Below are 70259 nucleotides of genomic sequence, written 5' to 3' on the forward strand. Positions count from 1 at the left end.
CTGGGGCAGCCCCCGTCCTCGGGGACACTGCCTCCCACCCTGGCCAGGCCTCCTCCCCTTATCACGCAGGGGCAGCCACACGCGTGTGAGTCAGCATCCCAACTGTGTGTGTTCACAGGATGTCTGAGCAGATGATGGAGCAAAACTATTTTCTGTGCTTCTGGGGCTGATAGCTGAAAACAGCTTATGCAGAGTAACACTGGGAGCTAGAGGCTTTTGAACTGGGTTTTTCTCTCTAGTTAGGAACACATACTCTGTTCCCAAATTTCCTGTTGTTGTGGATTTGTTTATTAACTTTCAGATGTGTTTGTATAATTTGCCTTAAAGGTCTGTGATTATTACTTTAACAAATATAGAAATAAATCAGATTAAACCTACTCAATATGATGAAATTATACCCAGGTCCCAAGATACAGAACCTAAGAAGTAAGAGGACTCAGTAGGTCTCGGTTAGAGGCCTGTGCATGTGTGTGTGTGCCAGGCCCTGGGACAGGCCTGAGGCTCCAGACGTGGTCCCGCTTCACAGAGCTGGACCCCCACGAGCACCATGGTGTGTAACACTTAGCTGTATTTAGCTCATACTGCAGGTTTAGGGTGGATTCTCCCCTGAAATAAAAGAAGAGGGCTAGGAGCTCACATCGCCCTTTCCTGCACGAACGCTTGAAGATCCACAGCCCGTCTCCTCTCAGGCTTCCAGGTCCACGTGGAATCACCCAGGTTCTTCCCTGCTCCCAGAACGCAGGCCCTTCAATGACGGTGTTTAAAATCATAGGCCTGGAGTCAGACAGACCTGGATGTGAGTTTTGACCCTTCAGAGGATTCTTTGAGTGACTATGAGAAGATTACTTCGCCTCTCTGAACCCCTGTCAGCAGAGAGAGCTGGTGCCAGAACCTGGCCCAAGACTAATTTGGCCTTCATTATGTTAGGGGGAATCCTCAGAACCCCTGCAAGCTGTCCACACCCCTTCCCTGTCCAGAAGCCTCAAACCGGGCATAGTACTGTGTCAAGAATCTTGAGCTCAGTGCCAGATTGCCAGGAAAAGCCCTCCAGTAGCAATCGAATGCTTGGTTTAGGAGCCATCACACCTGCGCCTCCTTCATAACTGTGGCTACTTAGGGTCGACATCTGCCCTTCCCAACTACAGCCAGTGTTCGTCTTGCCTTTGTCCCCACCCTAGTGACCACTTTACTCCCAGAGGTGAGTTTTAGTAGCTGGTCTCTGCAACTTCACCCTGAAAAGTCCCAGTGCAGTGAATTTACTCAATGTGTTTCTGATGTTTGAGGCTCCTTGGTGCTCAACTCCAAAATGCAAAAGAAGCTTGGTTGCACACAGAGGGAAAAAAAAGATTTGTTATACATGATAAAGTTGTCCAAAAATGTCTTATTTTTAGCAAAAAAACAAACAAGCAAACTTGTTATCTGTTGAGCTTTTGAAACAATTACTCAACTACCTGTATTCACTAATGTACTGTGTGCTCAGCTGTGTCTGACTCTTTGAGACCCCATGGACGGTAGCCCACCAGGCTCCTCTGTCCATGGAATTCCCCAGGCAAGAATACTGAGTGGGTTGCCATGCCCTCCTCCAGGGGGTCTTCCCTAGCCAGAGATCCACCCAGTGTCTCCTGCATTTACCCAGAAGCAGGTTGGGGAAACCACAAAACAAACTGACCCTGGAAACACTGGCCGAAACGGACAAGGCCTCCGTGATCCTCAGGGTCCGGGCCTCTCCAGGCCCTTCTCCTGACCTGGCCCAGGTCCGGTTCAAGGCATCGGCAGAACTGACTGACCGGCAGCCTCTGCAGGGCCTGGAGGAGCCGGCGGGGGCGCGCCCTCTGGTGTTGGCCCCTGGGGCTGCAGCCCAGCTCAGAGGCTGCCGTGTGGGTGGGACCGCAGAGCCCCCAGCTGCCCGACTCGAGGCTTCTGTCCCTTCCTGCCTTTTGAAGAGAAAGGCCAGGAGCCCACAACTCCAGCTCGCCTAGTTACGCTCTTTCTCTCAGGCTGTTTCCAACATCTTCATCAAATTGTAAATTGTAGCAAAGTAACCAATTGTTCTCAACAAATATGTACCAGTTCAGTCCAGTTCAGTCCAGTCCAGTTCAGTTCAGTTCAGTTGCTCGGTCGTGTCCGACTCTTTGCAACCCCATGAATCGCAGCACGCCAGGCCTCCCTGTCCATCACCATCTCCCGGAGTTCACTCAGACTCACGTCCATCGAGTCCGTGATGCCATCCAGCCATCTCATCCTCTGTTGTCCCCTTCTCCTCCTGCCCCCAACCCCTCCCAGCATCAGAGTCTTTTCCAATGAGTCAACTCTTTGCATGAGGTGGCCAAAGTACTGGAGCTTCAGCTTTAGCATCATTCCTTCCAAAGAAATCCCAGGGCTGATCTCCTTCAGAATGGACTGGTTGGATCTCCTTGCAGTCCAAGGGACTCTCAAGAGTCTTCTCCAACACCACAGTTCAAAAGCATCAATTCTTCAGCACTCAGCCTTCTTCACAGCCGAACTCTCACATCCATACATGACCACTGGAAAAACCATAGCCTTGACTAGATGGACCTTTGTTGGTAAAGTAATGTCTCTGCTTTTCAATATGCTGTCTAGGTTGGTCATAACTTTTCTTCCAAGGAGTAATCGTCTTTTAATTTCATGGCTGCAGTCACCATCTGCAGTGATTTTGGAGCCCCCCAAAAATAAAGTCTGACACTGTTTCCACTGTTTCCCCATCTATTTCCCATGAAGTGATGGGACCAGATTCCAAGATCTTCGTTTTCTGAATGTTGAGTTTTAAGCCAACTTTTTCACTCTCCTCTTTAACTTTCATCAAGAGGCTTTTTAGCTCCTCTTCACTTTCTGCCATAAGGGTGGTGTCATCTGCATATCTGAGGTTATTGATATTTTTCCCGGCAATCTTGATTCCAGCTTGTGCTTCTTCCAGCCCAGCGTTTCTCATGATGTACTCTGCATAGAAGTTAAATAAGCAGGGTGACAATATACAGCCTTGACGTACTCCTTTTCCTATTTGGAACCAGTCTGTTGTTCCATGTCCAGTTCTAACTGTTGCTTCCTGACCTGCATATAGGTTTCTCAAGAGGCAGGTCAGGTGGTCTGGTATGCCCATCTCTTTCAGAATTTTCCAGAGTTTATTGTGATCCACACAGTCAAAGGCTTTGGCATAGTCAATAAAGCAGAAATAGATGTTTTTCTGGAACTCTCTTGCTTTTTCGATGATCCAGCGGATGCTGGCAATTTGATCTCTGGTTCCTCTGCCTTTTCTAAAACCAGCTTGAACATCTAGAAGTTCACATCACCCAAAATACTCAGGCCTGATCAAGAAGAATGAGTGAATCCATTCACCCCAGGTGCTTCCCTGGTGGCTCAGGGAAGAATCTGCCTGCAGTTCAAGAGACCTGGATTTGATCCCTGGGTCAGGAAGATTCCCCTGGAGATGGAAATGGCTACTCACTCTAGTATTCTTGCCAGGAAATCACATGTACACAGGAGCCTGGCTGGCTACAGTCCATGGGGTTGCAAGAGTCAGACACGACTGAGCAGCTAAACCACCACCACCACAATCACCACCTGCTCCCTGTGCCCAGATCTTCAGCATGATTTTATGGGCTGTTTTATAACAAGTCTCCAAGTCATGAAATCCAATTTGGGAAGAGAATAGATTCCCCAAGAATTTTAACAGAGTCGTGCGTAGAAGCAGCAGGGGTAAGACCTGCCTTCAAGGATCTGTGTCCATCAGGGCAGTACCCGTGGGGCCTTGGCTGGGGGTGAACCAGGGACACAAGCACCGGTTTCCAAGTGGGTATTAGCTGCAACCCTCGGAGCCTGTCTGTAGTGAACACAGTGGGACATGGGGAAGGCTCTGTGAGACAGATCTGATGTTTGGACAGAGGTTAGTCCCAAATTTGTAGAACTGTCATTGTAAAATGACAACAGAATGTCTGAGAATCACTATCTTCTTAAGAATTATGCTTCCCTGGTGGTGCAGAGGTTAAAGCGTCTGCCTGCAATGTGGGAGACCTGGGTTCGATCCGTGGGTCGGGAAGATCCCCTGGAGAAGGAAATGGCGACCCACTCCAGTATTCTTGCCTGGAGAATCCCACGGATGGAGGAGCTTGGTGGGCTACAGTCCACGGGTCGCACAGAGTTGGACACAACTGAGCGACTTAACTTTCACTTTCTTTTCAACTTTGGCCAATTAGAGTCCTTTGTTTTCGTTGCTCAGTCATGTCTGACTCTCTGCGACACAGTGGACGGCAGCATCCCAGCATCCCTGTCTGCGTAGAGGGGGAGGGGGCTCGCCAGGGTGCCCGGCCGCCAGCACGGGAGACCCCGCTTGTCATGGGTGGGATCTCCTGTGCTGGCTCCCGGCACCTGTCCTTCAGCAGCTCCCGGAGCTTGCACAAACTCACGTCCATCGAGTCGGTGGTGCCCTCCAACCATCTCATTCTCTGTCGTCCCCTTGTCCTCCTGCCTTCAATCTTTCCCAGCATCAGGGTCTTTTCCAATGACTCAGTTCTTCACATCAGGAGGCCAAGGTATCGCATCAGTCCTTTCAATGAATATTCAGGATTGATTTCCTTTCGGATGGACTGGTTTGATCTCCTTGCAGTCCAAGGGACTCTCAAGAATCTTCTCCAACACCACACTTCAAAAGCATCAATTCTTCGGCACTCAGCTTTCTTTATAGTCCAACTTTCACATCCATACATGATTACTGGAAAAGCCATAGCTTTGACTAGATGGACCTTTGTTGGCAAAGTAACATCTCTCCTTTTTAATATGCTGTCTAGGTTGGTCATAGCTTTTCTCCCAAGGAGCAAGCGTCTTTTAATTTAATGGCTGCAGACACCATCTGCAGTGATTTTGGAGCCCAAGAAAATAAAATCGGTCACTGTTTCCATTGTTTCTCCATCTGTTTGCCATGAAGTGATGGGACCCGATGCCATGATCTTCATTTTCTGAATGTTGGGCTTTAAGCCAGCTTTTTCACTCTCCTCTTTCACTTTCATCAAGAGGCTCTTTAGTTCCTCTTTGCCTTCTGCCATAAGGGCGGAGTCATCTGCATGCCTGAGGTTATTGATGTTTCTCCCAGCAATCTTGATTCCAGCTTGTGCTTCATCCAGCCTGGTATTTCGCATGATGTACTCTGGACAGAAGTTAAATAAACAGGGTGACAATATACAGCCTTGATGTACCCCTCTCCTGATTTGGAGCCAGTCCAGCGTTTCTTAAATGGCCCTCCTGCCATGGCCTGATCACAGCCGCCCTCTCTCGAGTGAGCAGGATGGCTCTCTTTTTGTTTCTGAGTAATTTAATTTCTTAAGAAGCCCCTTGGGATGCTCAGTGTTCCGGTTGGACTGAAAATCTGCGCCTTGTTTTCCTGACTGTGTTTCACGGACTATTTTAGGAGGGACCCATCGGAGAAACAGCAAAACAGAGACTCGCGTGTGTGTGATTTCACAGAGCTTAGCACTGCATGAGAGCATCAGTGAGCAGCTGCTGTGCAGTTTCTTGCTGGCTTCAGGCAAGTTCACACGCCAGGAATCCCTCAGCTAGGGGTTTGGAGCCCCTTGGAGGAAGCTGTGTTGCTGTCTAATGTAATTCATGACGTGACTGATGGTATCAGGGTCCTGTTCTCTTTCCACGTGTGATTCTTCATTGTCCCACTTCGAAGGCAGTGGAAGTGAGTCCTGCAGAAACAGCAGGCAGTTTGAGGGACCACCCCTCAGATCCCTGAGCTATTGCCTCTGATTGGAGCTTTTATGTCGCAGGCGTGAGGGGGCGAGTTGGGGGACAGTCGTGCGCACCTCATTGTAGTGAGGTTGCTGCTGCTGGAGATGGCATGACCGCTGGCTGTGCTTTCCCTTCACACCCCTGGTTAGAACCTGAGGACCAGGGCAGCAGTCCCAGGGTCTGCGAGGACATGACAGGCAGGGAAAGCAAATCCAAGTCCAGACCAAGCTGCTACTCCAGAAAGAAAAGAGTGCTGCTCTTTCCAAGGGAGAAGCCCAGGGCAGTCAACCTGGCCTGCTGTAGCTGGCCGGGCCTTGGTATCAAGGCCCCTTAAAGGCACAGGGCTGGCCACCTGCCTACGGAACAATGGCTACCTCATCTGAGGCGAGAGAGGCCATGCCACCTTCTCAAGGCCACCACGGCCACGGAAGGAAGGGAGGGAGAGGCAGGAGGAGGAGACGCGGAAGGGCAGAGGAGCGGGATGGCGCCGCTTGACTGAGGAGGTTGCCCTTTGGCCAGGCTGAGACTGGCCTGGAGCTGCTGGGTAGACATAGTCCTGAGGGAGGCGTGTTAAGTGTCAGTCGCTCCGTCGGGACTCAGACCCCTGGTCTGAAAGGAGGTGACCCTGCCACAGCCCCGGAGGAGGTGAGGGCATGTGCACGTGTGCTCAGGCGTGACCGCTGCACGGGCGTGCACGTGTGCTCAGGCGTGTTGACTCTTCTTGTGACTGCAGGGACTGCAGCCCGCCGGGCTCCTCTGTCCACGGAGGTGACCCTGCCACAGCCCTGGAGGAGGTGAGGCGCATGGCTGCTGCACGGGCGTGCACGTGTGCTCAGGCGTGTTGACTCTTCTTGTGACTGCAGGGACTGCAGCCTGCTGGGCTCCTCTGTCCATGGAATTTTCTAGGCAAGAGGACTGGAGTGGGGTGCCATTTCCTCCTCCAGGGGAGCTTCCTGACCCAGGGATTGAACCCGTGTCTCCTGCATTGGCAGGCGAATTCTTTAGCACTGAGCCACCAGGGGAGGGTGCTTTGAAAGTTGGGAAATCTCATCTGGATATTGGTTGTTGCTTCAGGATTCTTGTGACTTTGACATTAAACTTTCTCAACGTTTAGATTCATAATGTAGTCGAATGCCACCTGATCATCTTGATCGTGTGAAACGGAGACGGTTCTGGAGCTGCCATCAAGAGCAAGAAAGAATGTACTAGGAAAAAGTGTTAGATGTGTATGAGATTGCATATTTCAAGAGTATGTGTTTACTTTGTTAAATCCTTTTGCAGTGAAGCTTTTAATGCCTGCAGACATTTGGAGAATCTGGCCTCACGGAATGAATTAAAAGATGTGTAATCTTCAAACTACTACTCTATTGCCCCCATCTCACACACTAGCAAAGCAACGCTCAAAATTCTCAAAGCCAGGCTTCAACAGGGCATGAACCGAGAACTTCCAGATGTTCAAGCTGGATTTGGAAAATGCAGAGGAACCAGAGATCACATTGCAAACATGTGTTGGATCATAGAAAAAGCAAGAAAATCCCAGGAAAACATCTACTTCTGCTTCATTGACTATGCCAAAGCCTTTGACCGCAAATCACACCAAGCTGTGGAAAATTCTTCAAGAGATGGGAATACCAGACCACCTGACCTGCCTCCTGAGAAATCTGTATGCAGGTCAAGAAGCAACAGTTAGAACTGGACATGGAACAATGAACTGGTTCCACATTGGAAAAGGAGTACGTCAAGCTGTATAGTCACCCTGCTTATTTAACTTATATGCAGAGTATATCACGTGTAATGACAGGCTGGATGAAGCACAAGCTGGAATCAAGAATGCTGGGAGAAACATCAATAACCTCAGGTATGCATATGACGCCACCCTTATGGCAGAAAGCAAAGAGGAACTAAAGAGCCTCTTGATGAAAGTGAAAGAGGAGAGTGAAAAAGCTGGCTTAAAGCTGAACATTCAGAAAACAAAGATCATGGCATCGGGTCCCATCACTTCATGGCAAACAGATGGAGAAACAATGGAAACAGTGACAGATTTTATTTTCTTGGGCTCCAAAATCACTGCAGGTGGTGACTGCAGCCATTAAATTAAAACATGCTTGCTCCTTGGAAGAAAAGCTATGACCAACCTAGACAGCATATTAAAAAGTAGAGACGTTACTTTGCCAACAAAGGTCCATCCAGCCAAGCTATGGTTTATCCAGTAGTCCTGTACAGATGTGAGAGTTGGACTATAAAGAAAGCTGAGTGCCGAAGAATTGATGCTTTTGAAGTGTGGTGTTGGAGAAGATTCTTGAGAGTCCCTTGGACTGCAAGGAGATCAAACCAGTCCATCGGAAAGGAAATCAATCCTGAATATTCATTGGAAGGACTGATGCTGAAGTTGAAGCTCCAAGATGTTGCCCCCTGATGTGAAGAACTGAGTCATTGGAAAAGACCCTGATGCTGGGAAAGATTGAAGGCGGGAGGAGAAGGGGACAACAGAGGATGAGATGGTTGGAGGGCATCACCGACTTGATGGACATGAGTTTGTGCAAGCTCCGGGAGTTGGTGAAGGACAGGGAAGCCTGGGATGCTGCAGTCCATGGGGCCTCAAAGAGTCAGACATGACTGATCTGAACTGAATCTTCAAACACATCTAGGATATGTCAGAATAATTCAGTTACTGAGGTCTTTAATCCGAACTGAATTCACTCTTTTATTTTGTCATTTTAAAAGCGTGTTTGAAGGAAGGAAAATTTTAGATTATATTTAGATTTTACTAAGTATTCATCTCAAATATATGACTTTAGCACTAATATATGTTAACTTAAAAATGTTCAATCAAGACTCTAAACATGAAATTGGGTATGACAAGTCACCTGGCCAGTCTTACCACAACAGAGAAGTTCCAGGCTTACCTGAGATTCCAGAAACTGTCTGGCATCCTGGTTAGCCATTCCATGGAGCTGAGTGGGTCAGAAGGTAAACAAGAGCTGTCTTGGTGCAGAGACCTCAAGTGGAGTAGAACAAACCATCTGGCCTTGAGATGGGCTCAGAAATGGCTGATTTTCACCCTTGCTGGTTTGTGCCTCTCAGGCTTCTTAGCAACATTTCACTACAACTATTGCCATTAGTAATAAATGGCATTAGTAACATAATCTACTGTGAGACAATGTATCTTGATATTCATGTTAATATAATTATGCTCCTTTCAGAAGACATTGCACATTGCCAATGTCCTAAGTTGTCTTCCCATGGATAGTTTAAGGATCTTTCCACCCATTGTTCAGTTAGTTTTCTATTTTACCCAGATGGTCACACATGATCAGCACTCGTCTATCCCTTGCTTCTTTCCCCTTAATGTATCTTGGAGGTTGTCCCATATCCACACATAGAACTGCTTGTTCCTGTAAATAGCTGCATGGCATTTCACTATGTGAGAATGGTGTGACTTTTTTTATCCGTTTCCAGCCTGATGGAGTATTAAACTGCCCCTAACTTCTTGCTTTACAGACAATGTCGTAACGGCTACCCCCATGCAACAGGCCACTCTGCACACATGCGAAGTGCGTCTCTAGAAGACATCTTCCAGAATTGGAAGTGTTAGGGCTGAGTATGTACATTCTTAGTTTGGGAAGACATGCCAACTTGTTCACCACAGAGCATGTATCAACATCACTCACAAGACAGTGTATGAAGAGGTCTGTTCCCCTACTTTTGCCAACGAAGTGTCACCAAACTTTTTGATCTTTGCTAATGTATGAAAAGTGATATCCCACTATTTTAGTTTTCTTATTATGAGTGAAGTTGAGCTTTCTTTCATATGTTTAGAATCCACTTGCATTTCTTACCCTATGAACTGCATTTTTCATATCATTTACCCATTTTTTCCCCCTCTTGAGCCATTGGTCCCTTTATATTGGCTTATTACATCTAAAGGAAATTAGCATCTAATGGCAGATTTAAAATTTCTCCCTAGCTTGTCTTTTGACTTCATGTGCTGTTTGTCTACAGTTTTTTTTTTGGGGGGGGGGTTATGGTAATGAGAACGCATTGCCTTTATTTTAAAAGTTGAACTTCACTATGGGGAAGAAAGGTTCAGCTTACATCACCTCCATTTGAATTGCTCACATGTCACTTGATTTCTGACTTTGTTAGTACTGACCATTCCCTATCAGTCCCTCTACGCCTTTCTGAGTGCGTCTTTGCACTTTGCACTTGTATATGTGCTCATCTGCTTCCCTCTACTGGACTGAACATTCTACATGCACAGACATTGCCTCAAGTAAGCTCAGGGCTTTCCCGTCTTTGCACAGCCAACTGCTGGCACCACGTTATGTGCAGTATGGAAAACGTATTTGCCAAACAGTTTCTTTTTGCATTTAAATTGCCAAAGATGAGCTTTTAAAGGCGACTTTATTGAAATATCTTTCACATACCATCAAGTTGAAAGTGTAGAGGTGGTGGCTTTCAGTTTATTCACGGAGCTATGTAGCAACCACTACAATCCATTTCAGATCATTATCATCACTGTAAAAGAAATCCCATACCTTTTAGAGGTCACTTGTCATCTGCCCAACCCCATCCCTCACTCCAGCCCGACAGCTGCTCTCAATTCTCTCTCTCTATTGATTGGCCTCTTTCAGATATTTCATTTGAATGATGTTAAAGAAAAAAAAAATATTCAAATAACATTCCTTAAGGCACTGTAAGGTTTTATTCAAAGGTGGGAAACTGTCAACACGGGTACAAGGTCCTCTGCGATGGAAATTTGCAGCGAGGGAGAAGCGGGTTAACTCAGGAGGCAGCACACGCGAGTGGGAAGGCGCAGCCAAGGAGCTCGTGTGGGTCAACCGAAGGAAAAGGACTGGGAGGAGACCTCAGACCTCACGGGGCTCTCCCTGAAGGCAGGCCAGGGCGATCAGACATCACCTGGGAGATTGCAGTGGATAAGGAGGGCAAAGAGTGGGGGATTCCGACTAAACGGACATCAGAATTCCTGCAGCAACTGGACGATACAGAAAACAACGTAGCAGTCCGAGAGACAGGCCTGGCCACCGAAAGGGCCAGAGAACGCCTCGGAACGCACGGCGCGACGCCCGTTTCCGGCGCCAGGAGGGATGCCTTTGCGCAGGGCTTCCGGGGCGGGGCCGGGCGGGAGCGGAAGTTCCCGGGCTCCGCGCGCGGTCCAGTGGCGTTGGCGCGGGCGCCGGGCGCGGGCCCAGGTCCGCCGGGTGGGCAGCGGGACGCGGCGAGCGCGCCGGGCCCGGCCCCGCAGCCATGAACCTGGAGCGGCTGCGGAAGCGTGTCCGGCAGTACCTGGACCAGGTGGGGCCGGCCGGGGACGCGGGCCGGGGTCTGGAGACGCGGGTCCTGGCGGCGCGCGGCCCTGCCGCCCCGGGTTTGGTTCGGGCCGGAGCCCTGGAGGGCCGTCGAGCGCCGGCCTTCTGCGGCCGGCCGGCCGGGGAGCGCGGGGCGCCGGGCGTCTCCGCGAGCCCGGCACGTGTCGGCGCCCCCGAGCCCGGCCCGGCCCGGCCAGTTCAGCACACGCTTCGTACTGAGCGCCAAGTCGAGGGGTGGCCTGTGAACTTCGCTAGTAAATAGAAAACGTTTAAAGCTTGGTTGTCCTTCTTATTTGGGCAAGTTTAAGTGAATAATGATAAAGTTCTAGTGTCAAAATCAGTACTTTAAAAAGTTCGTGTTGACTACACCTCCTCTCCCTGCCCTTCGCTTGAATGAGCATCAGTGTTTAAGCAAAGACGTATTTCCGGAATCAGCAGCATCCCTTTACGATGTCGCCTAGTCTTTGTAAAATGTATGTGGTCCCAATAAATTGGAAACCAAGATGGGGAGAGAAAAGCGTGTTCAGTGTGAACTGTTAGGAGCGGAATGTGAAATATTGTTGCTGGTTGTTTGCAACATTCAGAACGCTGTATTGGTTTGCCGTCAGTCAGATGAGTTAAACAAATTCTTCCGGAGCACTTTTCTCCTGGCTCTGGGTGAGGAAGGGGACATCCTGCTTTCAGCCTTCCAGGCACTAAGGTTGGGCAGATCTGTGACCCTCCCAGAGCATCCCTCCTCGCACACTGATTGGCAGCAGAGTTCCTGGTTTGCATCTAGGAGGCCTGAGGCAAAGACTGAGAACCTTGCTAGTGATCACTTTAATTAGCTACTTCCTTAAATACCTGCTGATGTACTTTTGCAGAGTATTAATTTTTTTTAAAAATCCGCCTTCTTAAACTGTATGTCAACAGTCTTACAATAATATATATATATATATTTTTGTACCACTGAGCTAAGACTCACCTGGGATAGAAGATAGAGATATGATTGATACTACACGTTAAAAAAATACTGTATTGAGATACTGGTTTGTTATATAGTGTTAAAGCCTTCTGGTAATACTAGCTATCTGTGTAAAACTGTTGAAAGAACAGGGCAGTTACTGCTTTTTCTTTTTATGATGCAGCAACAGTATCAGAGTGCTCTATTTTGGGCAGATAAAGTAGCTTCACTCTCTCATGGTAAGTGACAAATTCTATTTTTTCTGATTTCTCTATCCTGAACTTTCTACTTTACCTGCACCTCTGACCGTTTATGTGATCTTCCCTCCAGAGGACCCCCAGGACATTTACTGGTTGGCTCAGTGTCTTTACCTGACAGCCCAGTATCACCGGGCAGCTCATGCACTTCGGTCTCGGAAACTGGACAAAGTGAGTGAGTGCAAAGGTGTTAAAAGCTTTCCAAAGGTGTTAAAAGTGTTGTTAGGCTAGTATTTTAGGTATATGTACTTTGTATGTGAAAATACTTTGAAGAATATTTTAAAGGATTCAATTTCTCTTATGAAATGCAAAGAGAAATTTCTTGTGTATGTTTCTTTTTGGTCTCTGCATGAGGCATGCAGAAGCTTAGTTCCCTGAACAGGGATGGAACCCATGTCCCTTGCATTGGAATCGCCAGGAAAGTCAAAGAGAAATGTTCTTATTCCTAACCTCAGGTCACTTTGTTTTTCCCTCCTGCCTCCCCCTACCCCCCATCTAATCACTTAAGTTTTGACAACACTGCTTTCTAAATGGCTCTGAAAGTATGGGCTGTTCCTTTCTGTCTGATTATCACTGCACGTCAGGCCTGTAATTTGTCCGTCTGTTGTTTTAGCCTCTCTTTTTCGTTTAGTAACATCTTTCCCACACCCCTTTCCTTGTCTCCAGTTCATCCTTTAAACTCTCAGGGTGGTCTTCCTAAGACACGTCTGATTACATCGCTCACAGTACCACTCAGCGCTTTCTCAGTGCTTTCCCAGTACCTACAGGATTCCCTTGTGGCTCAGCGGGTAAAGAATCCACCTGCAATGCAGGAGACCTGAGTTCAGTCCCTGGGTTGGGAAGATTCCCCTGGAGAAGGGAAAGGCTACCCACTCCAGTATTCTTGCCTAGAGGATTCCATGGACTGCAGTCCATGGGGTCACAAAGAGTCGGACATGACTGAGCGACTTTAACTCACGAAGGCAGATGCATTCATGGACCGCCCCCGCGCCCCTCCCTGCCCCAACCAGGTGTTTTGTGATCTCTCTCCAGTTGTCCTAGAGCCACCAGCACTGTCAGTGCGTGGAGTGTGTGTCCAGTCACGCTCACTGCTTGCAGCTCCTGAGATGTGTGACAGCTACTCAGACTCAGTGCTGGGATGCTGACCAACTCCCAAGTTACCTTCTCCCCCTGGAGGTGTTTCTATATTCAACTGGCTAGTATTTTTTTATGCGATTCTTCCATAGCTTAAGAAGGAAACTATGTGCTGTATTATGTCTGCCCTGTTACAACCTCCTTGAGGCAGGTCCTTATTCTGTTTTGAATCCTTCGTGCTTGGCAAACAGTGGGTTCATGATGAATATGAGTTAAAAAGACCTTTCTCTGTGGGAGTAAAAGAGGAATCATGAAAATAACTTTGATCTCTTTTTTGTTATAGTTTTCTTTTTGATGGAAGATGCATGTTATCTTGATCACTTTTTTGATAGATTAATTTCTTTTTTAGTTGTATGAAGCATGTCGCTACCTTGCAGCTAGATGCCATGTAAGTATGCTCTCGTTATTTGGTAAAGGTTTAATGCTGTGAATCTTTGTATCCCTCACATGAGTGTGAGAATTCAGTAAACCGATTCTCCATTTACTAAAAGCTGATGTGCATGAAGAAAATTCTACTTTAAATTTAAGTAATGAGTGGGTACAATATTCATTACCTTCTAAAACCTACAGTGACTCTGTGTGTCTAGTATCAGAAGTCGTAAGTGACGAAGGCTGTTTCTGTTTTCTACACAGTTTGCTGCGAAAGAATATCAGCAGGCTCTTGATATTCTTGACATGGAGGAGCCGATCAACAAACGACTGTTTGAGAAATGTTTGAAGGATGAAAGTGGCTTGAAAGACCCCTCCAGTGACTGGGAAATGTCACAGTCCTCAGTAAGTAGTACAGTAAGAAGCTTCAGTGATATCAGTAAGAATTGCCCACAGGAGAGGGCAAATATAAATCAAACCTTCTTTTACTTCAGTATAATCGTCTTAAAGTAATTGGGTTGCCAACTTACTTGATTTTCCCAGCCCCAAAAGATTTTAAGACATTTCTAAGCCATCAGTTAGAAGTTGTGATTGTGTCCTCAGATGCTTGAATCTGAAATAGGCAGGCTTAAGCTCTTGCTCCTCACCTTTGATGTTTTAAATTCCTTCCCACTTTTCCCTTCTTAACTGTGTTTTGACAGTGTTTTGTAGGTCCCCCAAGAAACCTTGCTTATCTTAGATGTTTCTTTCCAGGAAGTGGTTTGATGTTACTGTTTGTGTTATTTTCTGTATTTCAGTTTGTGTACTTCATACCTGCCTGAAATTGCAAATTCCTGCTGGCAGAGATTATATAATGTAATGTAATAGCCAGATTGCTAATCTGGACTGTTACTCTTTTCTTAAACAACTTTCTTGAAATGTAATTCACATAACATGCAGTTCATTCTTCAGAAGTGCATAGTACATTGGTTTTTAGTATATTTACTGAGCTGTACAATCCTTACCATAATAAATTTGAGAACTTGTTTTTTTAAATTTCAGCAAGAGACCCTATATCACTTAGCTGTTAGCCACCAATTCCTTCATATCCCAGTTACTCTCTGTAACATATCTATGCAGGAACTTGGTTACTCCGCTCTTCACCATATAACGGTAGGAATACTAATCATTCTTTGTTTTTTTATTTTTGAAGAAACACATTATTTTTTGTGTGAGGAAATGCATTTATGAGCGAGTTGAGGATCATTACTTTTGGACCTCTTACACATTAACTGCTAAGAGATGCATGATTTATTTTTAATGCAGTGTTTATTTTACTGAGTTTATATTCTTAGTGACTCACAGATCCCGCATAGGTCTGAGATTCCCCCATAAGACCCTCTGCTGCTTTCGGACTGTGGTTTTGTGACGACCCTCCTGCATCCCGTGACCAGTTAGTGGCCTCTCTGCATGCATGCGTGCTCAGGCGCTTGGTCGTGTCCTGCTCTTTTGCGACCCCGTGGACTACAGCCCGTCAGGCTTCTCTGTCCAGGGAATTTTCCAGGCACGATTCCTGGAGTGGGTTGCTGTTTCCTTCTCCGGGGGATCTTCCCCACCCCGTCTCCTGCACTGGCAGACAGCTTCTTTAAGCCACCTGAGAAGCCTAAGGGCATCTCTGGACAACCTTTAAGCTCATTTATTTGTTTTTTGAGGTTCAGAGTCTGGAACATAAATCTGGTTTCTCCATCCTTTTTTTATTGGTAGTAGTGAGGTGGCTGCTGTGTGAGCTGCTTACCGTGTGCTGGCTCCGGATGGTACCACCTCCGACCCTTACGGCGCCTGTGAGTTAGATGAGGAGGGGGACTGAGGCGTGAGCAGCTGGAGCATGGTCCAGGCCCCCCTGGGAGCCTCACAGCTGGGACTGGAGCTCGCCTCTCTCCGGTTCCCGAAGCCAGGCCCCGACCCCGTGCTGCATCGCTCCCGGTTTTCTGGTGCTCCCTAAGGGTCGTCCCTGAGACACGCCTGTCAGACGGTCTTCACGGTTACTGAGTGTGTGTGTGCTCTGTGTGCTGAGTTATTGCCCTCTCTGAGGCAGAGCGAGTACGAGCACAGTAGCAGTGACGGTGGCCGAGTTGTAAAGGTTTGTTGGAGTGAGGGGGCCCAGGGAGGGTGGATGGCAAAAGGCTTGCTTCGTTTTTACGTGTCTATTAATGTATATTGTGTCTGGCACTGAGATGGAGTGAATCCTTCTAGATGTTAAAAGAAAAAGTCTTCGGCTTCGGACAGTATATGATTTTTGATCAAAATTACTTTCGGTAGTACTGACTTAGTATGTGACTTATTTTCCCAACAGATAAAGAGTTCCATTTGCCTTTTACGAGGAAAAATCTATGATGCTCTAGACAACCGAACCCTCGCTACCTATAGCTATAAAGAAGCTTTGAAGCTTGACGTGTATTGCTTTGAAGCATTTGATCTGTTAACGTCCCACCATATGTTGACAGCCCAAGAAGGTTTGGATACCCAGGTGTTTTTATGTTTAGCACAATTAATATTGTTTTTTTTTTTTCTGAAATTTATAGACTCCATAGCAGGCTATGTGCAGGTTTTAAGTAAGCCTGTTCACTTCCCACATGTCTTCAGACGTGAAGCATGTACTACAGGAAACTAAGAGCCAGGCAACGAGAACCGTGCAAGAGCTGCACGGACCTTCGGGCAAATCGAGTCTCCCTCAAACGCGAGAGCCACCCCAGCCTCAGCACGACTGCAGAGCCCAGTCTTGTGAGGCGCTTCTCGCAGTCAGTCTCTTGATGACTTGAGGTTCTGTAAGAATTCAGGGTCTGATTCAGTGATTCCCAGCATGGCTGCACTTTAAACCCCAAGGAGTTTGACGAGTAATCAGTGTGCAGGTCCTGACTCCTGACCAGTCAAGTCAGCATCTGTGGTGGGACCCTGGCATCAAGACGGCTCTGAGGTGACGCGCGTGCCGAGAGCCATTGACTGAGCGTGTGGCCAGGGGTGCGAGGCGCCTGAAGGAGAGCGGCAGAGAGGGTGGGGGTGTGTTAACGGACTCAGACGTGTTGTGGCCCAGTGACTCAGACGTGTTGTGGCCCAGTGAGTTCTCAGCCCTTGGTGCCTGAAGGACAGGCAGAGAGGGTGGGGGTGTGTTGGACTCAGACGCATTCTGGCCCAGTGAGTTCTCAGCCCGAGGCGCCTGAAGGAGAGAGGCGCAGAGGGTGGGGATGTGTTAAGGACTCAGACTATTTTGGCCTCATGAGTTCTCAGCCCATGGCTTTGTCCCCTGGAGGATGGTTGCCAGTGTCTGGGGAGAGTCTGTCTCAGCTTGGGGGCAGGTCCGGGTGGGGGTTGGAGGTTGCCTGTGGAACCTAGTGGGTGGAGGGCAAAGGACAGCCAGCACGGCGGACATTGTCCCCACAGAGTCTGTGGTGCTGAGGCTGGGGTGGCTCTCGCGTCTGAGGGAGACTCGAGTTGCCCGAAGGTCCGCGCAGCTCTTGCACGGTTCCTACCGCCTGGCTCTTAGTTTTCTGTAGTACATTTGATCTTGTCATTTTCTTTTGAGCTCTGTATGCTTAGACCAAGAATTATAGAAGAATAATTTTTGTTGCTGATTTTTGTCACCATAATTACTGAGGATGTTCTTTTTTTTGTTACTATTTTTTAGAAAAAGAACTTCTTGAATCACTACCTCTTAGCAAGCTCTGCACTGAAGAACAGGAATTGCTACGATTTCTGTTTGAGAACAAGTTGAAAAAGGTAAGTTAAAATACCAAGTTAGTGTTTGCTTTATATAAGTATCGTATTTCTTTCTTTAAATTTGCTCTCTATTCTTTTATGGGTTAAGAATTTAAACATTAATTTTTATTAGTTTAGCACATTTGCAGGAATACACATAGGCTATTTTAAATAATATGATTCCTAACAAAGGTTTCAAAAATACGTCTTTCTCCCAGGAACAACTCTTACTTTTAAAAGATGAAACTGTCAGATAATGGGATGATGTTGTGTGAAAAAGAGGGTTTTTTTCTTATGCTTCCTATACTTCTACTTTGTAAAATACTTCCTACCACGGAATTCTGTGATAGAAGTGAGAAGAGAGTCAGACTCGTGAAAGGAGCGTTGGTAACGCTTGAAGCTGGGAGTCTGAGAGTGTCGCACCTGCTGTGCGTTAGACGTTGGAGCACTCGAGTCAGGCTGAGCACGCCTTCGGTGCTTGCCACTGAGCCGTGTCTGTGTTCCTCTTTTTCAGTATAATAAGCCTAGTGAGACTGTCATCCCTGAGTCTGTGGATGGTTTGCAGGAGAATCTGGATGTGGTCGTGTCTTTAGCTGAAAGACATTATTATAACTGTGACTTTAAAATGTGCTACAAGCTGACTTCTGTGTAAGTACATCCACTTACTTTTGTGCAGGAACATAGAGTAAAGCCCGCTTTACATGAGCAGGGTGTGGGACATGCTTTCTGAATAATGTCAGCTGATGGGTGAGCCTTTGCAGAGTAGAGAGCGGGTATTGCCTCAGGAGAGCAGTCTACAGACAGAGGCCTGCGCACATTTGTTGCTCCGTGTCATTAACTCTGGAGTGTCCGTGTCCCTCCCCAGTGATGATTTGCAAGTTTGGGAATCCCATCCTGGCACGTGTTTTACAAAGCCCATTCTTTGTTGCAGTGGAGACGAGTAAGACCCCACAGGGACTGAGTGTCAGGCTCACCTGCCAGGCCTCCTCCCCCACCGGCAGTTCTGTGTACATAGTGCACATTTGTCTCTGGGCTTGCTTAAAATCCTTGGGCTCACAAAGACTTTAATTGACAAGTAGGATTCATTTAATATTTCATATTATTTTTGATCCTTCTAAATAATTAGACCACTTAAATTATATCTGTTAAAGTAAATGTTTATAGTGATGTTTATATTTAGTACTTCTGAATAAATCAGGATTTTCACTTTCATTTATAATCTAATCATTGCCTAAACTAAGAAAGTCTGAGGATAATGGAGTTAAGAAACTAAAAATGTATTATAACCGACAGTATTGTGTGTAATGTGGAAATGACTGTTTAAGTAAACATAGCTAATTGTAACGAGTGCTGTTACATGCTGTTTGTACCCGCATACATAATGTGCTGCTTTGACTTTCAGAGTGATGGAGAAAGATCCTTTCCATGCGAATTGCTTACCTGTGCATATAGGAACACTTGTAGAGCTGAATAAAGCAAATGGTAAGGCTGTTTTGAAACTAAGAATTCTCATGACAGAAGTATTCTGTAGCTGGGGTTTATCTCTCGAGTCCTGGGCAGTTGCAGGTGCAGGTGACAGCTGGGGGAAGACGCGCTTGTCAGACTGACCAGCGGTCTGTCTTGTCACTGCAGCAGGACACGCTTCCTTTATCCCTAGTTTCCGCTTCCTTTTTTAAATGTAGTTTGTGTTCCAAGATGTCATAACTTTATAGTGTTGGGTGGCAGTTTGCCTTTTTCTTTTTTTTGTAAAATCCGTAAACGGCAAGAGTCAGTAACTTTAGAAATTGTAAAGAGGCAGAGTTTTAATGTTTTCCATATTTTAACATTTCAGAAACATTTAGAGTTTGGACCATATTTGCCCTTAAATCTTTTAAGCTGGATAGTCAGCTCTGTCGAGACGGGCAGCCGGGCACCCCGGCTGTAGGCCTGCTGCTCTGAGTGCCGTCTGCGGGCCTGCAGCACCGCGCCTCCTGCAGGGTTGTCGGGGGTGCAGGCTCCCCGGCCGCCCTGGTCTTTGTGTCACTCAGGAGGAGCTCACCTTGCCGATGTGATAGACTGGAGAGCGTGGTCAGCCGACCTGGCTGCGGGTGGTTGGGGTGGTCTGTAACAGGCCCCTGGAGTAGGAGCCGTGGACTCTCAGACAGGCGAGGCCTCTGCAGCAACCCCAGCGCTGGAGCGCTCTGCCGTGTGCTGCTCGCCCAGGCCTCCAGGCCCCGAGTGTTGCCCGCCCCTCAGTACCAGGCGTGGGGTGAGGAGCAAGTGGCGGCCGCAGCGACTGCTCGTGGGGCTTCTGTGTTGCACCAGGTAAATGAAGTTTGTGTCTAGGAAGAAAGAAAAGTATAAAATCACTGCTGCGAGAACACAGTGTATGTGATTGTAAAGAGTTGTAACTGGGGGAAACTCATATCTTAAAATTCATTTGCTATGAGTAATTTTATTTTTTTTTCTTTTTCTCTAATGTAGAACTTTTCTATCTTTCTCATAAATTGGTGGATTTGTATCCTAGTAATCCTGTAAGTAAATATAAACTTTTTTCCTTATTTTTTTCTTACCTGAACTTTAAGAAAATACTTAACTAGTGTTTAGACAGAGGCTAAATTTAAGTTGATACAGATGTTTTAATTTAAGTTGTTGGAGCAGACTCTTCTAATGGTTATGATCATTAGAAGCAGTGTTCACGTTTTCAAATCACAAAAGTATTTTTTTAGTGTATAACTTAATCTTTACTTGTTTATGATTATAGGAATACTATATGCTTATTATCTAAAAATATTTAACATACAGGAAAATTAAATACTAAAAGTGAAAGTCATATCTCTCATAAGCAGTGTTAATACCTGCATGGTACTCCTCCCGTTGCATGTGTGATAACTTACTGAATTAGGCACTGAGTGAGTCACTGTGTCTTCCAAACTGCCGTGGGTCAGAACGAAACATAGAGTTGGAAATGGAATCAGAAGCCATGTGCTCAAAGGCGAAAGCCAGGAGCCAGAGTCTGGGTCTCTGAGAAGAGCCTGCAGCCCGTGTGGGAGCCGCTCGTAAAGTGGAGAAGCCAGTGCGGGAGGAGGCAGCTGGCGAGGTGGAGTCCGCAGACCCACGCTGGGGCCTTGCGCTTCCGACGCTGCGGGAGCAGGGCGGGGGCACCTGGAGCGGCAGCTGGCGCGTCTGGCCTCTCTGCACCCAGGCCCTTCAGTACGCAGCCCGTGCAGAGAAGGCTCTGTCCTGACCTGAGTGTGTGATGATTCCCAGTGCAAGGCTCCGTGCCTCTGCTCATGGTGCATTCTAACCTTTCTAGGTGTCTTGGTTTGCAGTGGGATGCTACTATCTCATGGTCGGTCATAAAAACGAGCATGCCAGAAGATACCTCAGGTACGGACTCGCCGTCCCCGCCCTCTGTCGTGAACCTGCGGGAAGTAGTTTCTTCGTCATCTGCTTTAAGACAGAGACTTGTCCTTTAAAAAGCAGTGTGAAAGAAGGTGTTTTCCTCAGAGTTTATTAAGGTGTATCCATTTTGTTCCCTGCTCTTTATAAGATGCTGTAGGGGGAAGGGGAGATAAAAGTAGTCAGTGGTATAGACCTTGTCTTCAGGGGTTTATGATGTATTTAAATTTTTATTTATAAATGAGAATAAATAGGAATAGGGAATAATATGAAATATTTTGGGAGCTTGTTATTTACAGAGATAGTTTTAACCTCTTACTATGAGGGCTTTTTTTAATAACTGTGAAATTACGTGAAGCTCTGTGAGGTCAGGGTCACTAGATGTGACTGTGAAGCGCATTCCTGGGGCCTTCCCTGCTGGCCCAGTGGGTAAGGCTCTGCTTCCATGGCAGGGCACAGGTTCAGCGTGTGGTGTGGGAACTAAGGTCGCACACGCCACGCCGTGCAGCCTAAGTAAATAAATAAAAAAATACTTAAACTCAGAATGCTTGGCAAAGTGAACAGGTTTACGTAAGGATTTGCTGTGGCATTAGCTTGAGGAGCTCCATGCAGCCCAGTCCAGCTGCCTAACCAGTGTTACTCAATTACTCTAGTACAGGAAAACCTCTAGTAATGCCTGTGACTTCCTCCATGCGAACGGAGTAGAAAACGGATCTGTGGTAAAGTTCATAAACTTTGGACCCAGCCTTGATTTCTAGACCCCATGCTGCCACTTACTAGCTATGATTCCTTGGGAGAGTTCATTCCTCTGATCCTGCCTCTCCTGTGAAACGGGGAGTGATGTATCTGTATGCCAGGATTGTTAAGAAGATGAGATGACCGGAGAGGGCCCTGCACTAGGGGAAAATGAGGGCGAGCGCTCTGAGTGCTGAGCACTTTAGGAACACGTGCTTGTGTTTTTGGGAGCAGGATGATTTGTGTTATAGAAGTTCTCTTGGGCTGTGCTGCTTTGATTTACTGTGCTTATTCAGTGACGAATTCTATGTGAAACAGGGACCATCTGGGTAAAAGAAATCTTAGAAAATAAAATGCTAAGAAAGTGGGAATCTCACCCTTTATATTTTTCATGCTTTGTGATACGCTGTCTTTATTCCTCATTGTGGGTCACCTAGTTGAAGACTGTAAAACTATGTAGTCCTGTCCATCGAACCAGCATGAGTCTCCAAGTCACCTGTAGGGTGTCACTTAATCTTTCCAGCCTCGATATACTTACCCTTAAAACACAGATAACCCTGAAAGTTATCAAGGTTAGATGGTCCATACGAGGCATGAAGCAGGTCTTCATTAAAAGGATCCTGCTCCCGCTGGTTTTCTCCTCCACTTTGAAATGAAGCTCCTAGGTCAAGTAATGTTTGTAAAGTCTATGCAGAAAGCTAATGGGTTCTACTATATACCTAGGAAGTTGTGGACCTGTCCTAAAATTGCTTAAAATTTTGCTTGTACTATTAAGCATTATTTTATTTCAAGTGAATTAACACAGAGTTACATTAGTGTTTAATACATTGACAGCTCATTCATTGACATAATTCTGATGTCCTTGAAATAGTCAAGTTACATAAAATTAACCTAACAACTTTAAACATTACACATGTGAATGAAATTTCCTCTTTCAGCAAAGCTACGACGCTGGAGAAGACCTACGGGCCAGCGTGGATCGCGTACGGGCATTCGTTCGCAGTTGAGAGTGAGCATGACCAGGCGATGGCTGCGTACTTCACCGCAGCGCAGCTGATGAAAGGGTGCGCGGGACAGGCTGATGCAGCCAGTGGGATTTCGTCATCACCGTCTCGGCCACTGGGTTGCTAAAGCGTAGTGTGTCTCGTTAGTAGCTTATGCTTGTGAAGTAGCTAGGCGGGTGAGGGAGGAAAGCTGGCGTGACTGCCGAGTAGTTTACCCTGACCAGCACAGAGGAGCTCACACGCCCGCTGAGGGAGGAGGAGGGCGGGGCTGTCTCTCACGCGCTGGTACAGCAATGGCAGGGGCCGTGAGCAGGGAGGCTGCTTGTGTCCTGCTTCTGTGCAGAAGGTGTTTGTGTGGTTTCTTTCTTGATTCAGGCTCAGCACTGAGCCCGCCAGTGCTGTGAGCGTGTGTCCGTGGTAAAGGCCTTGGTGCTACCTGAGCCCTGACAGCGTGCTGCTTTGCGGAGCAGAGCGCTGCTGTGCTTCCTGCTGGCTCTTCTCAGGCCGTTGCTCCTCTCTCCTTGCCCTGTTCTCTCGTGCCGGCTGCTGCTGCTGACCACAGCCGTACCTCTGGTGGGCAGGCGGTGGGCCTGCCAGGGTGCCTGCTGGTCTTGGCCAGTTACGCACTTCCCGAGAAACAGGAGCAACAGCAACGCTTAGGCCTAGGCTGACTGAGGAGTAATGAAGGAAATCCTAGTTACAGACGGGCATCAGTCTCTGACACGCAGAAAGCACTCCGTGAAGGTTAGCTGCCTTTCCTTGCTTGCTTGACTTGCATTTGTTAGGGTTGGTTTACTGGCACTCAGTTCTGCGTCTGTATTGTTTAGGGTCCCAGCTTTTTTAAGTGTGTTACATTTTCTGTGTGTGACTTTGATATCTAAGTAGCTGTCCGTGAAACTATTATAAAGGACACAGTTCCCTAAGAATCCTAGTCTTTCAGGCTGCCATAACAGAACACAGACAGTGGTTTAAACCAGAGGAGTCCGGTTTCTCCCCTTTCGGAGGCTGGCCGGCCGACTTGGTTCCTGGTGAGGGCTCTTGTCCTGGCCTTCAGGCGGCTGCCTTCTCACTGTGTCCTCATAGGGAGCTCGCTCTGCCGTCCCTCGTAGGGTACTAGCCCTGCTGTGTTGGGGCCCCACCTTTACACCCTCCTCTGATCTTTACTATTTCCTCATAGGCCCTCTCTCTGAGTGTAGTCACGGGGGGCCAGCATGGGGCCTAAGGTATGGGTTTGGGAGGAGACATACATTCAGTCCATAAGTCCATGATCCTGACATTACTGGTACAGTCCTCCAGATTACAGCTGTTCAACCAGTTGTTGACCCACCTAGATGGTCCCGGTACCCAGTCCACCCTGTTCACCAAGACTGCGAGATGCTCTCCAGTGCCTGGCTGGAGCTTGGCTCAGTGTCCGCAGGCGCCCCTGAGCTGTCAGTCTGGTGAACTGCAGCGAATAGCAGCTCACTGTGGGTGGTCTCTCCCGACCAGATGCTGGGGTCTGCTAGGTTTACTTTGCTCTTCTGGGCACTCACAGACCCAGAACAGTTATTACTAACAAGTAACAGTTACTTCTTAGTTACTAATCAAGAGTCGAAACCAATACTTAATTATATGATTAACACTTGTAATGTTTCCCAGTCGAGCACTTTTCTAATTAAATTTTCACATTACCTCATCAGGATAAACATCATTTTCCGCTCCGTTTTACTTCCTCATCAGCATAGCTTTGTATTCCCTTAGCTTACTCTGTGTTTGGTTAATTGTTTGAAATTGCATACATCTGTTAAAATTTTCTTTATGACTTTTTGAGCCATTGGTTGTTTAAGAGTGTGTTGTATAATTACCAGGTATTTGTGAATTTCCAAGATTTCCTTCAGTTATTTCTAGTTTAACTCCAATGTGATTGAAGATCGTACTCTGTGATTTCAGTGTTTTGGGTCTCTTGAGGTTCCTTGCAACCTAGTGCGTCTGTCCCGGAGGACACCGCATAGCAGCCCTCCCGTGCCCGAGAGCCCCACTCGCGCCAGCGCGCTGCTCGCCGCCTTGCAACCTAGCACGTCTGTCCCGGAGGACACTGATAGCAGCCTTCCCATGCTCTGGAGCCCCATCCCCGCCAGCGCGCTGCTCGCCGCCCCCGGTCCCGCCGCCTCCGGGTCCCGCCGCCCCCGGGTCCCAACCGGCCACAGTGTTGTTCATGGCCTCTGTTTTTGCTTCACCTCGTGATTTCATTCACGATCGCAGGTGGGTGTGGGTTTCCCCTTGTCACAAGTGGAGTGTTCTGTGAAACCTTTAATAAGCTGAAGTCGTGGAACGCTTCTTTCCCATGAAAGGAGATACCCTCTTCGTATTTCCGTTGGTTAGCCAAAACAGGTGGGTCTTTCATGCCCATGAAGTGGCGTAAAGCATGTTTTCAAACAGCAGCTGATTTCCTTAATGAAGTCTCCAATTGTTCCGTTGCATTGTCTTTCTCCCTCCAATTCTGGCAGGTTTACTACTAGCTTTGGGGTCTCCACTGTTAGATTCTTGATGGATTTAGCCTTTTATCTTTGTACAACATCCTTAGTTGTTTCTGGTAACAGATTTTGTCTGAGTTTATCTAACGTTTACTGTAGCCATTCCTGCTTATTTTGGTTGTTATCTGCATGGTGTATCTCTTTCAATCTTTCAGTTTCAACTTGAGTCTTTTGAATCTAAAGTGTCACTTCTAGACAACAAATCGTTGGAACATGGTTTTATTATTGATTTTGCCAATTTCTTGCTTTTTGTTGGCATTTTATCCATTTGTGTATAATATAATTAGTAATAAGGTAGGATTTATGCTTGGCATTTTGCTGTTTTTTTGATGTTATATCTTTTTTCCTTCTGTTTCTCCTTACTGCCCTTTCTTTGATTAGATACTTTGTAATTACCACTTTAATTCCCTGGTTTTTTTCATATAGTACATTTTTCGAGGTTTTAGTCCTTATCTTGGGGGGTTACAGTTAACATCTTAAACAGTCTACTTTGGATTAATACTGACTACTGACTAGAGTACTTTGCAACAGTAACAGCCAGTTCTCTGATTCTCCAGACACCTGTGGAGTCCTACAAGTCAGTTCAGTTCTCATGCTGGTCCTGGGTCACTTGTCCTTCTGACTGACTGGCTGTAAATCTGGGGTTCCCGCAGCTCCTCCTTGGGTCTGATTATTTGCCGGAATGGCTGACAGAATCCAGGAAAGTGTTCTGTTTATCATAAATGATACAGCTCAGGAAGAACCAAACGGAAGAGAAGGGCAGTGCAGGGCCGGCGGGTGGAGTGCACGCAGCCTCCAGCTGTCTCGGGGCCGCGCTACGTTCACCAGCTCGGAAGCTCTTGGGGTCTCGCGGTCAGGAGTGTTTCCAGAGTTCAGCCTTCAGCCTCCCTACCAGGAGGTCTGTGCGTGGGGCTGAACGTTCCAGTCCTCTCAGCACCCGGCCTCCTGGTGACCAGCCTCACCCTGAGTCCCCATTAATGTAAACTGGGTGTAATCAGGAGGGGCTTGTTGTACATGACAAAGGACACACCTCTCACTGAGGAACTCCCCAGGCTTTTAGTCGGTCTGTGCCAGCATCAGGGACAAAACCAAATGTGTTTCTTACTTTATGACACCAACTTACTTTCAGGGGGTCAAGTTCAGGAAGAGCTGCAAACAGAAATATGTTCATACTGCCTTATCCTTAGCTCTGCGGTGGTCTTGTCCAAATTGTTTCTCCCTGTGACTTTGAGTTACTGTCTAAGTGTCTTTGTTTCAGCCTGAGGACCCCCGTCAGCATTTCTGGTTGGGCCGATCTGTTGTTTCAGCCTGAGGACCCCCGTCAGCATTTCTGGTTGGGCCGATCTGTAAACCGCAGACTCTTGGTTATCCGTCGTTGTAGTGACTTCAGTGTGCGATGCTGTTTCTCAAAGAAGCTGTGAGACGGAGACCAGGGATATACGTTCTTTGTTACACTGAGCTTTTTTTCCTGTTTCAAGTTCTCTTCATTTGTTCCTGTGAATTTGAGATACTGTCTGGTGTCACTTTCTTACTCCAGGACCCCTTACTTCCTCACTCCAAGATAGTATCCAGTGTCACTTGCTTATCCCAGGACACATTGCTCCCTCACTCCACAGCCCCTCACTCCGCGTGCCCTTACCCTGGCGTCTCCTCCTTGCTCCGGGCTCATGATTTCTCCCTGCAAGGCGCTCTCGGTGTTGCGTGCTTCTCCTCAGTCAGTCGGGTGTGCTTCCTTGCTCCGGGGCAGCTTTGCTCCCGCCACCTCATTTGTGCTGTTAGCGGTAAATGTTACATTTCTGTATGCGTGAGACCTGTCAGTCAAGAGAAGAAAGATGAAATGTAATCACCTTTATTGGCACTCTGTTTTTTATGTGGATGTGAATCACTGGGGTTAGTAGTTGCCCGATACTTCCTGCAGGTCTGTGTGTAGAGGCTCTTGGTGGCACTTCTGTAGGCAGCACGGTTGTAACTTCAGTCGTGACTCTGGAGTGGAGCCCGGGCGGTCAGCGCTCACTGACATTGTCTGACCATCTTCAGGGGAGGGCCCTCTTACTGTGACCACTGTCTGACAGCATGGAGAGATGAAGTTCAAGTGAATTAGCTCCTCTGCCTCAGAGGCTGTGAGAATGGAATATGACGCGGCCCAAGCTCTTCAGCGTAGAGCTGCTAAGAACCGATGCAGGGAAGTCCCCTCGAGGGCGGGGCTGGTTCCATAGTGGGAGGGGCACTGAGCATAGCTGTGAGGGGTCTGTGTTGCTGAGTCAGTGAGAGGAAGACCGTCTTGGCTGGGGGCATGGAGGCAAACACCTGGGGCCTGCCCTTCTGCTTCACAAGGGTTTCGTTTGTGTCTTTTTCTGTAGAGTAGTGGCTCCAAGGTTAAACCGTCTGCCTGGAATGCAGGAGACCCGGGCTCCATCCCTGGGTGGGGAAGATCCCCTGGAGAAGGAAATGGCAACCCCCTCCAGTACTCTTGCCTGGAGAATCCCATGGAGGGAGGAGCCTGGTAGGCTACAGTCCATGGGGTCGCAAAGAGTCAGACACGACTGAGCGACTTCACTTTCACTTTCAATGGAAAATAAGGGTAAATAGCTTGCTGTTAGATTCTAGAAGTGGCAGCTGATTATTCTAAAAGCTTATTAGATATTCATTAAATATTAGTAAATGAAGTGTTAGAAAAAAGCTAAGTGCTCTTTTTGGTATGTTAAGTAATTTTGTAGACAGGGTTTGAAAATATGAATTTTAAAGTTTTGAGTGTTGAATATGTGAACTTTTCCAATACTTTTAGGTGTCACTTGCCAATGCTTTATATTGGATTAGAATATGGATTGACCAATAACTCAAAATTGGCCGAAAGATTCTTTGGCCAAGCTCTAAGCATCGCGCCAGAAGACCCTTTTGTTATGCACGAGGTCGGAGTGGTCGCATTTCAAAATGGAGAGTGAGTACCAACGGGAGCCCTTTTGTTCCTTTCTGTAAGCAGAGCAAAACCTTGATCGCTGGAGTTTAACCTTAAGTGGCCAGTGACTCTTGATAGATGTCTTATTTTAGAAGGAGGTGGACAGTTAAAAAGAAATAGCAGTTTTTAAAAATACTAAACCCGGGTTTTGGTCCCCTTCACTGTGGGCTGGCACAAGCTCTTAGGTCCAGGCCTGGACACTACAGGGTGGCCTGGAGGCACTGCAGAATCCCTTGTCATCTCTTTGTTGACCAGGAATTGGATTCATACATTTGATAAAGATTTCTCACAATTTTGAAACAAAAATGTTTCCCTTTCAGTTACCAGTTAATCCAAAAGCTAACCAGTTAGAGTGGCCCAGCCTCTGAGTTTCCTGGTCAGTGGCTGAGGCTTGCTGTCGCCCTGGATGTTCACAGAGCAGGCAGTTCAGTATCACACCGAAAGAACTGCCTGTGATCCTTTGCACTAAACCATGCGTGCATTTTAAACCAGTAAATTAGCACCAGTGTAGTGTTCTTTGTGGCACCGGTGTGTATTCTAAAAACTGGGTTATCTAGTCTTTATGAGTATGGAGCCTTTTAAAATAACGTATAGTAATAATTTCATTCAGTCACTTTAGTTGGAGTCTATTTTAGGCCCCTCTGCCGTCCCCCTCCGCCTTGTGCTTTTCTTGGTTGGTTCACAGTTTAAAACGACCCCCAAGCAGAGTGCCGGAGTGCTGCTTGCACCCAGAGTGCAGGAAGCCTGAGATGTGCCTTGGGCAGAGTGGCAGGTTAGACAGCTCTGTGTAGGCAGCAGTCACAGCGCTTTTGCTGTGGGTTAGGGTTAATGAATCAACAATATACATTAAGTGAGATGGTGCCAAACTGAAGCGTGTGGGAAGCAGGTACTTTGAACAGCTGGTGAGCCTGCGAGCAGAGGGGCATGGTCTTTCCACTGGGAGCGGTGGTTCGGTGTTGGCCAAAGTGCCGTTCACAGTCTTTGTAGAGCCCGATTACTCAGAATAATGAGAATATGCTGTATCTCCCAAGTATTGAGCTCTTGTGAAGGTAATGCCATAGAAGTAATCATTTGTCTCACTTAAAAAAAAACTAATTACAGATGTTTACGACATTTTTACTATTAGTAGAAGATAATTCAAATATTTTTAAAATGTTTATATGTGTCAATTTTGAATAAACTACAACTTTTCCCCTCCCCTCTATTTTAGATGGAAAACAGCAGAAAAATGGTTTCTCGATGCTTTGGAAAAAATTAAAGCAATTGGGAATGAGGTATTCTATATAATATCTGTAAATACATACACACTCATAAGTATGTTTAGTATTGAATGGAGAAAATAGTATTTGTTTTGCCTAGTATGTATTAGCCTAATATTTATCATAGCAAATGTTTGTTAGTATTTGACTTACCATGGTACGTGGTGAAAAATGAGTGTGAGAGGGCAGTTGGCTGTCTGCTTCTTCGGAGGCTCTCGTTTTGGTCTGTGGGCGTAATCAGAATGCATTTGATGATGGTTCCAGTAAGGAGAGTACGTGAGGGTCCTGGAAGGGGGTGCGCACTGTCCTGTCTGACTTGTCCTTTCCTTCTGATGGATGGGTGCCTGTAGCAGCAGGTTCCATTTCTGCAGGAACAGGGCCAGGTGTAATTAAAATTAGACCTATTGTTGTTCTTCCCTACCTGGTATTTAAGATCTGTCTAGATCTGTAACCAGGCTCTGGTTCCTGAAAGATGCGTGAGTTTGTGCTTCCAGCTCTCTTGGATGTGCTGAACACTGATACCGTATTAAATGTGGCAGCTGTGGGCCCCGGGCACTTCCGTAGGTCAGGTTTGCATGTCGTTGCTCTTTGTGTCCTGATTCTTCTTATTCACACCCATGTTGTCGTATTCTGTGCTGTTACCACTTCCCATGTCATTCTGTTCCAGCCCACGGGAACAGTTAGCCACAGCACGCATCTTCCTCAGCTGTCAGTTTCTCTTTACTGAGGAGACAGACGGAGCTCCCCTGGGTTCCCTGCCCGGTGACAGCTTACTTGTCCCTGGAGACACAGCTTTGCTTACTTTGGCCTCTTGTCACATGAGCTTAAACTTCTGTGTTCTGTGCGTCTGCATGTCTGTATATGAGCGGGTCGTCCCCAGTCCAGTCTCGGGTGGTCTGGAGGATGCATGTGTTTCTGCTGACACAGGGCTGCACTTACGACTTTGCCCGTTTTCAAAGGGTTGAATACCTCAGGATCTTGCCTCTCAGGCCGGAGCAGTGCATTGGCATCACTTGGGAGCTTGTTAGAAGCGCAGAACCTTGTGTCTGTCGAACCAGAATCTGCAGTGTTAGCAAGACTTCCAGGCGATTCTCATGCGCAGAGAAGCTTGAGATGCGCTGTTGCAAAGCACAGTTGAAACTGAAACTATAACTTTGATGATTTGAAGGCACTTTGGGTTCTTACAGACGTTTAAAGAAATGGTTTAAATGTAAAAGCACAATACTATCAAACTTTCCAAGTCCCCATTACAAAGTTACACGAGGAGGCAAAGACACTGTGTGACTTGGTTGCAGATGTCAGAGTAGTTGCAAGAAAGCAGTTTGTGCCTAAGAATCATAGAGGGTTTGTTTCTTTCACGTGGGCAGTGCCTCCCAGAGCTGGGCTCAGGGGAGTTAAGAGGGTGTGGTCAGGTCTGCGGATTCATTTGGTCCTGCCTCACGGCTGCCTGTCAGCTGTGTCCTGAGCTCTGAGCTGGTAGGCGCCTGAGAACTGGCTCGGTACTGACTGCTCTCAGATCAGTGCAGATGTAAACTGGCAGGAACAACGCCGTGCACAGGAAGGGCTGCGACTGAGGAAATGCAGGGACCTACACAGACTCCAGTGCTCTTGCCTGGAGAACCCCACGGACGGAGGAGCTTGGTGGGCTACAGTCCACGGGTCGCAAAGAGTCGGACACGACTGAGCGACTTCACTTTCACACAGACTTGTGGGTGGGTCAGGACAGCCTTCTGGGTTCAAGGAAACGCACTTCAGTCCTAAAGGGTGGACGGCTAGCCAGGCAGAAGTAGGGAGCAGGGCATTTCAGGCATTGCAAAGGGAATGTGCAAAACTTCAGTATTGCTTGGGTTTTGAGTTCACAGAGAACATCAAGAAACAGGGCAGGAGGGCGAAATGTGGGTCTCCAGGGGCCTTGAAAGGACGTGAGCTTTTGCAGCTCGTCTTGAGATGGTGGAGGGACAGGAGCAGCTCTCATATGGGAGGCATGGTCAGACAAGACTTGTCAGTGGTGGGGGTGGAGCTCTGTGAGGAGTCTGATAAGCAGGTGGTTCCTGGAGGGGTTGGGTCGGGGATGGCATGGACGTGTGTGGGGCACTCAGAGGGGTGATATTATTGAGCTGAGCTGACAGGAGAGGGGATGAAGTTAGCATGTGACTTGTTGGATTTGAAGTGCTTGTGAGATTTCTGAGTGGAAACATGTCCTAGGCAGATGGAGAATTCTGGGCTGGAGGTACAGAACTTGAGCATCTTTAGGCATAGATGGGCTCTTTGACAAAATTATGCTAATAAAATGAACCTCAGAAAGTGTCCTCCAGTGGGAAGGATGGAGAAGCCCCTCACCCTGGCTCAGTGCTGTGGAAGCACCAGGGATCCCCGCAGGCAAGTGAGGTCCTGCCGTGCGGGCGGGCAGGGTGGCGCCGCTTGTGAGTCGCGGTCTGCTGTGCTTCGTTTTAGGTGACAGTCGACAAATGGGAGCCTCTGTTGAACAACTTGGGCCATGTCTGCAGAAAACTTAAGTAAGTGAAGTAAAGCATTTTTCAGAAATTTTCTTTGTGACTAAAATTTCACTTAACCTTGTGTAGCTATTTCCATAGTTTTTTTTTCTATTTCCATAATTTTGAGACCCTTTAGTTTTCTTGTACTTGGTTCTTCAGATATAGCAAGCAACAGAAGAAATGTTTTTATTACCTTTGTTAGTATAATTTTATTTTAGAAGTATATTGAGAATAATAATTACTTCTGTTTTCTTGGATTAAAAATGTTCACTGTTAAAATTATTTTAGAGGAATTAGGACAGCAGGGCCGAATTGAAGCCGTACTCGCGCCTAACCCGCTGCTCTCCGCTAGATGCCGGTTTCACAGGGTGATGACTGGTGTGGCATTAGGTGACAGCTGAAAGAGAGACTGTCTGGTTAGTTTCAAGTTTGATGACCTTGAAGTTACTCAAAGTTTAGCAGGTTTTTCAGGATATCTTGCAGTCTTTACTATGCATGATGAACTGCAGCGTTTCCCAAACATCATTGTGCACGAAACCTTTTCTCAGCAGGGTTTCTACAGAGCAGGTATTCTAGAAAATTGGGGGGATGCTGCTCCAGGTGGCTCCTGTGGGCCTTAGAGCAAAACCGTTTAGTCCCTGAACCACCCCTGGCTGGGAGGCTTGCCTGCACCCAGCTGAGGCCTTGCTGCGTGAAGGGCCAGGCCCAAGAGCCAAGGATGGGATTCAGCTGGTTGGCCCTGTGGGCCTGTCTACACTCGGCTGGAAGACACACTGAGGTGGATACACAGGAGATGTGAAGGGCGTTGCTGTGTAGACTGTGACTCTAATACAGGAAGGTGTTTCTGTGTGTGCCCATCCGGGAAGGCCCGCTGCCCTCACTGACTGCTTCTCTCTTCCTGTTCTCCCTCTTCATAGGAAGTATGCTGAGGCCTTGGACTACCACCGGCAGGCCCTGGTGTTAATCCCTCAGAACGCGTCCACCTACTCCGCCATCGGCTATATTCACAGTCTGATGGGCAACTTTGAGAACGCTGTGGACTATTTCCACACCGTACGTCTTTTGTTTGTACCAAGAACTTTAAATCTGGTTGAGAGGTACCACTTGTTTGAAACATCTTTTCTAGGCAATATTTTCTTACTTGAGAGAAGTGCAGTTTAAAATGTACGTTTTGAAATTCTTCAGGCCACCTTGCATTTTACTCTTCTTTGCAGAGAAAAGTGTGTGAGTTGTCTTACAGTTCTCAGATGTGAGCCTTACCTGAGTATCTGTCAGCGCAGCTGAGCCGGGTGTGTGTCTAGGGAGCTCTTTGGGAACTCCAGACTTTATGACTTAAAGCTAACTGCCCGTACATGAGCAGAACTGCTGCGCTCGTCACTGGGACAGGCTCTCTCCGTAATTCACACGCGGTATTTCTTCAAGCCTAAGCCACCGCTAATAATCAGAAAGCAAATAACTGTATCAGAACTCATGCTGCCATTCAAACTTTAGTTCTTTCCTGTCACTTTGGTTTTTTTGTTTGCTTAGAAAAAGTGCTCTTTTGGACATAATAGGGCATAGATTCTTGTCAGGGAGCACTCTACTGTCTACACAACAGAAGATATAAGTGAAATTGTTAGGGTATTCAGTTCTTCACATTCAGAGTTTGGTTCTTCTAAGTCACTTTTGTACCAAGTGACCAATATTCCTGTTTTCCCAAAACTGTGTCCACATGCCGGTACACGTGCCCCACTCAGGCTTTTCCCAGCTAGCGGCATTGACTCTGCCAGAAAGTGTGCCAGAACGTTTTTGGATAATGCCCACAACTCAGTGCCTCCTTTGGGCGTTCTTCAGGTGGTGTGTGGTCTGGTTTGTACTACTGATGTGGCCGCCAGGCCCACACTGCTGGCACAGGCGTGCTCACCCAGTGAGACCAGCTGACAGCAGTAATAAGAAGCCACCTGTTGAGAGACTTCCAAAGTTCAGATGCTAGAATTTGAAAAAATGTGGGTCTTCAAATTGATGAAATAACTGTATTTGGAGAAAGAGATAAAGTGTGAGAAAATACAACATTTCAAAGTTAAATTAGTGAATGATAGATTTATAACTGATTTGCAAGGGTTGGTTAGACATTTCAGGGAAGATGAATTCCTGAAGTACCACTGAGATGACCAGATACTTGTTGAGCAGGCAGGAGTGTGGACTAAGCAAGTTTTCTAGTTTTTGTGACCTTTCAAATGTCTGTATTTGAGTGTTACATAATTTGTTTCTTTTCTAAGTTTTAGTTAATACAGAGGGCTTCATGGGCTTTTTAAGAATCCTTCTGGAGGGCAGCATTTCAAACATAAAAGATAGAATAGTGTAATGACACGCTACGTACCCATCCCCCAGCTTCAGCAGTTATCAGATGATAGCCACTCATGTTGTCTGTATCCCCACTAACAACCTCCCTTCACTGCTATCCTGAGTTCCCTGGAATATTTAGAAATGAGATCCATGGCAATGCTTAAAGCCGGTCAGAAAGAAACTGATTTTCTTGTAGTAACCAGGCTGAATCTTTTCTGCAGGCTCTTGGTCTTAGGCGAGATGACACATTTTCTGTTACAATGCTTGGCCATTGCATTGAAATGTACATTGGTGATTCTGAAGCTTATATTGGTAAGATTATAATTATTCTGATTGATGTTGTAGTCCATATTTTAGATCTTTGTATATCTCTGTTTAGGTGTCTCAGATTCTCGTATAAAGTTCTAAGTTTATTTGTCTGATCATTCTTGCTATAGTAATATCAAGAAACTCCATTTATTTCAACAGAAAGCATGTGGGGATTAATGAGTCATGGCTTCCCTAGTGGCTCAGAGGGTAAAGTGTCTGCCTGCAATGTGGGAGACCTGGGTTCAGTCCCTGGTTTGGGAAGAGCCCCAACCCAGGAGAAGGAAATGGCAGCCCACTCCAGTATTCTTGCCTGGAAAATCCCATGGACGGAGGAGCCTGGTGGGCTGCAGTCCATGGGGTTGCAGACTTGGACACGACTGAGTGACTTCACTTTCACTTTCTATGTATCCATTCACTTTAAAGTCAAGTATTTGCTATGTGCAAAATACCATTTTAGAATATGGGTGATATATAAGAATCAATCTGTTTGCATAACTGAAAAAATCTTGAGAGATTTTTCTAATAAGTAAATGCTTTACTGTTTTACAATGCAGAGTATAGCATGTTAATCTTGGCACTTCAGTGGACTGTTAAATTGGCTTATGTTCACATTTCAACGCTATGTAATTTTTTAAATTTTTATAAATGATTAGCAAGTCATAAGGTAAGTTGGTATGGAGTTGTTGGAAAAGACCCTGATGCTGGGAAAAATTGAGGGCAAGAGGAGAAGGGGGTGACAGAGGACGAGATGCTTGGATGGCATCACTTACTCAGCGGACATGAGTTTGAGGAAACTCAGGGAAATAGTGATGGACAGAGAAGCCTGGCGTGCTTCAGTTCATGGATCACAAAGAGTTGGACATGACTTGGTGAGTGAACAGCAGCAAGAACTGCAAAGGTGAGTTGGTGTGGAGTTGTGCTCCTTAGTCAGGAACGTTGTAAAAGAGTAGGTCTCAATACAGTTAAACACGTGAGGCCGCACAGGCAGATTAGAGACCAAGAGAGGTCCTTACAGCGCAGAGACTCACCAGGGAGCTCATCCAGAACTTACAGTGCAGAGACTCACTACGCTGCTCCTCCAGAATTTACAGTACAGAGACTCACCAGGGAGCTCGTCCAGAATTTACAGCAGAGACTCACCGGGGAGCTCGTCCAGAACTTTCAGCACAGAGACTCACCAAGCTTCTCATCCAGAACTTTCAGCACAGAGACTCACTGGGGAGCTCGTCCAGAACTTTGAGCACAGAGACTCACTGGGGAGCTCGTCCGGAATTTACAGTGCAGAGACTCACCACGCTGCTCATCCAGAATTTACAGCACAGAGGCTCACCACGCTGCTCCTCCAGAATTTACAGCGCAGAGACTCACCAAGGAGCTTGTCCAGAATTTACAGTACAGAGACTCACTGGGGAGCTCGTCCAGAATACAAACAGTCCTGCACATGACCCTACAGTAAAAAAAAGCGCCATCAAAAATGTGCAAAGTGCTTGAACAGGAGTTTCACCACAGAGGATATTGAGAGAATTGCAAGTAAATGGAGGTGCTCAGTACATTACTTATCAGGAAAGTGAATAAAGGCCATGGTGAGGTATCACTGTAAACCTGCCAGAGTGGCTAAAAGAAACAAATACTGATAGTGCCTGGGGTTGGCGATGGCGCAGAGCAGCTGGGACTCTCACATGTTGTTACTGCTGGATTGTAAATAGGGCAGACTCTTTGGAAAACTGTTTAACAGCACGTCTGCTGAAGTTACACAGGCCTGTTGTTGCCCAGTGCGCTGCTCTGGCCAGCAAAGGCATGCTGTTTCCCACAGCCCTGCAGGTGACTTGTGTGCTGGGCTTTCGCTTGGCAGGGCTGACGGGCTAAGATGGTGTCACGCACAGGGGAACCTCACTGACAGGGCTGGGCCCCTCCGTGGCTCTTTACCCCAGCCTTCCTTATAGCATGGTGGTCCCAGGGCCTGAGGGAGAAGAATGAAAGTTTCAGGGCCCCCTGAAGGCTACAGTTTGCACAAAACCATTTCTGTCACATTCTTTTCATCACAGTGAGTCATGGGTTCAATCCCTGATCCAGGAAGGTCTCCCATGCCACGGAGCCCCTAAGCCCGTTTGCAGCGACTGAGGTGGTGCTCTAGCAGAGCTCAGGAGACGCAGCTACTTAAGCCTGCGCTCCCGGAGCCCGTGGTCCGCCACAGGAGAAGCCGCTGTAGTGAGAGGCACGCCCTCCACAGCAGAGAGGAGCCTGTGCATCAGCGAGGACCCAGCACAGCCCAGAATAAGTGTACGAATGGGATGACCGAAAAAGTGTCTGGAGACCCGGTGCTAGGATGGGCGCTTGCCTGCCCTTATAGAGGCCTTACAAAAGGAGATTTCTAAGCTGGCTCATTACACAGTATCTTATTGTACATATGTTACGTTACATCCGGGTGCACAGCATAATGAGTTAATATCTGCATTGTAAAATCACCACCACAGTAGGTCTAGTTAACATCTGTCACAACACAGAAAAACTTTTTTCTTGAAATGAGAACTTACAAGGTACACTCTCAGCAACTTTTGAATATGTATAACGGTATTATTAACTGTAATTGTATGTGCTGTTTTTATCTTTAGTAGACTTGCATGTTATCTGTCAAGACATCTGTTACTGAAAGCTATTGGTTTGAAGTCTGTAAAACTGTCATCTTGTTCACGTCGGAGTAGCTGAGCCTGTGCTAAGACATTTCAGTCGTGTCCGACTCTTCATGACCCCGCGGAGCAGCCCGCCAGGCTCCTCTGTCCATGGGGTTTTCCAGGCAAGAGTACTGGCGTGGGCTGCCATTTCCTCCTCCAGGGGATCTTCCCCACCCAGGGACTGAGCCAGCGTCTCTTAGTTTCCTTGCGTCGGCAGGCAGAGTCTTTACCCGCAGTGCCGCCTGGGAGGCCCTGGTAGAGCTGGGCCTCTCCGTGGCCCATCCATTCTTCTCACAGTTTTGATTTGTGGAAAATCGGTGTGTTTCTCTGTGCCTGAGACTCGTGACTCTACTCGGGCGAAGTGCCAGCCAGGATTCTCCACCTGCAGCTGCTGAGGAGGTCCTGCCCACAGGCTCCGGTTGGTGCTGACTCCCTTTGCGGGTAGGAGCTGAGCCTGCCTGTGCTTCTGGGAGCCTTCCCCATAGTCTCCCTTCATCGTAAAGGCCCACGGGGCAGAGAGACATGGCAACGTTTCCGTTAGCTATGCACGTGCTCTTACAAGGACTTGTGGCCCAAATGATAGAGCAGTGTTATGTGTTGCTGGAAATGACAAATGGGATTTTCTGTTTTGTTCTTACTGTGGTGTGTCTGTCTTTTTAGGAGCAGACATCAAAGACAAACTAAAATGTTACGATTTCGATGTGCATACAATGAAGACATTAAAAAACATTATTTCACCTCCGTGGGATTTCAGGGAATTTGAAGTAGAAAAACAGACTGTGGAAGAAGCAGGGCTTGCACCACTAGAAACCTCAAGGAAAACCCCAGATTCCAGACCTTCCTTGGAAGAAACCTTTGAAATTGAAATGAACGAAAGTGACATGATGTTAGAGACGTCTATGTCGGACCACAGCACATGATTCCAGACTGGTCTCAGTTCCCCGTTGTCTTAGAGTAAGTCTGCTTCCTCTCATCCTTGTCTTAAACATTTCCAATTTCTCAACATGCATCCAGACCCCACCTCTGCATTTAGGAATGGATACTTGCCTTAAGAGATTGGATTGCACACTTTTGCAACAGATGTTTTCTGAATATACAGAATAGTAATGCAAAGTGAAATAAAGAAGGTGAAACATCTCTCTTTTTTTCAGCAGACTTTTATTTGGGGCTAATTTTGAACTTTCAGAAAATCTACAAAGATAGTACCAAGAGCTTCCATATGTGCTCACCCAGTTTCCGTATTGTTAACATCTCATATGACTGTGAGACTTCCATCATAACTCAGAAATCCACCTTGGTTTTCCGTAACCAAACTCCAGGCGTCTTGGATCTCACCAGCTTCCTTGGGAGTGTCCTCTTCCCACATCTGCGTTCGGGAAGCCTAGGCTGTCAGACCTCCTGGGCTCCTGGGCTCTTGGGCTGGGACGACGTCTCAGGCCTTGTCTTTCATGATCTGGACAGCTTTGGAGAGGACTCGTCAGATAGTTTGTAGAGTTGCCCTCAGTCTGGGTTTGTCTCAAGTGCTTCTCTTGATTGGGTGAGCGCTGGGTTTGAGGTGTGAGCTGCCTTCCTCATCACCCGTGTCCGGTGCGCGGAATCAGCGTGACTTACGGGGGTGTCGCCCCGACCGCTGGTGGCGTTGGAGGCTGCTGGGTCTCCCTTCTGAGGAGTTGTCGCTCGCCCCTTTCCACACTTTAGAAACAAATAGTTAAGCGCAGTCTGCCCTCCGTTGGACACAGGGTTTGAGTTAAGCGCCATCCCCTGAGGTGGATGGTGATTTCATCTGTTTTCTTCTGTTTATTCATTTTATTTATTGATCCCATTTTCTCATCAGCACTGACTCGGGTAAACGTCCTTTCTGTTTCGGGCTGTAGTTCTGTACTGACGTTACTCATTTGCGGCTTCAGTTGTTCCAGCTTCGGCCATTGGCACTCTCTCAGCTTGGCTTGCATGTCCTTGTCACGTGCCCCAGTCCATTTGTTTTTTCCTCTGGATTTTCCTTATTTTGGTAAAATACCTGTAGCGTGAACTGTGGACTTCAGTCGGCACTAGTCCATCACTCTTGGTGACAGCCGTATCACAGTAATGCAGGAAAGGGATCTGGGTGGAGGGAGCAGTCAGTGTATGGGGTCTCTGCCTTCTTTCCCATTTTTCTGTAAAGAGCGTGTGCATATGGGCACAGGTCGTCCTTCTATTCAAGTGTATAATTACTGGCATTTATTTCCAGCTTTTTTCCATCACTCTATAAACAGAAACTTTGGCCACTAAGCAGTAACTCCCCACGTGTCTCTCCCTCAGCCCCTGGGCTTCCCAGGTGGTGCTGCTGGTAGAGAACCTGCCTGCCAGTGCAGGAGATGCAAGAAACGTGGGTTTGATCCCTGGTTTGGGAAGATCCCCTGGAGGAGGAAGTGGCAACCCACTCCAGTATTCTTGCCTGGAATATTCCGTGGACAGAGGAGCCTGGGGTCGCAAAGAGTCAGACACCACTGAGAGACTCAGTGCTGAACATCACCTGGTAACCTCTCATCTGATTCTGTCTCTGGAGTTGCCTATTCTCGATAATTTCATGTAAGTGGAATCATAGAATATTTGTCCTTTTGTGTCTTTTTCTTTTAATCTAGCGTAATATTTTCAAGGATTATCCATACTGTAGCTTTTGTCAGAACTTTGTTCCTTTTTACGGCTGAACAACATTCCATTGCGTGTATGTTTTCTGCATCCATCTGTTGACGGATACTCGGGTCGTCTCCACCTTCTGCCTGCCGTGAATAACGCTGCTGTGAACGCGGCTGTGTGCTTGTCTATCTGGGCCCCTGCTTTCTGTCCTTTGGGTGTGTGCCTAGGAGTGGGACTGCTGGGTCACGTGATGATACCGTGGGTGAGAGACAGCTGGCCTCACAGTGCCTGTGCCAGTTCACGTTACCACCACTGCTGCACAAGGGCTCCAGTTTCTCCGCAGCCTCACCAGTGCTTTTTGCTGTTGCTTTTTCACTCTGGCTCCCATAGCAGGTGGAAGTGATATTTCATTCTGGTTGACTTGCCTTTCCCTAATGACCAGCGATGTCGGTCAGGCCCCCTGTGCTTACTGGCCATTTGTATATCCTCTGCGGAGAGATGTCTGTTCAGATACTTCACTCACTTTAAGATGGGTTGGGGTTGAACTGATGGTAAACGTAAGGGGTTATTTCTGGGCTCTGAATTCTATCCCATCGGCCCACATGCATGTCCTTATGCTCGTCTGTAACCTGTTGCTTTGTAGTGAGCTTTGGAATTGGAAAGTGAGTCCTACTTTTTCAGGGTGGTTTTGCCCATTATAGTCCCTTGAATTTCCATATTAATTTTAGATTTTATTTATTCATTTCTGGAAAAAAGCCATTGGGAATTTGATAGGGATCTAACTGAGTGTTATGTCTATCCCATAAACACAGGATGAGCTTTCATTTATTTGTCTTTAATGTCTTCTAAGAATGTTCTCCAGTTTTCATTGTCTTTCACCTCCTTGGATAAATTGATTCCTAATTATTTTACTCTTTATAATACTGTTGCGAATGGAATTGTTTTCTTAGTTTCCTTTTTGGATTGTATCATTCCTAGTGTATAGAAATAACTGAGTTTTGTTTGTTGACTTTGTATCCTGAATTTGTATCTCAGCTTTAATAATTTGTGTGTGTGTGTATTAGATTTTTAGAGTTTTCTACACCATAGGGTCGTGTTGTCTGCACATTTATTTTGTCCACTGGATGGCAACACCGCTTCATTTAGTTTCTTCACTGATCATGTGGTGGTATTGTTTTAGTGTTTTGGAAAAGTGAACACCTCATTATTAAGCCATGACCTCTTGACAGTTCTTTAAGACAAGAGCTTCAAGACATTCGACTAAGCCGTTTTGCACATCAGCAACAGTTTAATATCAGTGTTTAGTCTTCAGAAAGTGTCAAAAAAACAAAACAGGTGATGTGTAATTGTTCTGCCAAGTACTTTTCTGTTACAATTCAGATCTCTAGTATTTCATAATAACGTGTAGTTTCCTAAAATAGCAGCCTTCCTGCCAACTTTAAAGTGACCATGTTGTCATCTTTGAGGAAAAATAAAGAGTGCAGTGGCCACCAGTTGCTTTAAGCTGCTGTCATTCACCCATTAGACCTGTGTTCCGGGGTGAAATGCAGCCCTTCCTGTGACCAGGACCATGTTCATGGGTGGCGTGCTCAGTTAGGGCTAGGTTCTCTGACATTTGGAGATGACGTAATACTGCTGTTGTTTTGGATGTAGTTCTGTGTGTATTTTAAGCAAAACATGCTCGGTAATGTGTAGGAAGCTAGATTTTCTTTCAGCTGTGCTTTTTTTTCGTGTAAAATCATAAGCGGTTTTACCAGTGTGTATCATTCACTGTCTAGAAATTTGTATTATAGAATTTTATGTAATAATAATTTCTTTATGCAAGCATGACTTCTAGAGTTCTGCCGTTCCTCGCCATCAGCCCGTTCTGCCCCTACCTTCCACCCTCAGGGTATAATTAACGCTCTTTGACAACTGCATTTTCCTTGGCTTCCCTCATAGCACAGTTGGTAAAGAATTTGCCTGCAATGCAAGAGACTCCGGTTTGATTCCTGGGTTGGGAAGATCCGATGGAGAAAGGGATAGGCTACCCACTCCAGTATTCTTGGGCTTCCCTGGTGGCTCAGCTGGTAAAGAATCCGCCTGCAATGTGGGAGACCTGGGTTTGATCACTGGGCTGGGAAAATCCCCTGGAGAAGGGAAAGGCTACCACTCCAGAATTCTGGCCTGGAGAATTGCATGGACTGTATCACCCATGAGGTCGCAAAGAATCAGACACGACTAAGCAGCTTTCACTTTCTTTGTCACAATAAAAGCTTTTGATCAGCATAACTAGGCTTTCAATACAGAGTTGATTGGAGACAGACAAACTGTTGATCTAGTGTGTACAACTTCATCATAGTTCATTCCTATAGGATTCCTTTCAGTTCAGTTCAGTTGCTCGGTCGTGTCCAACTCTTTGCAGCCCTATGGACTGTAGCATGCCAGGTTTCCCTGTCCATCACCAGCTCCTGAAACTTGCTCAAACTCATGTCCATTGAGTCAGTGATGCCATCCAACCATCTCATCCTTTGTTGTCCCCTTCTCCTCCCACCTTCAATCTTTCCCAGCATCAGCGTCTTTTCCAATGAGTCAGTTCTTCGCATCAGGTAGCCAAAGTATTGGAGTTTCAGCTTCAGCATCAGTCCTTCCAATGAATATTCAGGGCTGATTTCCTTTAGGATGGACTGGCTGGATCTCCCTGCAGTCCAAGGGACTCTCAAAGAGTCTTCAACACCACAGTTCAAAAGCACCAATTCTTCAGTGCTCAGCTGTGTTTATAGTCCAACTCTCACATCCATACATGTGTACATGTGTGCACATACATGTGTATACACATAGGATTCCTTTAGACTTTATGAAATAATGAAAATGACTCCTTGCCCCCTTTCTGGGGTTTTTGAGAACTTGGTTTTGGAACTTTTTTTTCTTTCAGTTTTTTAGCTCATTTAAAGTGACACATTTCTGGGCTTCCCTGGTGCTGCAGTGGTTAAGAATGCAGGGGCACCAGTTTGATGCCTGGCCCTGGAAGATCCCACAGGCCACGGGGCAACTAAGCCGGTGCTCTAGAGCCAGGGAGCTGCAACTGCTGAAGCCTGGAGCTGGTGCTCAGCCTGAGAAGCCCGAGCACCGTAACCCCCTGTGCACAGGAAAGCCCGGCCCGACCAAAAATATATAAAAGGACGCATTTCGAGTTTGTCCATAGGTAGCGAGTGGTTCAGAGATAAAAGACTGGATTGAGTTACACCTGGATTAAGTTAAGATGGATCGAGTTAAAACAGTTACTCCCAGTGGCTGCCAGCGACTCCCCTCATCTCTTAATGCCTCAGTTACTCCATTCTCGTTTGTACTTGAAGTACTCGGAAGGTGCTATGAATGAAAAATATAGTCAACATGAAAATATGAAAAGGCATGACACTTAAAAATCAACCTGTATGGGAATTATTCTAACCAAAAGTACTTCTGCCTGCATGTTTGTAAAAGGAAAACATGGTTGCTGTCCCATTGAGCGCTTCAAAAAAATGAGTGAAGATTATATTGGAAACATTAAGGCCCTGTTTTGTGAGTGCTGAGCGTCTGAGTTACTCTAGTCACTGACACCTGAACACAGGGCAGGTGAAATGAAACTGCGGCCAATTTCTTCTCAACTCTGGGGCATGGGGCATGCATCCTACTTCGTAGGGGAAAGCCATGTGCTGATTTGTGCTGTCATTTCCTTGCTTTTTCTTAAATGTAACTGCTATTCTCTGACGAAACGTTCAGATTTCCTTGGGAAAGAATAAAAGGCTGTCAACACGTGGCACAGTGGTGAAGAATCCACCTGTAAATGCAGGAGACTGCAGGTTGGATCCCTGGGTCGGGAAGATCCCCTGGAGTAGGAAGTGGAAACCCGCTCCGGTATTCTTGCCTGAAAAATTACATGGAGGAGCCAGGCGGGGTACAGTCACGGGGTTGCAGAGTCGGATGCGACTGAGCACACAAAAACAAAACACTGTCAAGTGCGCCTGTGTAATTTTCCTGGAACGTTTCTTCTCCGCGGCAGACATTCCGCCTCGCCTCGCCCCGCCCCGCCCAGTTCAAAGCTCCTCCTGAGGCCAAGCTCGCGCCCCGAATTTCCCGCTAACCGCGGCTCCAGGCCCACGGCCCGCCCTGCGCAGCTCGGGCCCGCCCCTGGGCGGCGCGCGCCCCTCCCGCGCCCGCGTCTCCGGCGCCGGCGGCCCGGGGCGGGAGGGGACGCAGACGCGGAGCCCGGGGCGGGGGAGGGGACTTGCGGCCTCACAACGGTGGGGGCGGCCCAGATCTCGCGAGGTTTCCGCTCTGACGGGAAGCGGCGGCAGCGCCGCGTTGGGTACGGATGCGCTCGGAGGATGGAGCCGGGGGCCCCGGTGTGGCCGTTGCTACGCGGGGTCCGAGCGGGAGGGAGAAACCATCATCCGCAGAAAGCCAGTTCCGCCGGGAGTCTCCGCGGCGGGAGGCCGAAGCGCCGCTGGCCTCCTCCTCCGGCTGTGGGAGCGGCGCAGGCAAACCTCGCGAGGAAAAGAGGACGGTCCTGAGCAAAGTGAGGGCGGTGCGGGGCCGGCAAGCCTCGCGAGAGTAGACTGCCCTGAGCGCGGTTTGGGGGGGAGCGGGGCCGCTGGCTCTCCAGCACCGCGGACAGCGGCGTCTGGGCGGCGAGGAAGCGGCTGGCTGCCCGCTGCGGCGCGCTTGGGCCTCCCCGGTGGCTCAGCGGGTAGAGGTCCCGCCCGCGGTGCGGGAGAGCCGGGTTCGATCCCTGGGTCGGGAAGATCCTCTGGAGCCGGGAACGGCTCCCCACTCTAGTGTTCCGGCCTGGAGAATTCCATGGACTGCACAGTCCATGGGGTCACAAAGAGTCGGACGAGACTGAGCGACTTTCAGACTTCTCTGACTCTGGAGGAAGAAAAGTCAGTTCAGCCTGTGGGTGTTTCCCGGCGAGGCTGGGACGCTGGGGCCCGCCAGTGCCGCACAGTGGTAGCTTTCCTTGCGGAGGGGAGCCGGGCGGGTCCAGCGGGGCTGCAGGCGGGCGGGCGGGCGGCGGACGCTGCCCCCCGCCCCGGGCGCTCTTCCGCGGCGCCGCCTGCGGAGGCCCGGCCGCGTCGTATTGAGCCCGTGGGCCGCAGTGCGGGCGGCTGGCTGTCTGGCTTTAATGACCATTGCCTGGGGAAGTGCTACTGTCCGCAGCCTTTTTTGACCTCACCGATCCCTTTTAGACTATCGAGCCCTCCTTACCCTCTTGACAGCCTTGTTCTCCGTGCGCGTATTTCACGCAGTTTAGGAAAGTTGTTGTTCAGTCGCCCAGTCGTGCCCGCCTCTGCCGCCGCATGGACTGCAGCACGGCAGGCCTCCCTGTCCCTCACCATATTCCGGAGTTTGCCCAAATTCATGTTCATTGCAGCGGTGAAGCTGTCCAGCCGTCTGTCTCATCCTCTGACGCCCTCTTCTCCTGCCCTCAGTCTTTCCCAGCATCAGGGACTTTTCCAGTGAGTCGTCTGTTCGCAGCAGATGACCACAATACAGGAGCTTCAGCTTCAATCCTTCTAGTGAATAGTCAGGGCTTGATCTCCCTTAAGATGGACTGCTTTGATCTCCTTGCTGTCCAAGGCTTTCTAAGAGGTCTTCTCCAGCACCACAGTTGGAAGGCATCAGTTCTGTGGTGTTCTGCCCTCTTTACGGTCCACCCCTCACAACCATGATACCCTAAAATACTTCGAGCTGGATATTCCGAGCAGAAACGGGGTGACTGGGATCCGGGTTGTTGTTTAGTTGCTAAGTGGTGTCCCAGATATGCAGATGACACCACCCTTATGGCAGAAAGTGAAGAGGAGCTAAAAAGCCTCTTGATGAAAGTGAAAGTGGAGAGTGAAAAGTTGGCTTAAAGCTCAACATCCAGAAAAGGAAGATCATGGCATCCGGTCCCATCACTTCATGGGAAATAGATGGGGAAACAGTGTCAGACTTTATTTTTTTGGGCTCCAAAATCACTGCCGATGGTTGATTGCAGCCATGAAATTAAAATACGCTTACTCCTTGGAAGGAAAGTTATGACCAACCTAGATAGCATATTCAAAAGCAGAGACATTACTTTGCCGACTAAGGTCCGTCTAGTCAAGGCTATGTTTTTTCCAGTGGTCATGTATGGATGTGAGAGTTGGACTGTGAAGAAGGCTGAGCGCCGAAGAATGGATGCTTTTGAACTGTGGTGTTGGAGAAGACTCTTGAGCGTCCCTTGGACTGCAAGGAGATCCAACCAGTCCATTCTGAAGGAGATCAGCCCTGGGATTTCTTTGGAAGGAATGATGCTAAAGCTGAAAGTCTGGTACTTTGGCCACCTCATGCGAAGAGTTGACTCCTTGGAAAAGACTCTGATGCTGGGAGGGATTGGGGGCAGGAGGAGCAGGGGCTGACAGAGGATGAGATGGCTGGATGGCATCACCGACTCGATGGACATGAGTCTGAGTGAACTCTGGGAGTTGGTGATGGACAGTGAGGCCTGGTGTGCTGCGATTCATGGGGTCGCAAAGAGTCGGACACAACTGAGCAGCTGAACTGAACTGAACTGAACGAGGTTCTAATGAATCCAACTGGCGACCTCTCTCCCCAGGTGGTCATCCGGCGGCTTCCGCCCAGCCTCACCAAGGAGCAGCTGGAACAGCAGCTGCACCCACTGCCTGCACACGATTACTTCGAGTTCTTCACTGCTGATGTCAGGTGAGCAGGCCTCACCAGCCTTAGGAGGCCGAGCGGGAACTCCCCGGTGGTCCGGGGATAGGACTCTGAGCTTTCACTGCCTGCCCGATTTAACCCTTGAACGGGGCACTAAGATCCCACAGGCTGTGCCATGGGGCCAAGAAAAGGGATAAAAAAAAAGAGAGAGAGAGAGAGAGGCACTGTCGTTGGATGGTAAAGTAACATAGATAATAGAAGCCATCTCTGTTTCAACTTCTTTCCCACACGTATGCAGAAATCAGCGCAGATCATTATTTCTTCAAGTTATTTCCACCTAGTCGAATTACTAAATTCCCTTAAAATGATTTAAGTATCTCCATAGCATCAACATAGTCTAAAAAGAAAAGCAGTCTAACACCATATTACTTAATTTTGTTTTGGATATCACTAAACATTATTTAATATCACCTTTTATATGAAGTAAATTGTATTAAAATATAAGAAAGAAAAATAAATAATAGATGTATAAGCTAATCAGTTTTTAACAAGTGAGCACACCCATGTAACTCAGACCCCAGTGTTCCCTTCCAGAACTGACACCCCTACTTCCAGCCCACCTCTGCTAAGTTATGTCTCTATTCTCTTTTGCAGCTTGGTAGTAAGATGTTTCTGTCGATGCTTTAAGAGTTCAGGATCTACTCTTTATTAAAAAAGAGCAGACCTCAAGTTAGCCCAACAGGGGGACAGATCAGCTAGAATTTAGTGAATTTCACTATGTGATTTCTTGGTGATTTCACATTATCTGTGTTATTTTTCTCTCCAATATCATGAGCTCTCATTTATAGCGGTCATACATACTTTCCTTTTGAATAAATACCTTTCAGTAAAAACTGTCAGTTCAGTCAGAGAAAAGTTTCACAGGTAAATATAGGTTTGTGTTTTTCTAAAAAAACCAACATTAACATTTTTTCAAATGACTACAGTTTAGGCTACAGTTAAAGGAGGTCAGGCGCTGGACTCGGAGGGACTCAGATTGGAATCCCAGCCCCACCTTTTTACCAACTGCTCCCTCAGCAGGTACCTGATTCCTCCGAACCTTAGTGTTCTAGGGTTGTCATCCATGAAATGGGGCTGAAAGCTCCTGCCTATGAAGGACATTGGTAACTGTGAGGCAGAGGAGAAAGGTTTAGTTCTGTGTCTCCCATGCTGCATGCTATAGTAAATACTCTTTTAAGACAACCTAAACATGCTCTTTAAATCTGTAAGAGATCTCTTTACAATGTGACATTTTCTCTGAACGAATCATGACTGGGTTGTGTTGCAGTCGTGATGTATGATTAGGAATAGTCTCTGAATAACCTGGCCTTTGATTTCCTACGTCTGAGAACCAGCGTTTTAACCCTGGCTCTGTGCAGCAGAGAGACCAACCTAAAATATCTCCAAAATCTTTAAAAAAAATCTGAGCTAATGTTTTGTTTGGATTTTTTTTGATGAAGAGTACCCAGATTATTGTAATTAACTGAGAAGTGATTCTTTGGCATAAAGGTTTTATCTGAAATAGTTTGTTGTATCCAGAAAAGAAAAAAAAAATTGAAATAAGTCTTAAGTTGTTTTGGTCTTAAGTTTTTTACTATTTTCATTGTTGTCTCTTCTTTCAGTCTTTACCCTCATCTCTACTCAAGAGCATACATTAACTTTAGAAATCCAGATGACATCCTTCTTTTTAGAGATCGTTTTGATGGATATATCTTCATTGATAGTAAAGGTTGGGTCATTGGCTTTTAAACTCTTCATTATAATTTCTGGGTACAGTAATTAAGTTTTGCTAGATGTTTGTGAGTTTTAATTGAATCCATAGATGCTAATCTAAAATAACTTCTTAAACTTTGATTATGTTACTGTGATTATGACTTATGTTGAAAATTAAAATTATATATAAACCAAAGAATTTTAGCAATTTTGTGTAGACAACCTACTTAGGAATTATCATTGGACAGTGAAATTTTTCTCATAATGAGTTTTCTGGATAGGTAAACTTTACTATTTTATGTAGAATTTTTCTGGATAAGTAAAATTCATTTTTTTATGCAACCTAAATTGTTTTAGCCTAGTGCTATGTACTAGGCATTATGGACACAGCATGAAAAGTGAATCAGACATTGTCCCTGTCTGTCTGAAGCCCTGCTCTTCTCCTGGTTCTTGACTTTATTCTGCATAGTTGAGTATAAGGCAAATATAGAAAAGTGTCTTGCAGGTAAATGAGAGTTAAAATACCAGTCATCTGACGAATATAGAAGTGGCTAAAGGGGTTGGTACCAAGGTAGAAGTGTTTCATCTCTTGATTAAGCAGATTTTCTTAGCAAGCTTTTCTGTCCTCACCCCAATATAACAACAAAATTAGTTTAAAGTTACTTTCATCCTGAATTTTCTGTATGAAGCAAATCTTACCTGAATATCATGTACATCCTTTGAAACCCCCTTTTTAAATAAGTGTCTCTTACTATGTCACTTCCTCAAATTCATATAACAGATTGATCATTGAATTAACCTTTAAAATTAAAAAATGTAAGCTATGACTAGGAAAGCTATTTAAAGGTGTTCCAAAATAAGTTCTTTGGTGGGAGGGTGAAGAGGTTTATTGAGGTATAAGTTACATATGGTTAAAAGTACCACTTTAAGGTATATAGTTTAATGAATTTTGAATATATCCAGTCATGTAACCACAACTACAATATAAGAAATTAGTTTATTTAGTAAATATTTGCTAATTCTTTGTTTAAATCTGGAGCTTGATGTGCTAAGATTACTGTTATTTGAAAGTAAAATTAAATTATAGTTTAAATAGTAACATTATCAGTGCTATGCTCAATGCTTAAGTAAGCTAGATTATTGTTTCAAAATGAATACAGTAGAATTTCAGAATGGCTTTTGTAATTTGTTTCCTGTTGAAGGGCTGGAATATCCTGCAGTGGTAGAATTTGCTCCATTCCAGAAGATAGCCAAAAAGAAGCTAAAGAAGAAAGATGCCAAAACGGGAAGCATTGACGACGGTGAGCCTTTCTTCAAGCAGCGGACGGTGAAGCTGCGAAATTAGGCACATTGGTCAAGTATAAGTCTTTCCCATGCATGGGAAGCAATACATTCCTGTTTTTCTGTTCTAATTTACAGACCCAGAGTACAAGAAATTTTTGGAAACTTACTGTGTGGAGGAGGAGAAAACTAGTGTCAGTCCTGAAACTCTTCTGGGAGACATAGAGGCAAAGACACGAGAACTTATTGGTCTGTTTTGCTCATTTTTTTCTCTTTACTGAGATATGTATTTATAGAGTATATTATTCTTTTTCATGATTATTATAAAAATGGACGCATGTGACAGGCTTGGCAGAAATGTAGAGTGTTTCCCAGTTTTGACAGAAGGAAAAGGATGTCAACATGGCTAATGGGGGTAATATTTCTGATTATCTGTCGGTGGAGGGAGAACACCTGAGTTTTCAGCTACGGTCATTCTGCTTCAAAGTTATGATGCTCTGAATTGGCAGCTGAGAAGACATTTGAGTGCTGTGTGCTGGGCTGCATCAGGGAAGCTTATGTCTCAGAGCTGAAGCCAGCTATCTTTGCAAAGAGCAGCCACGGTAATGAGATGCTTGATCTTGCCATCATTCAAAAACTGTCACAGCCCCTGAGCAAGTGAGGCAGATGTGTGGATAAGCCCAGCCAGAGTGCCGAGTCTGGTTTGAATCAGGCCTTCAGCCTTCTTCCCACAAGTGATCTATTTTGGGAATGGCTGTATCCTAGTAGCAATCTGCCCGAAGATTAAGGGTAGACATGAAACTCCTGTCTCTATCAGGCAACCTGCTTGTCACTCCCAAACACACGTGTGGTATCTCCTTTCTCGCCTCCTGCCTAACACTCCCCTGCCCTCCCCTCCCATGCCTGCCTCCTGCTCCTCCACTAAGACTCACGAGACAGAACAGCTACACTGTCAGGCTTTATCTTCTTTGTTCTCTCCTCTACAGTAATTCTCCTCTCATTCTGCTTCCCTGCTCCCCACCCCCGCAACAGAATGGTATTTTTGTCTTTGTAGTCTCAGCATATAATGCATTGCTTGGACAAGTTAGGTGTTTGGTAAAGGTGTGTTGCATAAATTAGTGAGAAAGGTTAACAGTATTGAAACATTCTTCATTAGTCTAATGATGAAGTTTTGTATTTTATAGAAGGTGATTTAATGTGTGGCTGGAAGGATCTTTAATCGCTGAAGTATTTATGGAGATGTGCTTAGCTCATGTTGACTGGGTATCGATTCTGAGTCTGGGTCCGGGGCAGCATGAGAACAGGACACAACGCTTCCGCTCTCTGTAGCTGCCCTCCTGCTGGGGTGACTGGAGGAAACACAAGCAGAAACGCTTAAGCCCAAACATCTCCTCTTGTGAGAAGTGCCACGGGTATGATGGAGTAGGATGTTGGGGTAGAGAGAGAGGCCCCTCTGGGACTATATTTGAGCCAAGTCCAGCGGAGCCAAGAGATGGAAGGAGGGGGCTGGAGGCTGGTGCTCTGGGCCTGCGTGGTTGGACACGGCGGGCAAGAGGCAGAGTTGCTGGAGAGCCCGGGCTGTCGCGTAACAGGCTGGAGCCCATCGAGGGGGTGATCCAGTCTGATTTATTTTTCCCCATCACTCTGGTTGCTGCGGAAGGCTCTGCTTAGAGGCTCTGCTGTCCTTGGGGAGGGGGCTGGATGAGTCCTGCAGAGTCAGCATGTGTTCTGGAGGAACTGACAGGACTGGCTGAGGACTGGGTGTGGGGGTGAGACAGCAGAAAGGATCGTGGCCTCCAGGTGCTCAACCTGAGCAGGTCAGCGGCTTACGGCACCTTGACTGAGGTGGAGGAGAAGCGGTGTGAGGGGAGATTGCAGTTTTGCTGTAGAACATAGTGATTTTAAGAAGAGCTAAACAAGGCAACAAGCTAGAAATTATGTGCAGGACTCAGCTTCCTCCCCTCCCATCTCTTTACTGCTGCTTCTTCCGCACCCTTGTGCAGGAGCTTTTCTTCTGGGCAGTTGGATATCCACCTGCTGGTCACACACACACCACACACACACACACACACACACACACACACACCACACACAGAGACACATACACACCACACACACCACACACACACACACACTCACACTGACACACACACACCACACACGGACACACACACTCACACTGAGACACACACCACACACACACTGACACACACACTCACACTGACACACACCACACACAGACACACCATACACACACACACCACACACACACACACCACACACACCACACACACACACCATACACACACCACACACACAGACACACCACACAGACACACCATACACACTCACACCACACACTCACACACACCACACACCACACACCATACACACACACACACACTGACACACCACACACACAGACACACCACACACACACTGACACACATACCACACACACAGACAACACACACATACACACACACACTGACACACACACACCACACACATACCACACACATACCATACACACTGACACACATACACACTCACACTGACATACACACACTGACACACACACACCACACACACAGACACACCATACACACACACACACCACACACACCACACACACACACCACACACACCATACGCACACACCACACACACACACACACCACACACATACCACACACATACCATACACACTGACACACATACACACTCACACTGACATACACACACTGACACACACACACCACACACACAGACACACCATACACACACACACAGACAACACACACAGACAACACACACATACACACACACACTGACACACACACACCACACACATACCACACACACTGACACACATACACACTCACACTGACATACACACACTGACACACACACCACACACACAGACACACCATACACACACACTCACACCACACACACACCACATACACCACACACACACACCACACACACCACACACACACACCACACACACCATACGCACACACCACACACACACACCACACACACCATACGCACACACCACACACACACATACCACACACATACACACACCACACACACTGACACACACACACACCACACCATACACACACCACACACACACACACTCCACACTGACACACCACACACACTGACACACACACACCACACTGACACACACACACCACACATACTCATACACACCACACACACACACCATACACACACACCACACTCACACACACACCACGCACACACCATACACACACACACCACACACTCATACACACACACACCACACACTTATACACACAAACCACTCACACACACATACACACACACCACACACACACACTTACCACACACACTCATACACACACACACACACACACACATACACACAAACCACACACACACACTCACACACACACACTCAACACTCACACACACAGTCCCACAGAGTCCAGCCATCCTCTTGCAGAGGAGAGACCAGTTGTCTTCTACGTTCTCAGCGCCTTGCCCAGTGTTTGCTGCATAGGAGATGCAGCGTAACTATTTACTAAGTGAATAAATGTGACTTATACTCCACGAGCCCATAGGAGCCTGTAGAACTTTGTCTCTATGATTTCTGTTTCTGCCCATTTAAATGTGAACTTAATCAGACAGTCCATGGCAAATGCCGTTTTCTTTTCTTAGAGTCTCACCTTTCGTGGATTCTTGGGCTCAAGTCTGAGCCGTGTGAGCTGCGTGCAAGTGTCAGTTCGCTCTGAAGTTGCAGCTCAGTGCTGGCCTGTCAGAGTCTTTACAGCAGACAGACCTGGGCCCAGGTCCCAGCTCTGAGACTTAGCAGCCATGGGACTTGCTTCCTCATGGGTGGCTGTGGCCGAGCCTAGTGAGTTCTACTGTAGGCTGGATCAGGGCTACATAGTCCTGCGTGTTCTCTTTAGTAAGGACGCACCTTCACAGTTTGTAAAGCACTTTCTTTGAGGCTTCTCTGATGGTTCAGTGGTAAAGAATTCACCTGGAATGCAGGAGATGCAGGTTTGATCCCTGGGTCAGGAAGATCCCCTGGAGGAGGAGATGGCAACCCACTCTAGTATTCTTGCCTGAAAAACCCCATGGATACAGGAGTCTGATGGGCTGCACAGTTCATGGGGTGGCAAAGAGTCAGACATGGCTGTGCAGCTGAGCATGCAAAGTGCTTTCTTATACAGGTGTCCCTTACCCATCATATCAGGCCTCTGTGGAAACAAGGCAGGTGTTTATAGTGAAGGAGGGAAGGCAGGTGGAGTCTTCGTATCAACCCCCCTCACCCCACTACCACCCGTTCCCCTGTAGGTCTCAGCCCTGCAGCAGCTGACAAGTCCAGAACCTCCACAGTGCAGAGCAGAGTCCTCACTCATTTCCAGCCCTACCCCCACCCCATGGATACCAAAATCTGTGGGTGCTTAAGTCCCCCCTATAAAATTGTGTTATATTTGCATACAGCTTGCACACAGCCTGCTGTATACTTTAAGTCATGTCTGGGTTACTTATAATACCTGATACACTGTAAATGCTGTGATAGTTGCCACCGAGTCACAAATTCAAAGTTTTGCTTTTTAGAACTTTTTGTAAATTTTTTCCCAAATATTTTTGATACACAGTTGGTTGAATCTGCAGATGCAGAACTGATGGATGTGAGGGCCGTCTGTATATAAATAGAATATTTGGGAAGTTTAATGTATTCATTTCGCTATTTTGCTTTTATATCATTTTCGGGTAATATATGACTCCTTTAAGAATAAGAAATTAAATGCCTAGTATGTATAAAACTGTCAGTAGCTCCAAATTACTTGACTTTATACGGATAGAGTAAGAATTCCCCCAGATAAAATGATTGCTCATGTAAATTTTAAAATTATATATTCTTCCCTTGTTTTAAAGGTTGAATTGACAGCAAGTATTTAAAATAGGGAAATCTTACTTTACAGTTAAATACTACATTGACATTTTTTTTATTTTAGCTAGAAGAACCACACCTCTCTTGGAATATATTAAAAACAGAAAATTAGAGAAGCAGGTAGGTCTGGCTTTCTACCTGTGAACAGCCTTCTTGTTTCCATCATGTCTGTGGGGACAGTTTATACACACACTTTCCGCGTCTTTAGCGAATTCGAGAAGAAAAGCGAGAGGAGCGGAGGAGGAGGGAGCTGGAAAAGAAGCGCCTACGGGAAGAAGAGAGGCGGAGGCGGCGTGAGGAGGAGAGGTGCAGGAGGAGAGCAGCAGAGAAGCAGAAGAAGACGGCGGAGAAGGAGGCAAGGGTGAAGGTACCTTCCAGGGGCTCCAGAGGGCGGGCTCTGCTTAGACTGGCCTTTCAGGAAAGGGTTCCTAACTGAAAAGCTCCATGTTTGAAACCTGCTGGCTTTGTGTACACTGGCCTTTCTGTGTGCAGGCTGACTCACGACTGGTTGTGCCATTTCTTTCGTGATAGCAGCAGTGTTTTCTACATCTCTTCCCCGGTTTTTTCTTTGACTGATGCATTCATTTAGCAAGGTGATTTAGGTTTTTTCTCTGTGTAGCATTTACTCCCCGATTGGGGTCAGCCGTTACCTTCTTGGTATTCTGCTCAGGGGACTTTAACTCCGTCTAGATTCCTACCTGTCATGCATCTTACCTGTTCTATGAAGTGTTTACAGTCCCTTTAAGGGTTCATTAAAATCGTATAATATAAAGGGAAAAAAATGAAAGGTTAGGACCAGTTGGGAACTAGGTGGAGAGGAAAGGAAAGGAAAGAGATCACAGTTGCCATAATTGAGCAACAGGTCAGTTGCTGATAAGCTCAGCAATCAGAAACAGAAAAGCTGATCAGAAATGCTTCCATTGTCCACAAGGAGAAAACATGCCATCTCTTCAAGGGAAGTGAAGCTTTTTCTAGGCTTTTTCTCGCATAGCTGATCATATGGGGTCACTAGCATTGAAGGGACGGAGAAGGCAATGGGAACCCACTCCAGTACTCCTGCCTGGAAAATCCCATGGATGGAGGAGCCTGGAAGGCTGCAGTCCATGGGGTCGCTGAGGGTCGGACATGACTGAGTGACTTCACTTTCAGTTTTCACTTTCATGGATTGGAGAAGGAAATGGCAACCCACTTCAGTGTTCTTGCCTGGAGAATCCCAGGGACGGGGGAGCCTGGTGGGCTGCTGTCTGTGGGGTCACACAGAGTCGGACACGACTGAAGTGACTTAGCAGCAGCAGCAGCAGTGACTGGAATCTCTTAACGACGTGCCTGGAGAGCACACAGCCATGTGTGTTGATCAGGACTGGCTTGGTGATGCTGCGGTGAAAGTAGCCTCAGGATCTCACTGGTTTCGTGCAGCTGTTCCTGCTCACACTATGTGTCCACTGTGCATTGCTCATCATAGCCCTCCAGGGTCCCAAGCTGAGGAGGCTCCATCTTGCATTTGCTTCCACAGTCTTTCTGAAGGGGGAGGAGGTGTGTGACGCAGCAGATTGCACACTGGTTCTTAACCCTTTTGTATCTGCTGCATTTCACTGGCCACTGAAGGGCACAGCCCCACCTAATGCCAATTTGAAGGACAGCAGAAGCCTCAGGAGGAGAGCCTGAAACAGCTGATGAACAGCACTCATGCATGACGGTTTCTGAAGACTGTCCCTTGAAATGTGTGTCCTTAAGTTCAAGGATTTGCTGAAAAGCTCAGCCTAATGGACAGTGTGGGCCAGCTTGTGTTGTGCCAGCGCATCTGCTGCAAAGATAAACGCAGCACGCAAGATGAGCATGAAGTCGGACAGAGCGGTTCCTTCATCTTGGCTTTGATGGCAGCTCTTACGGATCTATGTAGCTTTAAGGTCTCATAGCCTGATGATGCTGCTGATGAAGTTGAGGAGCCCAGTCAAGGTTATCAAGTGAAGAGTGCCTGGCATTAGGTTCATGCCCTGGCATATAGGCAAAAGTGAAGAGTGCCCATCTTGCTTATGCCAGGGCATGAACCTGATGCCAGGCGAAGCAGGGTGTCCCCTGAAAGTAACTCAGAGTGTCTCCTGCTTGTCCACGCGGCTCAGTGTGAGCACAGCTATTCACAGCAGAAATGTAGCTGATATACTTCCTGTAACAGGCTTACATAGTCTCAACAGTATAAAGTAACAGCCCTTGAAAGATAGTAAAATGAAGCTGCAATACTGTGGGAAGGGCTTTGTCACTGCAGACTGTCAGCTCTGTCTGACCAGAGGGGAGGAAGGTGTATCTCTAATGCAGAACTTACGCTTGCAGGTGTGCAGATACGTCTAACCTTTTCCTTTACCTTTCTCAGCAAAATGTAATGGCACCAAAAGTGGTTTTTTCAACAGCTTTGGGAGTTTTTCAGGAAGAATCATTGAAATGTGTAGCCTACAATTTTGACTATAGTTTTAAGTAAGACTTAATGGTATTTGAAGTAGAACGTTTTATTTTTACATGTTTGAATATGGAATTAGAAATCAAAATAAGCCAAAGAAATAAAAACAAGTTATGTCAGTAAAAGGAACTGTAGGACTCTTCACATAGAGAAAGAAACCAAAACATGGGCACAGCAGGAAAAAGGCTTAGTCTTACTGGATCTGGTAAAGCAGAATCCTGGTGGCAGGTTACACCCCACTGACACGAGCCATCCACAGCTCTGTCCTCCGAGTGTCTGATCTGATCTGGGCTTCTGATCTGACAGTACGTATCCGACTCCAAGGGGAGCCTTTTATGAGCCTGTGCTCAGTGTGGGGGTCTCTGACCTAGGATTCATCTCGGGAAATCAAATTTTAAAAAAAGGAAACCTAAAAAATAAAATATGTAAAGAAAGACCAAGAGAATTTGTATTGATAACCTAAAAGTGAGGAGGCAGAGAGAGGTCCTCATGGCCCTTTTTACCATAAAGAGAATACGCAGCCCAGTGGTTCATTCTCCTCAGAGCGCTCAGCAGTGAGCTCAAGTTGAGGAAGGCAGCCTGGCTGCCAGAGTCACAAGTGGAATTCCTGAAAACTGCACAGTTGCAGATAATTATCTGCAAACGTGTGATCTTTTCCACGAAGCCCTGTAGGAACAGGTGTGTGCGATCAGTTTGCAAGCATGGATGTGGACTGGACGCGGCTCACATGCCCTGACTCCCGCTGTCCTCCCCTGCTGCCCTCGGTGCTCCCTCCCCACTGTCCTCCCTGCTGTCCTCTGTGCTCCCTCCCCGCTGTCCTCCCCGCTGTCCTCCCCGCTGTCCTCTGTGCTCCCTCCCTGCTGTCCTCTGTGCTCCCTCCCCACTGTCCTCCCCACTGTCCTCCCCACTGTCCTCTGTGCTCCCTCCCCACTGTCCTCCCCACTGCCCTCTGTGGCTCCCTCCCCACTGTCCTCCCCACTGTCTTCCCCGCTGTCCTTCGTGCTCCCTCCCCACTGTCCTCCCCGCTGTCCTTCGTGCTCCCTTCCCACTGTCCTCTGTGCTCCCACCCCGCTGTCCTCCATGCTCCCTTCCCACTGTCCTCCGTGCTCCCACCCCGCTGTCCTCCATGGTCCCTTCCCACTGTCCTCCGTGCTCCCACCCCGCTGTCCTCTGTGCTCCCTCCCCCACTGTCCTCCCTGCTGTCCTCTGTGCTTTCTCCCCACTGTCTTCCCCACTGTCCTTTGTGCTCCCTCCCTGCTGTCCTCCCCGCTGTCCTCCCCGCTGTCCTCCATGTTCCCTCCCCACTGTCCTCCGTTCTCCCTCCCCAGTGTCCTCCCCACTGTCCTCCGTGCTCCCTCCCCGCTGCCCTCTGTGCTCCCTCCCCCTCTGTCCTCCCCACTGCCCTGTGTGCTCCCTCCCCCAGTTCCCACACAGGGAGCTCCCCCGCCCCACCCCAGACTCACGCCCTCTCAGGATGGCTCCCTTCACCGGCTGCTCCCTGGGCACATCCTGTCTGTGCAGGGGCCCCTTCCCTGACCCCTTGAGGAACCATTCCTCCTCCCTCCCCCACACCTCATTGTACTTTTATTCTGTTTATCATGTGTCTGTAGCATTTTATAACCTCCTGAGATTATCTGGCTCGCTCTTCTGTTTTCGCCGCTGTGATTACGGTTCTCCCACTCCCGTGATGCCACCACCTTGACAAGAGTATTAAGTGTGAGGCCCAACTGTGGGCCCTCATTTCGCACAACTGCATTCCTAGCCCCGAGCCAGGGCTCTCCTTCCCAGTTCAGGGCACACAGCTCATCAAACCCTTGCTACCTCTGGAGTGATGGGAATGTCCTGTATGCTAAGAGCTAACAGGTGGCTGGGGCCCTGGATGGCTTCAGGATGGAAGCTGGTCACCAGAGAGACCAGGTGTGATTACAGGATTAGGACTTCCAGCACCATCCCCACCTCCCACAAGGGGAAAGGGCTGGAGTCTGAGCTCAGTCATCAGTGGCCAGAGGTGCAATTGGTGATGCCTATGGAATGGCATCTCTGTAAATGTCCTGAAGTGTCGGGTTTGGAGAGCAACCTAGCTGGTGGACACACACATCCTGCTGCTGAGAGGGTGGAGGAGGGAGGCCTCAGACTGTTCCCAGGCACCACGCCCCGAGCTCTCTCCCAGCTGGCTGGGCCTGAGTTGTACTCTTCATAACAAACCAGTAATAGTAAGTAAAGTGTTTCCGGAGTTCCATGAGCCATTCTCATTCAAGAACTCCCTGAATTTATAGCCGGTCAGTCACAAGTACTGGTGACAGCCTGGGACTAGCACCTGGGCTCTGACGGGACGGCCCCATGGGGTCTGACCTTGACCCCAGGTAGATGGTGTCAGATATGGGTTGGCTCATAGGGCACCAGCCTGTGTTGAGAGTCGGGGAGGTGGTGTTGGAAAAACTCTTTGGTTTCAGAAATACTGTTATGAGTTTGTGCCGGGGTCCAGCCCCGGTGGATCCAGGGAATTCGAAGGGTGGACGGTGTTGGCATGAGAAACATTTATTTATTGATTGATAGAAGATTATTAAGAAACGATAGTGTAGTAGGAAAATCAAGTGGAGGAAGAGGCTGAATAGCTTGGTTTACGCGGAAGACCAATAAAATTCCAGACAAGGAATTTGCACCATCTACGTTGGGCCACCGGCGCTCGGTTGAATATCTAAGGGTGCCTCGCCTTAGGCTCCCTTTCGCGCGGGTCTTAACAGCCAGGGCAAGTAAGTAGACTTGGCGAGCCTCCGCGCCCCAGATGGGAATTCAGCCTGAAATTATCGTAGAGAGCAGAGGGAGGGAAAGGGAAAAAAGGAGAGAGAGGGACATGGGGGGAACCAGTCCAGTGACTGGCTCCATCCTCTTTTGTTCAGAAGGCTTTTTATACTTTTGATAAAACATGGAGATCAATGGGTAACACAAAGTTATGCAGCGTTAGCAGTCCAGACTCTTATCAAAACCAGGCTTTTCTCTCTGCATACCTAATTGTATACACAAGTCTTAGGTAATTTACATCATCTTCCAGCCAAAAGGGCCAATTAACATTTTACAGCCTTTTTTTCTGATAAGGGTTTGTCAACCAGAAGACTTATTTGTGTTGATCATCCCAAGGTCTGGTGCCACTCTCAGAAAGCACTAAATAAAGTTACATTCTTACACAGCAAAGATACAGCAACTTATAACAAGTAGAGGGAGTACAGTGATTTACAGCTAAAGAGAAGCAATTAACTCAAAAGTCTAGTGTTGCTAACATCAAAACTACTATGTATCTTTTTCTACATCCTGCTTACACTGAGTAACATCCTTCCAGGTGCCTAAAAGATAAAGAATATCGAGGCCTGGCAGCAGTCATTGAGTCAACAGTGAAAACCCTCTACCAATATAATTTTTAACTCTTTAGAAAAGGCTCTGTATCTTTAAGATGCTTTTAAGCTTTGTGCCTCTCGCGGTTGGGGGGCTGTAAGCAATTCACAAGCTGTAAGCGGTCTGGGGAACCTGTTAGGCAAGCTAGAGAGCTATCAGAGGGGTTTTAACTGAAACATCCCTTTCAAATGCAGAAGACTAAAGCCCTGATTTGACTTTTTCCGGAGAATATCAGAAGAGTGGAAAAGGAGGCAGATTCTTATTTTTTTTGGCGGGGGGGGGGGTGGATGCTAAGGAAATTCCAGGGGGGAAACCTGAGGTCTGATTAGCCTTGCCCTCAGAGCTCTTGCCGCATGACCTTGTCACAGGTGGAATTCCTCACGCTGGCTCCCAGCAAGTTTGTAGGTGCATGAACTACTAGTTGGATGGATGGAGACATTGCATTTCCCTGTGGTTTCATATATTACTTTTTAAACTAAAAAAAGATAGACTGTTACCAGAAAGGATTCTCCATAGGCAGGTAACCGCTGATGAGAAGCAACTTTCACAGTTGTGTCTGACAGTCTGTATTTCATTCTTAAATGATCGCATTTAGTGAAGTATGTCTGTGTATAGTTTTTGTATACCACAACTTAAGTGAGTTCACTTTTATAAATGAGAGCAAAATTCTTACATGTAGACTTAAGTTCATGACTCTGCCTGTGGTGCCAAAGTTCAAAGAGTAAGAACAGAAGGGAGGTCCAACTTCATGCCAGAAGCAGTGTGTCAGCGTTACTCTAAGTCTGCTACAGAAGAGAGAGCAGTAGGCATTTTGAAACCTATTCTCAAAGTCATCAACAGTAAGACATCTTTAAAAAGTCTTTTCTGTATTATAAAAATAATACGTGTTCATTTTAGAAAAACTAGAACCTACAGATGAAAGGAAAATCATTTCATTTCTGCTAACTGGAACTAGTAATGCTGTTGCATACTTTTAGACATTTTTTATTAATATATCTGTGAATCAACATGTAAATAGGGATCAGATCATTCTGCTTTGTAACAGTCTCTTCTTCATTTATATAATATCGTTTTATCACAGTATCCTAAATTGTTTTTCATAACTACAAAGTACCTCATTGACTGAATGTTCTTGTGTATATTTAACCAAAAACCTGTTCATTGGATCTTTAGCTTATGTGTTTTGCTATTCAAACATTTGGGCTCGATATCGGTAAATATTTTAAATTATTTATTAAATACTTTGTTTTTAATATACTCTTAAAGTGGTATTTTACTAGCATTATAATTTCTCAGCTTCTCAAAAAACCAGAAAAGGGAGAGGAGCCGAGCACCGAGAAACCAAAAGGAAGAGTGGAGGAGGCTGAGCCTGGAGATGGGAGGTGGGAGCCCTGTCCTTGTGGGGTGGTCCTGAAGCCCCAGCCCTCAGAGGGCTTGCTGGAGGAGCTCCGGGAGAGGTGAGCTGAGCTCTTGTTTCTCTGACCGTGTTCCGCACCTGAAGTTGTCATCAACCTGTGGTCCTATCGCCTTCTGCAGTGTGCATGAATGCTTGTATTCCGTGAATATGCCTGGAGTTCAGGAGCCTCCTTGGGACGCGTGTGTGCACACCTTTGTCTCTGTGGTCAGGGTCGTGCTGACGGTGAACCGTCCATCTGCAGCCCCGAGGCTGCCTTCAAGCAGGGGGTGTCCTGTTTTTGAATTAATTTTAGCTCTGCTTGGAACAGAAACTCAAACTGTAAATAACAGTTCTGTGTCATGATGGATGTTCATCTGATCTACTAGGAAAGTCCCTTGATTACTTCTAGTCTCATTTGCTTTATCTGTAAAACAAAACAGAGGGTTATATTTACTAGGCATTATAAGAATGTGTGTGTGTGTGTGTATCATGGCTCAGTGCCTATCACATACATGTCACTCAGGCGTAAGAGTGAATGTTGTTACTGCTCTCGTTTATTCATCTTCTCTGAAGTTTCTCATTGAGCACCTGTCGCGTGCCCCTCACGTGCAAACCTGCACAGCAGTGGTGAGCAGACTGCATGTTCCCTGCCTGTTTCTGAACTTGTAGTCTGGGAGGGAAGACACATAATTGTCAGGCAGTTTATGTAAGGTTACTGATAATTTGTGTTGAATCACAGGTCACAGAATGACAGTGATAAAGAGCAAAGGGATAAGGAGAGAAGATCCCGAGAAAAAGAGCTTGAAGCACAACGATGCCACTTGGATGACAGGAGACACAGAGCCCGCTACGAGCTGGAAGAATGTTCGGGAAGAAATGGAGAAGAGCTGGCGAGCGGGAAGGGGTCGGCCGCAGACAGAGGGAGGAGAGGGAGCCAGGAGAGGGGCTGCCCTGTGGAAGCGGCAGAGAGGCCGGGCAGGGAGAAGAGTGAAGACCGGCCGGCACCCAGAAAGGAGCGCACGGGGAGCAAGGTTCTTTTATTCTTCGGGGATAATCTTCCATTCATTTCCTCTGCTCAGAGTATAAACTATAATCCTGCAGGCTTACAGCTGCTTTTCCAAACAAAAATGTTTTATTTAACCAAGTGTCTTGAGGTGTCTTGAGATGCAGGACCACAGGCTCTGACAGTGTCTTAGGGCTCCCTGTCCTGAAAGGCTATGTCTGTAGAGCAGTGATTCTTGTCAAGTGAGATGGTACCAGGGTCTGAGATGAAACCAGCATCTCCTTTACCCAGAGAACTGATTTCTTTTTTTAACCAAGAAAGGAAAAAAGAAAACCCCACAAAACCCTTTTATTTAGCATAAAACTGCACATTCACACTGTTTGCCTAAGCATAAGTAATGGAAAGATTATCTATTTTTCCCCTAAGACAGTAAGGAAAATATGATATGCCTTGGTGCTTCCTTTTACATTATTAACAGTGTTCTGATTTTTAAATTAAAGTTCAGTTGGTTTACAATACTGTGCTAGTTTCAGGCATGCTGCGAACTGGCTATTTTTTCCAGATTATATTCCATGATAGGTCCACACGAGACCCTGAGTGCATGCCTGTGCTGTACAGTGGGCGCTCGCCGCTCACCTGTTCTCTTTCGTAGCTTGTGCCTGTTAGGCCCACACTCCTATTTGCCCCTCCCTCTTCCCTTCTCTCCCTTGATGACCGTGAGTTTGTTTTCTATGACTGGGTCTATTTCTGTCTTGTATATAGACTCACATATATTGCTTTTAGAGTCTGCATGTAAGTGGTAATCACATAGTTGCTTTCTCTGTCTGACTTACTTCACCTAGTACGATAATCTCTAGGGTCATCCACGCTGCCGCAGAGGTTCATTATTTCATTCTTTTTACGGCTGAGTAGTATTCCGTCGTATATATGTACCACGTCTTCTTCACCCACTCATCTGTCAGTGGGCGCTTAAGTTGCTTCCATACCTTGACTACAGCAAGTCGCCCACGTGCGAACAAATTCCGATCAGGAGTGTGTTTAAGTCCAGTTTGTTCGTAAGTCCAGCAAAATTAGCCCAGGAGCCCAACTGACACAATTGGCTCTGCAGCACTGTGTTGTAACAGGCTGATAATACTTTTCACACAAGTGATACATAAGGTTGTTGGGTTATATGAGTTGTTTATGGAGTTTGGATATTAACCCCTTGTTGGTCACATCATTGGTAAATATTTTCTCCCATTCTGTAGGGGTTTTTTTATTGGTGGTTTCCTTTGCTGTGCAAAAGCATCTCAGTTTAATTAGGTTTCATTTGTTTATTTTCTTTTGCTTTGGGAGACTGACCTAAGAAAACATTGCTATGATTTGTCAGAGGATGTTTTGCCTGTGTCCTCTTCTAGGAGTTTTATGTCATGTCTTATATTTAGGTCTTTAAACAATTTTGAGTTTATTTTTGTGCACGGTGTGAGGGTCTGTTCTCATCTCAGTGATTTGTGTGTCGCTGTCCAGCTCCCCCAATGCCCCTTGCTGCTGAGACTGTCTTTTCTGCATTGTGTATTCTTGCCTCCTTTGGCTTAGTTAACTGTGGATGTGTGGGTTTACTTCTGGGCTCTACTCTGTTCCGTTGGTCCGTATGTCTGGTTTTGCACCATAATGTTTTGATTACTGGGGTTTGGTAGTGTAGTCTGACATCTGAAAGGGCTACACCTTCAGCTTTGTTATGTCAGGATTGCCTGGGCAGTTCTGGGATGTTTGTGGTTCTCTATAAATTTCAGGATTATGTACTCTAGTTCTGTGAGAAATGTCATGGGTGTTTTGATAGGGACTGCATCACATCTATAGGTTGCTTTGGCTAGTGTGGCCGTTTCAGCAGTGTTGGTTTTCTGATCCAAGAGTGTGGGGAAGGGTGCGATAGGCCACATAGGCCTCCCGAGCTCCTTCCCGCTCTCCTCATTGGCCAGGCCGATCACAGGAAAAGGGCGTGCTGGTGGCCCCACGGCAGTGACTGTGGGGGCTTCACACACAGCCCAGGAGTGGTGGGAAAAGGCGAGTGGTGGGAAAAGGTGAATGGTGGGAAAATGCGAGTGGTGGGTACAGGTGGGTGGTGGGCACAGGCGGGTGGTGGGTAGAGGCGAGTGGTGGGTACAGGCGTGGTGGGCACAGGCGGGTGGTGGGCACAGGCATGGTGGGCAGAGGCGAGTGGTGGGCAGAGGCGAGTGGTGGGCAGAGGCGAGTGGTGGGCAGAGGCGAGTGGTGGGCACAGGTGAGTGTGAGCCCTAGAGGAGCAGCACAGGATGCGCCCCCCGAGCCTCACCGCCCCCTCAGGCGGCCAAGGCTGCTGCTCCGCCCAGGCACACACACAGCTCCCGCGGGGCTGGCTGGCCTCCTCAGCAGCCCTGGCCTGCAGAATCGCTTTGTCCTTCCCTGGCTTTTCTTTCCCACACCCTGAAGCAGTTTCATTTCATTTCGTGTGCTTTATCCAGTCATGTTTTCACCCCACCAGCTCTAAGAGCTCAGTGTGATGGCCGGTCAGTGTTTTCTGTAAAGGGGACGGTGGGGGAGTGAGCTGCACAGAAATTGCAGCTCATCACAAGCGTGTGTGACTGCTCAGTTCATGGCTTAGTGTTTCCAAGTTTGCATCCACTGTGCATGTGAGTTTGAGGGGTTGTGATGAGTGTGTGTGAGTTTTCACTTCTCTTAATAGGAGGGAATGCCATGATTGTACCAATTCCACAGAGCGGTCTAGGTTTGGTAATAACACTTTCTCAGAGATTAACTTCACTTTCAAGTTGTTTTGAATACTCTTTTTCATGGCCTATTTTAAAATTTCAAAATGCTTAGTTTCTGAGATAGTGCTATGAAAAAGGCTGATTTTTACCTGCTAGACTGATTTCTTTAGATAATTAGGATTATCAGGGCCTAAAATAGATAGAGCTGTTGCCCCAGCCTGTGTTTCTGGCTCTTGGAAGAGTAACACGCCTTCTGTCCTGGCAGGACCGGCCAGGCTTGCAGCTATACCAGCCCAGAGCTCGCATCCGAGCCCGTGACTGTGATGGAAGACACCCTGAGGAGGGCCGCGACGGGAGGAGGGGTGAGGCGGAAGACTCAACGGTGGCTTTAGCTGAGAAGAGCGAAGAGGCAGTGTGGGGTGACATGCATGTTGGTGACGTGGGTGGGGGCTCCCCACCTCAACACTCTGTGGATTCGAGAGGGCGTTCCTTCCGGAAGTGTATAAATTAAATTAGCCTGGGATAAAACCTGCACGCTGAATTTACTAACGAAGAAATGAGAAGCCAGAACTGTAGAGGTGGCATAGAAAGACAAGAAACCATTCTTAAGTGATTGAACAGCTACAGAGTTTCCCGTTTCTGTTATAAACTGGTACATATGATTTAACCAGAACCAAAAGGAAACTAGTATTGTGTGAATTCTGAAGCACTTCCAACATGCTGCAGGAGTAACGTGGACCCTGAGTTTCACTTCCCTAAGTGAATGGCCTGCATCTCGCGCCTCTGTCGGTTCCCTGTGAGCTGTAGGTCTGGGGAGCGAGCAGCTCTCACTCCCTGTATCTCTGCCAATTCAGTCATTCATGTCCCTCCTTTCGTCAGGACTCACTAAGGCTGTGGTGCTGTTGTCCCTCTGATAGGAACCCTGACTCTGTATGAGCCCCAAAGGTCTGACTGTCGCCCTTTTAACAATATGGCCACAGAAGTGACAAAAACAGTTCCAGTCTTTTGATGGAGTGCTCATGGTTTATAACATAAATGGCATTATTTTGAGGGATAACTTAGGTATGGCATGGGGTTTTTTTCCTTTTTGCAGCCTGAGGCAGTTGTAAAATAACCTAATGTAGCTTTTTGCAACTGTGTATTCTATAGTATTTTTTCTTTTGGTGAAATTTTAAATGTTAATGTTTTTGGCACTGTGCTTTGTACCATTTATTAAATAAAAATGTTAGTTGCTATGAGTTTGAACTCCAGTTATGATACTTTCCCTACGTAGAACGTATGTGATAAAAAGCTGCTTTTTAAAATGTAGCTGTAATCATCTGAATATTTTGATTATTCCTTAGAAGATAGAAAATATTTACCAGGGAACTGAGATTTGTTGTGGAAAAGCTCCTTGCCTGTGGGCAGTCAGTCCACCAGCACTGCTGTGCTCTAGCTCTTGACTCAGGAGGTGGGGGTGGAGAGGAGGGCTTGCTGCGGGTTCAGTGAGGTCCAGGTGACCCAGCAGCTTCAACTCTGGCTGAAAAGGGCTAGATAGTAAACACTTTAGATTTTACAGGGGATAAGGTCTGTGTAACAACTATTAAACTCTGCCGTCATAGTGGAAAAAGCAGCCTTCGAATACGTTTACAATAGAAAAATGAATGGGTAGGGCTGGGTTCCTATAAAACTTAATTTATAAAAACAGGAACATTCAATATTTGGCCTGTGGACCACAGTCTGTTAGGATTCATTTTCAAGATCCGTGGTTTAAAGGAATGGTTGTTAATACTTTCTGGTTTCAGGAACGCTTTGCATTCTTAAGAATTATTAACAACCACAAAGCACTTTTGTTTATCAGCTATTGATGTTTACTGTAGTCAAAATTAAAGCAAAATGTTTAAGCACAAGAATATATAAACATATGTTCCTTTTAGCTGTCAGAGTAATAACCTCACCACACAATTCTACTCCTGGATATAAATCTCAAAAAACAGAAAACACTAATTGAAAATGATACCTGCTCCCCAATGTTCACAGCAGCATCACTGACAATTGCCAAGGCCTGGAAGCAACCCAAGTGTCCATCAACAGAAGAAAGGACAGAGAAGAAGGGGTATATATACACAGTGGGGTCCTGCTCAGCCACAAAGAAGGAAATGCTTCCGTTTGCAGCAACATGGACAGACTTCAAGGGCATCATGTTACGTGGAATAACTCAGACAAAGGTAAATGCTATATGATATCACTTATATGTAGAATCTAAAACAGAAAACTAGTGAATAAAACAACAGCAAAAAACGACTCACAGATACAGAGAACAGTTTAGTAGTAACCAGTGGGGAGGGCAGAGGAAGGAGGGCCAAGATAGGGGTCGTAGGTTAAGAGGTGCAAGCTATGGTGTACAAAACATTCAAGCTACAAGGATATATTGTACAACCCAAGGAATCTAACCAGCATTTGACAGTCACTGTGGCTCGATGGACATGAGTTTGGGTAAACTCCGGGAGTTGGTGATGGACAGGGATGCCTGGCGTGCTGCGATTCATGGGGTCGCAAAGAGTTGGACACGACTGAGCGACTGAACTGATGGATGGAGTATACCCTTTAAGAGTCATGGGTCACTATGTTGCATGCCTGTAATGTGCTGCTGTTGCAATGACAGTGTAACTGATGGAATCCTGTACATCAGCTATACTTCCATTAACAGTAAGAAAAAGTGGCTGAATGGAGTGACACACAAGAGGTCACCACACGCCTCAGTATGGCAGGCACTTCTCCAGGCGTCAGCCATGCAATGGTGAGCAGAGCAGCCCAGCCCAGCTTCAGGGGCCTCAGTGCTCTTCCTTTCACACAAAAAGAATGGGAGCCCCTGAAAGCTCACAGGCTTCCTCAAACCCTCTGCATTACAAATGGCAGAATCAGCCCCCCTAAATCAGGAATTCCTAACCCAAAGTCTGTTGGGTGCTCTTGTGACACTGTTGTCCTGACCATCGGTAGCTTCCATAAATTGGGATCATAATACTATGAAAAAGCATACTGCACACTTCTGTGGAATGGTCTGTATAAGCTTTTATCAGATCCTCAAAGGAATAACTTTTCAGAAGATAAAATTTTTATATATTAGACTGTCAGTAGTCTGGCTTAAGACTAAATATTTAAAAAACTAAGATCACGTCATCCGGCCCCAGTACTGCATAGCACATAGAAGGGGAAAAGGTCGAAGTAGTGAGAAATATCCTCTTCTTGGGCTCCAGAATCACTGCGGACAGTGACTGCAGCCATGGAATCAGAAGACAGTTGCTTCTTGGCAGGAAAGCGATGACAAACCTAGACAGTGTGTTGAAAAGTAGAGACATTACTCTGCCAACAGTTGATGCCTTTGAACTGTGGTGCTGGAGTAGACGCCTGAAAGTTGTGGCAAGGAGATCAAGCCAGTCAAGGACTGATGCTGAAGCTCCAGTAGTTTGGTCATCTGATGCAAAGAGATGACCATTGGAAAAGTCCCTAATGCTGGGAAAGACTGAGGGCAGGAGAGGGTGTCAGAGGGTGAGATGGCTGGACGGCATCACTGCTGCAATGAGCGTGAACTTGGGCAAACTCTGGGAGATAGTGAGGGACAGGCAGGCCTTGTGTGCTGCAGTCCATGGGGTCACAAAGAGTCGGACACAACTGGGTGACTGAACAACAACCCAGTGTTAAGTTTTCTTCACCATCATCTTGCCATAAACATAGAATGGAAGAATTCAATATTACTGGCAGAAACTATCACCTAAAGTGACCAAGGAGGCCCGAGGTGGAAAGGCCATGGGCTCCTGGTGACAGTGCCGGAGCAGCTCGCCCTGGACTCCCCTCCCTGTGGACAAGGGGCAAGTCTGAGTCACTGTCTGTTTCTTTTGGTCTGAATGCATGAGAAACTTTGTTGCTCTGCTGTGATGATTTTCAGAGTGGCCCCCCAGGCCTCAGCAGCTCCTGGGGGTTTATTAGACATGCATCCTCAAGCCCTGCCTCAGAACTGCTGGTACTCCTGGCTTCCAGCTGACTCTGAGCTGTTTCAGATGCTCCCAGGAAGTTCTTTTTCTGCTTAAGTCAGCTAGAATTGGTTTCTGTTGCTTAAAACCAAGAATTTCAAAGGAAAACTGATAAATAGGGGAGTAAGGAAATTTGGAGAAAGAAAATTTGGGGAGATAAGCTACATTGCCCTGAGTAAAAATTCCACTAATTCAGGGATGAGAATCTAGTAGCCTATGCCCTATGGTGGAGAATGACTAATTACCTGTGGGCACCTAAAACAAACTGTTCATCAGGGGCCAGGTTTGAGGAAGCTGCGCTGGCAGTGCCACGGAACAGTGAGAAAGGGAAAAGGAATTCAGGATTGTAGGCAGGGCAGCAGTTTCTAATAGCGCTGAAAATTTCCCAACAGCAAACACAGTGTCTAAAGTGTCGCCACTTTATAGACCTAAGAATTGGGACTTGCTATGCAGATGCTAAAAAATCGGTATCTTACAATCACAGGGTTGAAATAGCCACAAAATGCCTGTGTGGAAGTTGGGACAATATAATCTGGAAAGAATGAGACTGTGTATCAGAACGGAGGTACTTAGCCGGCTTCAGCAGACCCATAGACACCCACCTGGGCGCCACCCTCCCATGCCATTCCCCCCACCAAGGAAGCTGGTTTTCTTCCGCTCCCCCTCCCCACCACCATCTCAGATCTGAAGTAGCCAGTAACAAAGTCGATGTCTAGGGGAGGCTGCTTCCAACCAAAGGAACAAGCGCGCCTTGTTCCTTACTAACTCATGCCCACAAACGTGAGGGGAGCGCATGCAGGCACGCGTTCCCAGTGTTCGGTTCCAAACAGGAAAGAAGAGAGTGCTGGGTT

At 47.0% G+C, this 70259-nt stretch overlaps 2 protein-coding genes across 4 annotated transcripts; both read left to right on the plus strand.

Annotated features, from left to right (window-relative positions):
* Positions 1-10983: 10983 nt before the first annotated feature.
* CDC16 (cell division cycle 16) lies at positions 10984-38511 on the plus strand. 3 transcript variants are annotated; one of them, XM_052650008.1, is made up of 19 exons: positions 10984-11061; positions 12203-12257; positions 12349-12446; positions 13759-13797; positions 14043-14183; positions 14820-14930; positions 16111-16270; positions 17440-17531; positions 18025-18158; positions 18913-18992; positions 19974-20023; positions 20806-20879; positions 22565-22690; positions 27929-28081; positions 29310-29373; positions 31813-31874; positions 32771-32906; positions 34400-34490; positions 37820-38511. In XM_052650008.1, the coding sequence occupies exons 1-19, from the start codon at positions 11014-11016 to the stop codon at positions 38077-38079; spliced, it is 1974 nt and encodes a 657-aa protein (XP_052505968.1). In that variant the 5' UTR covers positions 10984-11013; the 3' UTR covers positions 38080-38511. The 3 variants fall into 3 exon arrangements, with proteins under 3 accessions (XP_052505968.1, XP_052505969.1, XP_052505970.1); XM_052650009.1 differs by having other exon boundaries at positions 14898-14930; XM_052650010.1 differs by lacking the exon at positions 14820-14930.
* Positions 38512-44089: 5578 nt separating this feature from the next.
* UPF3A (UPF3A regulator of nonsense mediated mRNA decay) lies at positions 44090-66598 on the plus strand. The gene is made up of 10 exons (XM_052650145.1): positions 44090-44312; positions 46374-46480; positions 48097-48203; positions 49390-49488; positions 49607-49717; positions 54496-54551; positions 54640-54798; positions 61570-61730; positions 62409-62700; positions 65664-66598. Exons 1-10 carry the CDS (start codon positions 44109-44111, stop codon positions 65907-65909), a joined length of 1542 nt encoding a protein of 513 aa, XP_052506105.1. The 5' UTR covers positions 44090-44108; the 3' UTR covers positions 65910-66598.
* The last annotated feature ends 3661 nt before the right edge of the window (positions 66599-70259 follow it).

Source organism: Budorcas taxicolor, chromosome 12, assembly GCF_023091745.1.
Source record: "Budorcas taxicolor isolate Tak-1 chromosome 12, Takin1.1, whole genome shotgun sequence".
Classification (NCBI taxonomy): domain Eukaryota; kingdom Metazoa; phylum Chordata; class Mammalia; order Artiodactyla; family Bovidae; genus Budorcas; species Budorcas taxicolor.

What these genes read in the sequence shown, in the direction of transcription:
- CDC16 (XM_052650008.1), top strand. Translation starts at nt 11,014, where the DNA reads ATGAACCTGGAGCGGCTGCGGAAGCGTGTCCGGCAGTACCTGGACCAG. An exon ending in CCGCTCTTCACCATATAACG is followed by an intron (nt 14,931 to 16,110) that starts GTAGGAATACTA and finishes TTTTCCCAACAG; the next exon opens with ATAAAGAGTTCCATTTGCCT. An exon ending in GTCGCATTTCAAAATGGAGA is followed by an intron (nt 28,082 to 29,309) that starts GTGAGTACCAAC and finishes CCTCTATTTTAG; the next exon opens with ATGGAAAACAGCAGAAAAAT.
- UPF3A (XM_052650145.1), top strand. Translation starts at nt 44,109, where the DNA reads ATGCGCTCGGAGGATGGAGCCGGGGGCCCCGGTGTGGCCGTTGCTACG. An exon ending in AAAGACACGAGAACTTATTG is followed by an intron (nt 49,718 to 54,495) that starts GTCTGTTTTGCT and finishes TTTTTATTTTAG; the next exon opens with CTAGAAGAACCACACCTCTC. An exon ending in AGAAGGAGGCAAGGGTGAAG is followed by an intron (nt 54,799 to 61,569) that starts GTACCTTCCAGG and finishes ATAATTTCTCAG; the next exon opens with CTTCTCAAAAAACCAGAAAA.